Source organism: Chenopodium album, chromosome 17 (assembly GCF_948465745.1).
Source record: "Chenopodium album chromosome 17, dcCheAlbu1.1, whole genome shotgun sequence".
In the NCBI taxonomy this organism is placed as follows: domain Eukaryota; kingdom Viridiplantae; phylum Streptophyta; class Magnoliopsida; order Caryophyllales; family Amaranthaceae; genus Chenopodium; species Chenopodium album.
In genome coordinates, this window is record NC_137850.1 from 10,196,186 (window position 1) to 10,247,142 (window position 50,957).

At 39.8% G+C, this 50,957-nt stretch overlaps 1 long non-coding RNA gene and 1 other non-coding gene across 2 annotated transcripts; one reads left to right on the top strand and one right to left on the bottom strand.

The window, feature by feature from the left end:
• Positions 1–24,136: 24,136 nt before the first annotated feature.
• Positions 24,137–24,242, top strand: LOC145590497 (small nucleolar RNA R71). The gene has a single exon (XR_014102088.1). It is a non-coding gene; the product is annotated as a small nucleolar RNA R71 (small nucleolar RNA).
• Positions 24,243–25,541: 1,299 nt separating this feature from the next.
• LOC145587578 (uncharacterized) lies at positions 25,542–30,511 on the bottom strand. The gene is made up of 3 exons (XR_014101313.1): positions 30,213–30,511; positions 29,897–29,999; positions 25,542–28,225 (listed from the first exon to the last, which is right to left on the bottom strand). It is a non-coding gene; the product is annotated as an uncharacterized LOC145587578 (long non-coding RNA).
• Positions 30,512–50,957: the final 20,446 nt, after the last annotated feature.

Genomic DNA, 50,957 nt, shown 5'->3' on the forward strand with positions numbered 1-50,957 from the left:
ATGAAAGAGATGACATCCTTTGTCTTGATATTCTTAACTGCCTCCGCCTCTACCCATTTGGTGAAATAGTCCACAGCCACCAAGATATAGCGTTTTCCGCCTGGAGCAGGCGTATAAGGACCCAAAATGTCCATGCCCCATTTAGCAAACGGGACTGGGCTGTGGATTGCCGTCAGATCAGTAGCCGGGCGATGTATTAGCTTGCCAAACCTTTGGCATTTATCACATTTCCTCACAAATTCTTTGGCGTCTGCCTCAAGGGTAGGCCAAAAATAATGCCGCCTGGCTCTGACGGCTAGGGACTTGCCGCCTATATGGGAGGCGCAGAATCCCGCATGCAGCTCTTCGAGAACCTCTTTCTCCTTCTCTGGGGTAACACACTTCAACAAGGGCTTGAGAAATCCAGCCTTGAAGAGTTCTCCGTTTCTCAACTCGAAGTTAGCTGCTCTCTTTTTCATGACGGCTGCCTCCTGAGGTGAATCAGGGAGCGTACCGTCTGCAAGATACGCCCGGATGCCATCCATCCAAGTATAACTTCGATCCAGAATTCCAAGGGGCTCTTCATAAATACTTCTCTTTTCAAGAACTTCCCAAAAGACTGACCGAGGCGTATCATGGCAGGCGGATGATGCCAACTTTGACAGCGCATCCGCCGGGTGGTTATCTGACCGGGGCACTTGATTCAATCTGAATTCCTCGAGTGTCCCAGCCTCATCTTTGACAGCCTGAAGATATTTGATCATAGCCGGATGAGTTGCTTCTTAAGTGCCCTCATACTGGCTAACAACCAACTGAGAATCCGAATGGGCGTCAATCTTTGTTGCCCCTGCCGCCTTACACATGCGGATTCCGGCTAGCAGGGCTTCATACTCCGCCTCATTATTTGAGGCCTTAAACTTGAACCGTAGTGCATACTCATATTTATCTCCTTCTGGAGATCACAAACAATGCCTGCACCGCAGCCGTTCTTTGTAGAGCTCCCATCTACATACACCTTCCAAACTTGATCAATATTATCCGGAAGAACCGGACGAGTCATTTCAACAATGAAGTCGGCAAACGCCTGACCTTTCACTGCTTTCCTTGATTCGTAGGTGATTTCAAGACTTTGCATTTCAATAGCCCACTTTAACATTCTTCCGGATGACTCCAGAGTAGACATTGGCCGCTTGAGAGGCTGGTCGGTGTAAATTACAACCGGATGGGCCAGAAAGTATGGCTTCAACTTTTTGAAGGCCATATATAAAGCAAGACCATATTTTTCCACCATGGGGTACCGGAGTTCAGCATTTTTCAACACATGGCTAATGAAATATACCGGGAGCTGAGTACCGTCTCGTTCAGCAAGGAGAACGGCACTGAGGGCATGGTCTGAGACGACTAAGTACATGTACAACTTTTCTCTAGGCAAAGGACTGCAAGCCTTGGCAAAGAGTGCAAGTGTTCTTTCAATTTCTGGAAGGTCGCCTCAGCATCATCCCCCATTCAAATCTAGTCTTCCTCCTGATTGCTTGGAAGAAGTAAAGGCATTTATCACCTGACCGGCTGAGGAATCGTCTCAAGGCGGCCAGGCAACCGGTGAGTCTCTGTACTTCCTTAACAGTGCGGGGTGACTTCATGTCAATTACCGCCTGTATCTTCTCAAGGTTAGCCTCTATCCCCCTTTGATTAATCAGGAATCCAAGAAACTTCCCAAACTCAACACCAAAGACGCATTTCTTAGGATTTAACATTACCTTATGCTGCTTGAGTGTGGTGAAGGTTTCTCGGAGGTCAGCAAGGTGATCCGCCTGCTGCTTGGATTTGACTATCATGTCATCAATATAAGCCTCTACATTCCTCCCAATTTGACTAATGAAGACTGTATTAATCATCCGTTGGAACGTAGCCGGCGCATTCTTTAAGCCAAACGGCATCACAGTATAACAGAATAGCCCCTGATCAGTGACGAAGGCCGTCTTTTCTTGATCTTTTTTCCACAGGGGTATCTGATGGAAGCCGGAATAGGCATCCATGAAACTCATCAAGGCATGACCGGCTGTTGAATCAACCAAACTGTCAATTTTTGCAAGTGGATAACTATCCTTTGGGCATGCCTTGTTGAGGTCTGTGTAGTCTACATACATCCGCCAGGTACCATTCGGCTTCTTTACAAGCACAACGTTTGCCACCCAGTCGGGGAAATTACAAGGCCGAATGAACCTGGCATCAAGCAGCTTTTTTACTTCGGCAGCTGCCGCCTGACTTCTTTCCTCACCGTGGTTTCTCTTCTTTTGCCGGATGGGCTTCATTTTTGGATCCACGGCAAGTTTGTGGACAGCGAGATCCGGGCTGATTCCTGGCATCTCTTCCACTTCAAAGGCAAATACATCTTTGAATTCTTTCAACAAAAGGTGCAAGTCTGCACCCAGAACAGCATTAGCAACCGTCCCAACCTTAACAGTTCGCCCTGGACGGCTGTCGTCCAGAACAAGATCAATACTTTCACCAACCGGTTGGGGACGGAACTCATCTGACCGTTCACCGGTCAGTGATTGCTATCTCTTTTCTTTCTTCACCTCCACCAGCTCTGCAGCTTTTCTCTTTTTTCCAGCTGCTGGTGGGGGTGAATTGGCATCCTTGACGTTGTCAAGGTCTATTGGTTCCTTCCCTTGTCCGTCTGAGGCCACAGTATCTTTGACGGCTGAGAGATAGCACTCCCGGGCCGTCTTCTGATCCCCATTCAGGGAACCAACAGAACCATCATCCCTCTCATACTTGATGAGCATAAGAGACGAGATGATTACCGCCTTGGCTTCGTTGAGGGTTGGCCTCCCAAGAATAATGTTATAGGCGGTCAACTCCTCAACGACTAAGAATCTGACGACAATATGTCGTCCCTGACCCTTCTCTCCCAGCCGGATGGGTAAGTCAATTCTTCCGGCTAGATAGACCATCCCACCTCCAAAACCAACCAAGGGGTGGGTGACCGGATGTATGCTGCTGGAGTTGTATTTCATCTTCTGCAAACACCGTAGGCTGATGATGTCTGACAAGCTGCCGGTGTCAATAAGGATGCGTCCAACTAACTGGTTGGCGACCTTGCATTCAATGACAACCGGGTCGTCATGCGGGCGGCGGACGCTGCCCCTGTCCTTCTCAGTAATGAGGACATCCGGAAAAGTGGAGCTGGCAGACGCCTGCTCATCATCATCCTTATCCATCTTTCGAAGATGGCTTTTGGTGCCCCGGATGGTAGGGCCACCACAAGAGAATCCGCCTGCTATGGTGTAAACCGGATCCCCGTCGGTATCCGAACTACTAGTAGGTTGGGGGGTAGCCTTGGAGGGCTGACCCTTGTTTTTCTTTTTTGCCCCGGCTGGGGACTTAGAAATGTAGGACTTTAGAAGCCCTTTGTCAGCCAGACGGTCCAACGTCCGCTGTAGACTGAAGCAATCGTTGGTGTCATGGCCAACCTCCTCATGGAACTGGCAAAATTTATTTTTGTTCCGTGACTGGACGGAACTCTTCATTGGATTCGGCTTCTCAATGGACAGCCGGTCCTTTACCTCCATGAGGATGGAGTTACAATCTTTGTTAAACTCGTACCGGGGAACGTACGGTTTAAACTCTTTTTTCTTTTTCTGGGACGGCTGCTCAGAATCACTGACCGCCCAGACTTCTTTTCTTTTCTTGCTCTCTTCTTTTTTCTTTGTCGGCTGAGCAGACCGGCTCTCTTTTTGCTTGTCAGACTTTTTGGAGTCCGACTGGCTACCAGGCGTGCAGAGGTCAGTTGCTTGAATATAGCTTTCCGCCTCCCTCAAGGCCGCCTGTAGCGTAAATGCCCCTTTTCTGACAAGGTCGAACTTAAAGGTCGGCCCGTCTCTCAGACCCTTGAAGAAGTCTGTAAATGCTACCTCGTCAGACAGCCCCTGGATCTGAATCCTGACCAGGTTGAACCGCCTGACATATGAGCGTAGCCCTTCTCTCTCTGCCTGCTTAATGGTGCTCAAGTCTAAACTTGTTTTCTTAGCAGGGATGTTCATTGAGAAGTTGGTGGCAAACAAGAAGGCTAGCTTCTTGAAGCAATCAATAGCCCCGGCTGGCAAGTTGCCAAACCATTGTTGGGCAATGCCCTTCAATGTAGCCGGGAAACAGCGACACCAGGTGGCATCGTCCCAACCTTGTAAACACATTAGGTTGGTATATGCAATCAGGTGGTCTTCTAGGTTGGTGGTGCCATCATAAGCACCAACCAAAAAAAATTTAACCTTGGCCGGCTAGGCCGCCTCGGTTATATTGGCTGCAAAGGCAGACGGCTGTTCGCCTAGCCTCATCAGCCGCAGCTGCCAGTCCAGTGGCTGGACATTGGTATATGCCGCCTGACCTCCAAATGGGGGTGGCTGCATAAACTGGAGGTCATATTGCCCATACTGCGCCTGGGGTGCGTATGGCATAGACCCTATCATGAGTTGAGGTTCGGTGTTGACAGATTTACCGCCTGTCCGACTCTCATGCAAGGACATGGAATTCCGTGCAGAAGCTTCCTTGAAGCTGTCTGGAAAGCTTGAGGTAGAAGCTGACTCAGACTGTTGCTGTCTCCTTCGATTAATGACTTCTCTAGCATCGAAGGTAGACGCCTTTTTAGCCTCCGGCTGGGGTTGCCGGGGCTGCCTCTGGGGCATCAGAATCTTGCTCCAGTCAAGTTTTGCGGGTGCCTTCTCCTTTAGATGAGGAGTTGGCTGCCTGTCCTTGACCGGCTTCTTCTTATTCCCATCATTGGGAGTCTTTTTAGCCGGCGGACTCTTACTAGAGCTAGCCTTGTTGTTGATCATCTCCTTAATTTCACCCTTGAAGGAGTTCATGAATTTCATGAGCTCATTCCGGGTGATTGGAGCCTCTCCTCTGGTCTTCCGGGTTTCCCCGTCTAACCTCCCAGTGAGCCGCCTGCTTGGACCCGCCTGGTCTAGATTTCGCTCCAGTTGATCTCTGGAACGAATGGATTTAGAGATGATGGAGCCATCTTTGGTTATGTAGGTCTCCACATCATTGTCTTCTTCTTCCTCGTCCTCAGTGAATACCTCTGGCTGAGGCTAAGGCGGAGGCAGAGGTTGAGGGATTTCAAAGCCTTCCGGTGGAATAACCGGTTGTAAGTCCTCTTGGTTACCCGCCTGAGTAACCGGACACAGAGAAGTAGAGTTAAGAATTGGTACAGAATTTTGAACCATCTTGAGGTACTCTCCTCATAGACGGCGCCAAATGTTTTGGGTGTTTTTGTCCCTTGGGAGAGTTACAACTCGAAGACTGGTCCTGCTGGCTCTGTACCTGCAAAATCAACGAAGACACCGGTTGGGTGGTGCTCCGCTTCCAACGCTCAAGTTAGTAACTTGAAAGAGAATAAAAAGTGCGGAAATTTAGGTGGGGATCTGCTTGGATTCCAAGCTTAGGAGTTCTCTGATGAGAGAGAAAGTAGGATGTAATAAATGATAGTAAATTTCTGAATGTCCCCCAAATTGGGGGAATATCTCCCTATTTATAGGGTCATTGGGAAAAGTGCCCCTCCCTAGGTCATTCTGACCTAGGACTGATGTGCTGCGCCGCCAAATAGCGGATTTTGGGGAATTGGGCTCTTGAAGGCCGCAATTCTACGAAAGTATCTGGAGAGGCCACGTGTCAGCTGGGGATTGGTCAAGGCTGACCTGCCAGCCTCTAACACGTGGCACCTCCTCATTGGTCCACTTGTCTAGGGTAAAAATACCCTAAACAAAATCTATCCAGAAAAGTAAAATTACCACCCCGAAAAGATGCCTTTGTCCTTCCCAAATGGCTCGGTCGCGATCTCGGGAGAGATGAAAGTCAAATTCTAGATAAAGTACATAATAGCCAAGGATCCATGTGCCGCTCATGCAAAATATGTAGAATGCTTGAAAAGAATGAAACCTCACATGGTTGTAGCAAAAACTCACTATATATTTCAAATCCACCAAAGGAAGCAACTCCATCTTACCACAAACCCATAAAATCCGGCTTCAAGGCCCCAAAAGGTCTAAACTGCTACCTTAGCATACCCTATCCTAGAGTCAACCATGGATACTCTCAAAGCATGCACACCGATAAGACATAGGAAGGCATACACTCAAATGCAAAAGCTCGGATGGTAATATGTCCAAATACAAGAGCTAAACAAGTAGAAAGAAAATATAGTCTCGAAATCTTTTTATTTGTTTTTGTTTCATAGATGCAAGAAAAATTGAAAAAGAAAAGAGAGAAAAAGGAAAGAAAGGAAAGAAGAAAATAAAAACACAAGAATGCAAGCAAGATAAGTAAAACCTAATCGTCATACAAGTGGTCATTCAGCAACAACGCCAATGACCCCAAACACGCTAGGTGTTACAAGGCAAACATCCTCAAATAATCAACTCTTCCTAAACTAAACCTATTCTAAGCAACCAAGAAAGAAAAAGAAATAGAAGGATCTCACCGGGTATTCCAAATTAAGCTAAAGAGGAGAAGCAAGCATAAAACCGTCAAGATACCTCATAAGCAAAAGCAAGGATAAAAACCCAAGTGAGAGATAGAAAGCTCCCCGACACACCAGGGGTAAAGCGAGAGCAAGAGATTGATCAGGGGCATGCAGATTGAGGTGAAGATTTGGCAAAGGAGGCTTCTTGAGAGATTGGTCGATCGACCACTTGTTTGGCCGCCAAGGAAGAGCGATGTCCAAGCATCAAGCGGTAGCCTCCAGATAAAGGATGGGGCACCAATCGATTGTCCTTGAAACCTTCCAAATAGACAAGTCTTCTTAAGAAGTACGCTCCAAAAACCTTTGATTGATCAAAGCATAGATACTAAGTAGATGGGATGGAGTTTTCTCTCGTTTATCACGAATAGGCTCAAGGGACTCAAGCATCTTCCCATATTTCTTGTTGAGAGAGAGAGTCAAGATAGTCATCATTACTCCCAATTGAATGCTTCCGGAGAGAAAGACACCATCACGAATATCGATGAAACGATCAAGCAAATGGGATGCAAAATCAAGGACCTCGACTTCATCTTCAAAAGGTTTATCCGCCAACCAAAGCCAACTTAGTTCTTCCCTAGAAATGGCTCCGAGAGACTATTTAGAGAAAAATGCATAAGTGAGGAGCCGACTAAAGTATCTCAAAGCTGAGTGGATGATGGAAGCCGACTTGGAATATTGAGGACGATAACTATCTTCAACCGATATATGCCTCCACCAACAACCTTCTCTATAATTATTATCTCGTTGCAAAACCTCAAAGGCCGGGTAGATGTAGGGAACACCTTCCATTGGTGAAGGAAACTTGAAGGCTTTGTTGAAGTGGGAGAGAGGGACCGAGTGGTCATTGTTGAAAACTTGAAAAGTAAGCGTTTGAGTAGACACACCATCCAACTTCTCCTCATGAACTTCCAAAGATGAAAGGAACTCGAAGGTGATGCGGGCATAGGTCGGAGCATTAAGACCAATGAATTCTTCCAACCCCAAATTCCGAGCCAAGTATCTCACATCCTCATCAATCCCTAATGATGTTGTTGCCGATGCATCATAGAATCGAGTTGATAGAAGCTTCCTAGATGAAAGACGAATGAAATTATCCCAATGCTCTTGCTTGATAAACTCGATGCCATAAGTATCTTTAACATTGGGTGGAGGTGGCACAACCTCCCTAAAATTAGAATTTCGTGCCCTCTTGGCCCAGCGAAGAGGTGCCATCTACACACAAGCAAACAAGAGCTAGGTTCAAAATCATGAAAGAAATGATGTGCAAAGATGGTGCATATTAAGAGCATATAAATTCAAGGCTACCATTATCATGGAAATGAGAAAATTATCATACCACAAGTGTAAAAAATGCACTTGAACAATAATACTAGCAAGAATTTATGAACTGCAAATGAGCACCAAGAGCAACAGCACTTCAAACAATCATCTAAACCCATCAATATGAACATCATTACTACCAAACATCATACCAACATGTCCAATAATGATGGTACCAAAATAGTGGTTGTTCAAGCAAAATCAAGCATCACAAGTTCAAATATACATCAATAATCATCATCAACACAAGAAAGTGTAAAATTGGAGATTTTAAAGTAATAATCAACTAAATGAAGTGAAAAATGATGATATTATGATGATAAAATGGCAGCAAAGATGATGATGATGCTAGAACACAACAAGAGAAATGAAGTAAGAAAATGGAGGAAGAGAAAGAAAGAAAACAGTGCTCTTAAAAGAAGGGGGCAGTAGGGGGGCACGCCCGCGCGAAGGGGCTGCGCGCCCGCGTGGCTGGGCAGCGCCCGCGCCCTCCTGGGTCTTTTGCTTCTCCGAAACTCTCTTGCGCGCACATTGGTGGGCACAAGCTACATGCTCATGATGAACACGAGACTAGGCAGTCTCTACACACCTTGACGGTGGGTTCAACACTACATTTTCATGAACCCACCATTTCGAACCCACCAAGCTTCAATTCTTACTTATGCCTCCAAGTACTCAAATTGAACACTTCATCCTCAAAATTTGGTACCAAAATTGTTGAAAACCTTACTTCCATCCAATCAAAAACACCCTAAAACACAATCAAGAAAGAAAATCAATTAGATCAAAAGCATCAAAGGGAAAAATAAAATTAAAGAAAATAGAAAAGAAAGTTAGAAATTGGGGTTGCCTCCCGAGAAGCGCTTGTTTAACGTCATTAGCTTGACGTTCCCCACCCTTCCAGGTGGGTCATAGAGGGTCATATCATGAATGACTCCGACAAAAACTCCATCATAGTAATGCTTGACTCTATGGCCATTGACTTTGAAAGACCTTGTGAAATCCAAAGGAGAGATTTCAATAGCACCATTGGGGAAAACCTCTTGAACCACAAAAGGACCAATCCAACAAGATAATAACTTTCTGGGAAATAATCTCATCCTTGAATTGTAAAAGAGCACCTTATCACCAACATTGAACTCCTTCTTCTCAATAAGCTTATCATGCAGCTCTTTGGTACGAGATTTTGTTGGATTTAATGATTTTGATGATGACACAACCTCACTTGCTTACAGACTAATAAGAGCTTGATTGTTTAAGTGTGTGATCAGATGCAATGACTAGGAGAATTAAGTGTCGTGCAAAGATACCATGAGGAACAAGAAGGCCAGAAGCAGAGCTATCCATAAAGAAGAGTTCCTTTGCAGGAACTGGTGCTTTAGAAATGAAGACTTGAGAAGAGAAGGTTCCCCTCAGGAAACAGAAGCTTCAGAGCAGAAGCTTCATCAGAGAAGAGAAGTTCCTCCCAAGGAACAGGAAGCATCGGAGTAGAAGCTTCATCCAAAGACATGAAGACTAAATATATTTTTATATTTTAGGATTTATGTAAGTATAAGAAATTAGTTACACTCGAAAATTCTGTGTGGAATTGGTCCAAAAGATAAAATTGTGCATGCTAATTTTTAGGAAAACTGTTTTCTAAACGTTTATCTTTTTCCAAATTAAAAGGGATTTTATTTTATTTCTGATTTTTGAAAATATCTTCTGAAAATAAAATCTCCCACATTTTCTAAAAACTTGCGGCCTACTCCTCCATGATTTTCTTCAAGTCATGGTCTTGCACATTGAGGAGTTCGTGTTTCCTTAACTTTAGGAACATAATCTTCTTAGTGGGTTGTAGTAGTGGCGTAGTGGAATTGTTGCACAAAGAAGTTTTTCCTAAACGAATTTTGGTCTATAAATAGCTGTTGATTTCAGATGGAAAAACTTACCCTTGCTCACATAAATTTTCTAACTTTTAATTCGAGTCAAGTGTCAATTCCACACAAGTTAATTAGAGTGTTCTTAATGTTCTTATACTAGAGTTTGTTTTTCTTTCGAGTTGTAATTTGGGGAATGGGGAAGTTTGAGTGAATTTATGTATGTGAGAAAGAGAAATGAGAAAGAGAAGAGAAAGAAAAGAGAAAAAGAAGAGAGATAGAGAAGAGAAAGAGAAGAGAAGAGTAACAAGTTGGGTGACTTGTTCCTCGGGGTTTCAAGTTAGTTGAGGGACTTGAAGTTTGAGTCTTTAGTTTGTAATAGGACCATTTGCCCTATTCTAGTGAAGATTATTTTCCCAAAATCCCAAGTGGTCATGGTTTTTCTCGTTGTTAGGGCCAAGGAGTTTTCCACGTAAAAATCTCTCTTGCATCTTTTAGTTCCTTCAGTTTATCTTTCTGTTCCTTTAGCTTACTTAGTTTTAATTCCGCGAAAAGTTTGGCTAAACTCTCATACTACAATTCAACCCCCCCCCCCCCTTCTTGTAGTATTCATTGAAACAACAATTGGTATCAGAGCCTAACTTCTAGGAAAATCAGGAAACCCTGAAGAAGAAAGGTTTTGGAGAAAATGAACACTCATGAAAAGCTCGAGGAAGGATACTCAACTCAGAGGCCTCCTATGTTCAACGGCAAGTTCTATACCTACTGGAAGAACCGCATGGAAATCTTTATCAAGGCGGAGAACTACCAAGTCTGGAGGGTCATCGAGGTTGGTGATTTCGAAGTCACCAAAACAAACTCTCAAAATGAGGTAATCCCTAAGCCTATGTCTGAATTTGAGAAAGAGGATTTTGATAAAATGGAAATCAATGTTATGGCTGTGAAATTGCTCCATTGTGGACTTGGACCTCACGAACACAATCATGTTATGGGGTGCAAGAACGCTAAGGAAATCTGGGATTTGCTGCAGATTATTCATGAAGGAACCAATGAGGTTAAACGCTCAAAAATCGATCTGCTTATGTCAAAGTATGAAAGATTTGAGATGCAGCCTAAGGAAACCATCCAAGAGATGCTAACCCGTTTTACTAACATCATAAATGAGTTGGTTTCCCTTAGTAGACAGATTCCTACAGATGAGCAGGTTAGGAAGGTTCTTAGAAGTCTTCCGCAAGATGAGAAATGGAGAGCTAAGGTGACAGCCCTTCAGGAAACTAAGGATTTTACCAAGTTCAACATTGAACAACTAGCAGGTTCTCTCATCATGAGCTGCACCTTGGAGTCAACAACGAATCCATGGGGAACAAGGGATTGGCTCTTAAGGCTGATGAGGAGGAAGACTCAGAAGTAGACGAGGATGAGGCTGCCCTAATTGTGCGAAGATTCAAGAAGATGTTCAAGAAAGGCCGCACCTCAAGGAACTTCGGGAAAAAGACCTCAAATCCAAAACCTGACTACAGCTGCCACAAGTGTGGATCCCCAGAACACTTTATCAGAGACTGTCCCCTCTGGGAAAATGATAAAGGAAAAGGAAAGGCTAAGGAACAAGGAAGAGAAAATTTCAGCAAAGCAAACTACCAAAAGTCAGATATGAGGAAGGCCATGATAGCAGCCTGGGGAGACTCAGACAGTGAAGAAGAAGAGGATGACCAACCAGAAGAGGAGACGGTTAATCTTTCTCTGATAGCTAAATCAGATGATGAAAAGGCCTACCTTGAGGAACTCTAGAAAGAGGTATTTCTTGATCCTAAACAGCTTAAAACTCTCTCTAAAGACGTCCTAATAGATATATGTCTAGAAGAAGAAGAATTCTTTAGAGATACTTGTGTGAAACTGAACAAATGTGAAAAAGCTCTTAAGGTTTGCAAAGAACATGGTGCTTGGTTGGAAACAGCCTATGCAAAGTCACAAAGCAAATTAAGAGAGCTTGATTTTAAATATAAACACAAAACAGAGATAGCTGATAGAATCAAGAATGAAAGTATTCTTCTGAATGTTGAATTAACTCAGTATAAGCTCATGAATTCTGATATCAGTTCTAGCAGTTCCTCAAGCGATCAGCTGCTTAAATTCAATGTTGATTTTGAAATTTTGAAAAATGAACTCTCTACTTTAAAAACTCAAAAGGATCAACTTGAATCGGAACTGAATGCTAGAAAGGATAGAAGCATTGACCCAAAGGTCATACCTAAGTGGATAGTTGAAACTCAAGGAAAACGAACTAAAGGCCTTGGTTACATGACCAAGAGAAAAGGTAAGCAAAAGAAATATGTTGAGCTTCCTAGCATGAAGGTATGCACTTTTTGTGGTAAGACTGGACATCTCTATGGTCAATGTAGAATAAGAGAAGAAGCTGATAAAAGAAATGCAAAACAAGTGTGGGTCAAGAAAACTGATATTGCATCCACGTCTTAGGAACCCAAGGAAACCTGGGTTCCTGATCCTAATGCTTAGTTTTCTTGCAGGTCCTAGTGAGGGGGAATAACTCGTGATATCTCGACAGCGAGTGTTCAAAGCATATGACATGTGATAAATCAAAATTCCTCTCACTAGAAGACTACCCTGGAGGAACAGTAACCTTTGGGGATAATAAGAAGGGGGCAAGATCATTGGAAAAGGCAAAATTGGAAGATCAAAATCTTATTCCATTGATAATGTGTTCCTGGTCGAGGGCTTAATGCACAATTTGCTCAGCATATCACAGTTTTGTGATAAAGGAAACTCTATAAGTTTTACTTCTGACTCTTGCAACATCATCAACAACAAGTCAGGAAAGGTTGTTCTAGAAGGAACAAGAAGAGGGAACACTTATACAGTTGACCTCAACTTAATCCCAAGGAACAACCTTACATGTCTTAGTGCTGTTGAAGATGATCCCCTGTTAGGGCATAAACGTTTTGGACATGCTAGCTTTTCATTACTAGACAAGCTAAGATCAAGGAACCTGGTTGTGGGACTTCCTCTAATCAAGTTCCTACAGAACAAAGTTTGTGATGCATGTGTGAAAGGCAAGCATGTTCATTCATCTTTTAAATTGAAGAAAATGGTAAGCACTACAAAGCCTTTGGAATTAATCCATATGGACTTGTGTGGTCCCATGAGGATTCAAAGCAGGAGTGGCAAGAAATATGTTTTGGTTATTGTTGATGATTATTCCAGATTCACTTGGGTTATTTTTCTTGCTAGTAAAGATGAAACTTTTAACGAATTTGTTGTTTTTGCCAAGAAAATACAGAAAATCAGTGGTCACTCCATAGTCCATCTCAGATCAGATCACGGAACTGAATTTAAGAACTCAAGATTCGATGAGTTTTGCAGGGAAAATGGCATGAATCATAATTTCTCAGCTCCAAGGACTCCCCAACAAAATGGAGTTGTAGAAAGGAAGAATCGAACCCTTGAGGAAATGGCTAGAACGATGCTGATTGGATTGCCAAGGAACTTCTGGGCTGAAGCCGTGAATACAGCATGTTACATCCTTAACAGGGTAACAATCAGAAGTATCATCAACAAGACTTCCTATGAACTATTCAAGGGAAGGAAGCCAAGCATATCTCATCTTAGAGCCTTTGGTTGTAAGTGTTTTATACATAACAATGGAAAGAAAAACCTAGGGAAATTTGATGAAAGAAGTGAAGAGGCCATATTTCTTGGATATGCCTCTGATAGCAAAGCTTATAGAGTTTACAATAAAAGTTCAATGTGTGTTAAGGAAAGCATTCACATAATCTTTTATGAACTTAACCAGTTTGTGAGTGTGCAGGAACAAGAAGATGATATGATTTTGAAATTGGATTGATAAGAGACAAGGATGAAGAAGAGACTCGGAAGAAAACTAAAGAAAAGCAGCCTGCTCAAGAATAGGATCATCAAGAGAATGAGGAAGTTCCTCAACCAGATGAACAGGCGAATGAGGAACTATTAGAAGAAGCAGAAGGAATAGATCCAAAAGCTCCTCAAATTGGAGTTCCTGCTAGAGAATTTCAACCTAGGACATTCAAGTACAAAAGTTCCCATCCAACTGATCTCATAATCAGTGACATAAGAAAAGGAACTCAAACAAGATCGCAGATGAGGAACTTCTGTGCGTTCCATGCATTTCTGTCCATCCTACAGCCTCAAAATCATCAAGAAGCCTTGGGAGATGCTGACTGAATAGTGGCCATGCAAGAGGAACTAAATGAGCTCGAAAGGAACAAAGTTTGGCACCTTGAGCCAAAGCCTAAGGATAAGAAAGTCATTGGGCTCAAATGGGTGTTCAGGAACAAGCTTAATGAACATGGCACTATAGTAAGGAACAAGGCCAGATTGGTTGTGAAGGGCTACAACCAACAGGAAGGTATTGATTTTGATGAAACCTTTGCTCCTGTAGCTAGATTAGAAGCTATTAGAATCCTAGTAGCTTTTGCCTCTTTTATGGGTTTTAAACTCTATCAAATGGATGTGAAATGTGATTTTCTAAATGGTTTCTTAAATGAGGAGGTATTTGTTGAACAACCTCCTGGTTTCGAAAATCCTAAATTTCCAAATCATGTTTTTAAGCTTGATAAAGCTCTCTATGGGCTTAAACAAGCTCCAAGAGCCTGGTATGAAAGGCTTTCAAAGTTCCTACTGAAAAATGATTTTAAAAGAGGAAAAGTAGATAAAACTCTTTTTCTTAAATCTCGAGGAATTGATTTGTTAGTTGTACAGATCTATGTAGATGATATTATATTTGGTGCTACTAACAATGGTTTGTGCAAGTACTTTGCTGAGCTAATGGGTGGTGAGTTTGAAATGAGCTTGATGGGTGAATTAAATTTCTTCCTTGGACTTCAAATAAAGCAAACAGCAGAAGGAATCATGATTCATCAACAGAAGTATGTCAAGGAACTTCTAAAGAAGTACAACATGGAAAATGCCAAGACAAATCACACACCTATGGGAACAGCAACAAGACTTGATGAGGATCCACAAGGAACAAGTGTGGATCAAACCATTTATAGAGGTATGATTGGTTCATTATTATATCTAACAGCGAGTAGGCCTGATATTTCTTTTAGTGTTGGATTGTGTGCTAGATTTCAGTCTAATCCTAAAGAATCACATCTAACGGTTGTTAAGAGAATTTTAAGATACCTCAAAGGAACAGATGACCTGTGTCTGTTCTATCCTAGAAATGATGACTTTATGCTTAGAGGATTTACAGATGCTGACTATGCTGATGACTTAGTCAACGGAAAAAGCACCTCAGGTATAGTTCAGTTCCTTGGCTCTTGTCTAGTTTCTTGGGGCTCCAAGAAAAAAATACTGTTGCATTGTCGACCGCAGAGGCTGAGTATGTAGCAGCAGCTGCTTGTTGCTCTCAAATCCTTTGGATCAAACAACAGTTGCGTGACTTTGGTATTAAATTTAATTGCATTACTATACATTGTGATAACACTAGTGCAATTTGCATATCTAAAGATCCAGTCCATCATTCAAGAGTCAAGCATATTCATATAAGGCATCATTTCCTTAAGGATAATGTTGAAAAGGATTTGATTAAATTAGATTTGTGCCAAACTGACAATCAAATTGCAGATATTTTAACAAAACCCTTGAATAGAGAAAGGCATGAGAAGATGAGAATGGAACTTGGGATGATTAAGTTATATTAAGAAAATGCATCAAGTTCCCTCAGGTATGAAACTCAAACTGATGTGCTTAATCATGGTATACTGTGCACAAGTGTTATATGTTTAACTACATAGTTAAGACAGGTTGTGAGCAGGAGTAATATTTACTAAGGGCATGTAAATTTGAAAGACATAGAATGTGAAAGTCCAAAATTGGTTGCATGAGCCTTGTTGAATTGTTCTGTGTATCAAGTTGCATTTGCAAGTGATTTTTAACTGATTAAATTCAAGAGATAAAATTATTGTGTTTATCTATTTTTCAAAATTCCAAATTCTTTTTATCTAAACACAAAATTCGGATGAATGCATCAAATATTCATCATTATCTTTTGTTCAAAAGTAGCCCACTCACATTACTCTCTTAAAACACGGTTTGCGTTTCCCTAAGCAATAAATATGAGTTTCAAATCAACTTAATTCACCTAACCTCCCAAACAACACCTCACTTCACCAATTTACCTCCACCATAAAACATGTCAGCCTCACAAAAATTTACACCACACAAAAATTACCTTCTCTCTCATCACTCTGATCAAAACTACTCTCCAATGTCTACCTCTCCAAAAACCCAAATTGAAGCCGACTCAAACACAAACCCTATCCCAGACATTACCATGGAAATTCCACCGGAAATCACTCCCATCGAAGTTCAAGAGCCTCCAAAAGTCGAATCGACTGCCGAATCTCAGTCTTCTCGCAAAAGGAAGTCTGATGACATGCAAGATGAAGAAGAAAGTGCTCCGAAACTAGGGGTCAATTACCGGGACAAGCTAGTAGCCATGAAAAGGCAAGAGAAAATTGGTGATCACGTTGTGACAGGTTTGGCTATTAATCTCCCTTGGTGTAAGTCTGTTAAGCTTTATGAATTTCTTGATTTGATTGAGTCTCAAAATTGGGTGAATTTGTTGAGTGAATACTTCAATCAGAGTTTGTATGTTGATGCTATGAAGGATTTTTGCAAAAGTTTCAAGTACTCTAAAGGTACTATTCGTTGTTGTGTGTATGAAAAAGAAATTGAGTTTGATGCGATGTACTTGGCTAAGTTGTTTGATGTTCCTAATACTGGGTATGATATATATTTTGAAATTAATGTGATAAGAAACCCTCTTCCTAATGCCAATATTGATGAAATAGTGGAGTTTCTAGGCGGTGACCCAGAGGAAACCTACATAAATCACAATGTCCTAACCCCTCTTGACAAAATCCTACTAAAGTTTGTTTTCAATGATATAATCCCTCGTTCTCAAAAGAGAGACAGTGCCAACAATCTTGATTTTGTCTTGATTTATTGCCTAGCCAAAAAGATCCAAATCAACTTTCCCTCCATCATGATCCAACACCTTTCCCACTGTGTTCCAAAAGGATGGAAGGTGGGATATGGAAACCTACTTACCTATGTGTTCGAAATTTTTGGTATCTCCTTTGCTGATAAAGAACCCCTACCCCTCAAAAACACCGAATACATGCAGCCTATTTTTCTTGAAAACCATAAGATAAAGGTTGTGGATAGATGTTTTGAAGTTGTGCTGGAGGAAAAGGAGAAAAGGCCAAAGGAAGTAGGAGCACCATCTGAGGGGGAAGAAGAGAGGGCTACAGGGATAGTTAAGGGAGCGGTGCAGGATATTCAGGAAGAGGAAGAGGAAAAGATAGTTGAGGAGGTCACTGAAATAAGGGGAAGGAAGAAAAGGAAGAGCTTAAGGTTGATGAAGAAAAAGGAGACCTCTGCACCCATTTGCATTGATATCTCTGGGGTGCAGGAGGATTTGCAGAAAGTCACAAGCTCTCCTATTTCGGGCAAGTATGCATCTGCAGGAACAGGTTTTGCAGCTTTCAGCTCCCCTCCAAAGGTTCCCAGCGAAGATGTGAAGGAGCTGAAGGATACGCTCCTTAAGGTGCTGAAGGAACAAGAGCAGTCAAAGTTGCAGATGGAGGAATTGAAGAAGAGTGTGCTCACTCTGAATGTTGATGTCAAGAAGCTGGTCTCAAGACTGAACAAGAGAGACAGTCCATTGTCAAGGACATAGTGTCTCAAATCAGCAAGAAGCTGGAGGATCTTGCTGTTGATGATGACTAGAGCATTGCTTCTTAACCTATCTTTCCTTGCAGCCTCTTTATGTTGATAAAACTTATATTTTATTTGCTTTTGGGAACAATTTTATTTTGGTCTGTAATATTTTGGGAACTTTTAATTTTCTTTTGGTGAACTTGCAAATTTGGTACATTTGGCCGATGTTTTAAATCTGTTTTAGATGATTAATACCTATGTTTATTCTGCTTATATGCTTTGTGAATGTTTTCTCTCTATGCATGCTTCTTGTCTTAACACTAAACCACTAGATGGTGTTGTGTTATGGTATATTATATGCTTGTATGTTGGTTTTTGATAATGCCAAAAGGGGGAACAGATGCAAACTATCAAGGAAACTTAATCATTCTATGGTCTTAGTTCGAAATCTTCACAAGCTGCCTACTCTATACAAGCAGGTATAATGTATATACAAGTTTTTCAGTTTTTCCTTAAGTTATTTATTTAAGTATAGTTTTTATTTCTTAGTATTAGTTCCCTTTCTGCATTGTACTTTATTTTTGCATTTTCTTTCTTTTAGAATAGGATGGATTATCTTTGTTTCCTTGTAAGTAAGTTTGGTTTGTTTGTCATCATCAAAAAGGGGGAATATTGTTGGATTTAATGATTTTGATGATGACACAACCTCACTTGCTTACAGACTAATAAGAGCTTGATTGTTTAAGTGTGTGATCAGATGCAATGACTAGAAGAATTAAGTGTCGTGTAAAGATACCATGAGGAACAAGAAGGCCAGAAGCAGAGCTATCCATAAAGAAGAGTTCCTTTGCAGGAACTGGTGCTTTAGAAATGAAGACTTGAGAAGAGAAGGTTCCCCTCAGGGAACAGAAGCTTCACAGCAGAAGCTTCATCAGAGAAGAGAAGTTCATCCCAAGGAACAGAAAGCATCGGAGTAGAAGCTTCATCCAAAGACATGAAGACTAAATATATTTTTATATTTTAGGATTTATGTAAGTATAAGAAATTAGTTACACTCGAAAATTCTGTGTGGAATTGGTCCAAAAGATAAAATTGTGTATGCTAATTTTTAGGAAATCTGTTTTCTAAACGTTTATCTTTTTCCAAATTAAAAGGGATTTTATTTTATTTCTGATTTTTGAAAATATCTTCTGAAAATAAAATCTCCCACGTTTTCTAAAAACTTGCGGCCTACTCCTCCATGATTTTCTTCAAGTCATGGTCTTGCACATTGAGGAGTTCATGTTTCCTTAATTTTAGGAACATAATATTCTTAGTGGGTTGGAGTAGTGGCGTAGTGGAATTGTTGCACAAAGAAGTTTTTCCTAAACAAATTTTGGTCTATAAATAGCTGTTGATTTCAGATGGAAAAACTTACCCTTGCTCACATAAGTTTTCTAACTTTTAATTCGAGTCAAGTTCCACACAAGTTAATTAGAGTGTTCTTAATGTTCTTATACTAGAGTTTGTTTTTCTTTCGAGTTGTAATTTGGGGAATGGGGAAGTTTGAGTGAATTTATGTATGTGAGAAAGAGAAATGAGAAAGAGAAGAGAAAGAAAAGAGAAAAAGAAGAGAGATAGAGAAGAGAAGAGTAACAAGTTGGGTGACTTGTTCCTCGGGGTTTCAAGTTCGTTGAGAAACTTGAAGTTTGAGTCTTTAGTTTGTAATAGGATCATTTGCCCTATTCTAGTGAAGATTCTTTTCCCAAAATCCCAAGTGGTCGTGGTTTTTCTCCTTGTTAGGGCCAAGGAGTTTTCCACGTAAAAATCTCTCTTGCATCTTTTAGTTCCTTCAGTTTATCTTTCTGTTCCTTTAGCTTACTTAGTTTTAATTCCGCAAAAAGTTTGGCTAAACTCTCATACTACAATTCAACCCCCCCTTCTTGTAGTATTCATTGAAACAACAGATTTTTACATGCTTGCACAATCATATGCATCCAAACGAAGTTCTTCCAACTCATGGAGATCAAGCCAACGTTGCTCACCCGCACTTGCCAAATCGAAATTGATTTTCTTAATAGCCCAATGAGTACGATGCTCAAGCTCAACCGGAAGATGACAAGACTTCCTGTAAACCAAGCGGTAAGGAGTAGTGTCAATAGGAGTCTTAAAGGCCGTTCTATATGCTCATAAAGCATCATCAAGTTTGTCCGACCAATCTTTCCTATTCTTTGCAACTGTCTTCTCAAGAATCAACTTGATTTGACGATTAGACACCTCAAATTGTCCACTAGTTTGAGGATGATAGGGGAGTCCAAAACGTTGATTAACTCCATGCTTCTTCAACATCTTGCGGAAGGCACTATGCACAAAATGAGATCCATTATCACTTATGACCGCCTTGGGAATGCCAAATCTTGGGAAAATTATCTTCTTGAACATCTTCATTGCTACCTTATGATCGTTTGTTGGTGAAGCAATAGCTTCAACCCATTTCGACACATAATCAACGGCAACAAGAATATATTGATTCCCAAATGAGGAAGGGAAATGACCCATGAAATCAATTCCCAATACATCAAAAACTTCCAACTCTAGGATGGGTTGTTAGGGCATCTCATTTCTCCTTGAAATGTTTCCGGTTCTTTGGCACCGGTCACACTCTTGACAAATTCCCAAGTATTTTTGAAGAGATTTGGCCACCACAATCCACATTAAAGCACCTTGAAAGCCGTCCTAAGAACTCTCATGTGACCACCACTAGGATCCGAGTGGCACATCTTCAACACACTAGGTATCTCCTCATTTGGCACACATCGACGTAACAAACCATCAACACCTCTCTTGTACAAGATTGGTTCATCCCACACATAATTCCTAGCCTCCCTCTTAAGCTTCTTTCTTCGATTCTTGGTAAATGGAGGAAACTCCCCACAAGCAAGATAGTTAACCAAATCGGTAAACTATGGGAGTTCTTTCACATCTATAGCATACAAACAATCATCCAACATTCTATCTTCAATAGGAGACCCATCATCTTGAACTTGGAAATCCTCAAGTCTAGATAAATGATCCGCAACCACATTTTCCGGTCCTTTCTTATCTCTAATTTCAAGGTCAAAAGTTTGAAGTTCAAGCACCCAACGTATTAGCCTTGGCTTTGATTCCTTCCTCCCAAAAAGATATTTTAGGGCCGCATAATCAGTGAAAACGATTGTCTTGGACCCTAACAAATAGCAACGAAATTTTTCAAAGGAATGAACAATTGCCAAGAACTCCTTCTCCGTTGTTGTGTAGTTTCTTTGAGCACCATTAAGAGTCTTCGACATGTAACAGATGACATGAACCTTCTTATCAACTCTTTGACCCAATACACCCCCAATGGCCTTATCACTAGCATCACACATCAACTCAAAAGGCAAATCCCACCTAGGGGCTTGGAAAATGGGAGTAGATATCAAAGCTTTCTTCAATTTATTGAATGCTCCCAAACATTTGTCATCAAACACAAACTCAACATCCTTTTGGAGAAGATAATTGAGAGGCTTTGCTATGAGGGAAAAGTCTTTGATAAACCGTCTATAGAACCCAGCATGTCCCAAGAATGATCTCACACCTTTCACATTAACCGGAGGTGGCAACTTATCAATAACCTCAATCTTTGCCTTGTCCACCTCTATGCCTTTGTGGGAAATATTATGCCCAAGGACTATGCCTTCCTCAACCATAAAGTGACACTTCTCCCAATTCAATACCAAATTCACCTTCTCACACCTAGCCAAACATTTCTCAAGATTTTCAATACATGCCTCAAAGGAAACTCCGCCTACGGAGAAGTCATCCATAAACACTTCCATCTCCTCCTCCAACATATCCCCAAAGATACTCATCATACATAGTTGGAATGTTGCGGGAGCATTACAAAATCCGAATGGCATTCTCCTATAAGCAAACGTACCATATGGGCAAGTAAAAGTAGTCTTCTCTTGGTCATCGGGGTGGATAGGAATTTGGAAAAATCCCGAGTAACCATCAAGAAAACAATAATACTTGTGCCTTGTTAATCTTTCTAGCATTTGATCAATGAAAGGAAGGGGAAAGTGATCTTTCTTAGTAGATGTGTTTAGACGTCTATAGTCTATACACATTCGCCAACCCATGACCGTCCTCGTCAGGATAAGCTCACCTTTTTCATTCTTGACGACGATCATGCCCCCCTTTCTTTGGAACGACATGAATAGGAGAGACCCACTTAGAGCTTGAGATGGGAAATATGATTCCCGCATCTAGAAATTGGTAATCTCTTTCTTCACTACCTCCCCCATTTGGGGATGTAGTTTTTGTCGCTCAATAGAAGGAAGAGCGCCCTCCTTAAAGGTTATGTGGTGTGTACATAAAGCGGGGCTTATACCCTTGAGGTCATCAATGGTATATCCCAAAACCCCTTGGTGCCTTCTCAAAACACCACATAACTCTTGAGCTTGTCTTTCTCAAAGATGCACTAACAATCACGGGATAAGTAGAATTTGGGCCTAAGAACTCATACCTAAGGTGTGATGGTAGAGGTTTGAGCTCTACCGTGGGAACACCTTTACCTTCCTTAGTTAAGGTCGCTTGCAAAACTTCTTGGCTTGAGATCTTCATGCACATTTGCTCATCACTTCCTTCCAAGCTTTCATTAATGACTCTTTCATAGAAAGCCATTTCCTTGCCATGCTCACCTATCTTTTCTTTGTTCAACAAAACACACTTAAGAGGATCATTAGAGGTGAGCAAGTGCTCATGCATGGAATTCACAATGTCATCTAAAATTTCGATTCTCATACAATTCTCTAATGAAGAAGAAGGGTATTGCATACTCTCATTCAAATCAAACTCAATCTCTTCTTCCCCCACCTTGAGAGAAATTTTAGCACTCTTGACTTCAATCATAGCTCCCGATGTTGCAAGGAAGGGTCTACCAAGAATGATGGGGATATTGGAATCTTCGTCCATCTCAAGCACAACAAAATATACCGGGATCACGAACTTCTCTACCCTTAAGGGAACATCCTTTACCTTACCTTTTGGGATTTTAATGGACCTATCGGCTAATTGTAAGGTAATGTTGGTAGGTGAGAGTTCTCCTAGCTCAAGTCTTTGATAGACCGAGTATGGAATAAGGCTAGTACTAGCTCCTAGGTCACACAAGGAATTATCAATTTGTGTCTTGTTAATAGCACAAGGGATAGAAACGTTCCCGTGATCCTTCAACTTAGGCGGCATCTTGTTCATTATGATGGCACTACAATTCTCGGTCAAACTAACCGTTTTCGCCATATCACAAGTTCTCCTCCCACTCAAGATTTCCTTAAGCAATTTTGCATAATTCGGCATTTGGTCAATGACATCGGTAAATGGGAGGGTAAGATGAAGTTGCCTAAGAATCTCTATGAATTTGTCAAATTGTTCGTCTAATTTGTGCCTATTAAACTTTTGGGGGTATGGGAGCTTAGACTTGATAACTTCTCTCATTTTCTCTTTCACTTTCTCAACTTATTCCTCATCAACTTTCTTAATCAAAGGACTCTCATCTCCCTCATTCTCAATCGAATCCTTGCTAGGGCTCTCCTTAGCATCACTCTTCTTAGAAACTCCACTCTCAAGAATCCTACTACTCCTAGTTACAATTACATTCATAGGTTTCTTAAGATCTAAGCCTTGTGAAGTCAAAGAAGAAAGATTTGCAAACTCCTTCAACATACTAGCCAATTGAGAAATTTGGTTCTCTAACCCCTTATTATAAGTCATCATGTCATTAATCATCTCATTACTAAGGGTTATATGAGTATTCAACACCTTGGTTTGGTTCTCAATGACATCCTCTAACCAACTCCTTGATGAAGATGGTTGATCATGGAAACTATCACTTTGGCCTTGGGTCTTTGGAGTAAATCTGAATGGGGTACCTCTTCGAGCATTGTTTTGAAAATTCCCCCTACTTTGATTACTCCAATTACCCCTACCTTGATTTTGGCCATGATTTTGATTATGGTTACTAAAACCTTGGTTATGATCTCCATATCCTTGGCCATGACTTTGACCACTATAACCATGGTTGTTATAGTTACCACGAAACCCTTGGGTTCCTTGGTTCCTATAACCACTATTTTGGTTATAATTATCATATTTCCCGTGGTTGTGATAATTCCTATTCCCAACATTCCTTTGAACATCAAATCTACGTCCAAAATCATTATTGGCAACATAATTCACATGCTCATTCTCATTTCCATCATAATCATCATTTCTATCACAAGAAATATTAGGGCAAAAAGAAGCATCATGATCATTCATTCCATATAAATCACAAAACCAACATTCACTAATCATACAACAAGAAGAGGGAAGAGTGTTAGGGTAAGGAGGTGTACCTCTCCCCTTAAATTGGGAGGGAAGAATCGGTGCTTGTGAAGTTGCACTCTCAAGCTTAACCTTGATAGATACCGCCTCTTTCCCTAAGTTCGAAATTTGCGTGGACAAATTGTTGATAGCATTGAGTTGATCAATCGAGCACCCCGCGGTGCTACTCTTGTTTATCGGCTCTTTCTCACCCTCTTTCCAATCCATGTAGTGTCTTAATACATCCTCAATAATATCAACAACTTCTTCCTCCGTCTTATTCATTATTGGGCCTCCGGCTCCGGCATCAAGACTTGGCCTTCCTTGAGGACTCAAACCACCATAAAAGATTCGAATGATTTAGTAAGTGGGGATTCCATGGTGAGGACTTTCTCTTTGATATTCCTTGTACCTCTCCCATGCTTCATAGAGGCTTTCATTAGTCCTTTTCTTGAAACTTTGAATCAAAGCTCTAGTCTCCGCCATTTTCTTTTGAGGGAAGAAACGGAAAAGAAATTCTTTAGTGATTTCATCCCAAGTTCTCAAGGAATTAAGCTTCACTTCCTTGTCTAGCCACTCTTGAGCTCTTCCAATTAGAGAGAAAGGAAATAGCTTGAGCCTTATGAATTCTTGTGCGACCCCACTCACCTTAATTATGTTGCAATATTTCTCGAATTCCTTAAGATGATTGAGGGGACTTTCATTTGTTACACCACTATATTGTCGCCTTTCAATCAAGGTTATCATTGCCGGCTTGATTTCAAAGTCACTTTTCGGAATTGAAGATGGAGCAATCCCGCTCTCATACTTATATGCACCCAGAGTTCCCAACTTCTTCATTGTCACCCTTGGGACTTCTCCCGTGTTCTCTTGCACACACAATCTCAGAGGAAAAATATCAGTAGCACGGCTACAAATGTAGCCTAAAAGATAAAAATCTTTTTGTATTTTTGAGATAAAATGAAATAGACTCAACAACAATAGCAAACAATTACGCCATTCCCCGGCAACGGCGCCATTTTAATGGAGGTTGGATTCTAGGTCGTTGAAACTAAAATTCCTCCAATAAAACTAAATTTGTAACCAAACCTACACCTAGTAATAGGGCAAGCTCAGGTCGAACCACTAGGAATGGGGGGAAGTTTACTACGGCCAAAGTCAAGCTATTTTGAAACATAAGAGGTAGTGTAGGTTATCTAAATTCAACTAAATAACAAAGTAAATCACAAAGTAAATCAATATATCAAAACAATAGGGATTTAGGATCCACATATACTTGCAATAAACACACACTAATCGGGTTGGAGATTGATTAATTCGAGTATTGCTAGGGAAGATAGACAACGCAATCAAAAGAGCTCGACAAGCTATCTCCTAGAGGTCTAACTAGCTCCAACTACGAAAGACTCTAACTAGGAACGTCACTAACCAAACTCAATCGACAAATGCGAGCTACAAATCAATGGTCCGTATCAATGTAGACACACAATGCAATCTAGCATGAAGAACAAGGTTAATCACTCCTCCCAATCCATAAACATGCACAAAATCAATCAACCAATCTAATCACAATGCTAAATCAATCAAAAACCCCCCAATTAGCTATGATCCATCACTAATACATGCTTCACCACATCCCTAGCAAGCAAACTACTCACAATCCACTAAAAAAATCAAGAACAAAGCTATACAATTCATCAAATTCATCAACATCATTCCAATCAAACCAATTCAACCAAACAATCAATAAACTTCAACAATCAACAAAACAATTGGAATCAAAAGCTAAAGATTGAACTAAAGTAAAAAGGATTCTTACAAACTTGATCAAATCAAGGAAATGAGCTTGAAATCAAACCAATTGTAACTATCATCAACCATCAATCTTCAAGTTTCCCTCTCTACAAAATCTAAAACATAGAGTTTCTCTCTCTAAGAAAATCAAACCTAATTCTAATTCTAAGCTCTCTCTCTCTCTAAAAATGAAGAGAAAACTATAAATAGCAAAACTAACAAAGGAGAAAGTAGTTAGTCGTCCCAAAAGAACCTGTACAGGCGCGACCTTCACTTTAGAGGTGCACGGCCGAGAAGAAAAGGGTACGAAACAGGGGGAGCAACAAGAGCGGCCGCGCCAGAGCACCGCGTTCCCGCGCCATTGTCACGCGCGCCCGCGCCTAGGAGCAGGGCAGCTCTCTTCCCCATCATCTTGACGCTCCTCGTGCACTCCACTTGGTGTGCTTGATGAACACGGAGCATGGCAGTTTCTAAAGCACCTTGACGGTGGGTTCAACACCAGAATTGGTGCCCCATGGCATGAATGCACGGCCTAAGGAAGTTTGGAACTTACATATCTCCAATATTGGGCTTCAAATGGAAGACACTAAGCATCTCAATCAATACAAAACCCGGGAAGAGACCTCGGGAACGATCTTCTCCTGAAAATAAAAGAAAACAAAAAAATAAAGGGGAAAAAGGCGAAATAAACCAAAAAATACATGAAAATGGAAAATCTACTAAGGAAAATGCAAACTAAAGAAATAAAGAGAAAAATTAAGGAAAAGGGAATAAAAAGAGCTACAAAACATAATGAAATTCACCCTAAAAGGAATCAAACGAGTGCCATAAATGACATTCATCAGGCGTGATCAAGCAATAACAATAATATATATCAAGCAACATAATAATATAGACACAACAAATCATCATCATCATAATCTCAATAAAGCATAATAATATTAGCAAGATCCTAGGCATGATACTAACATGGTTAATAACAAATCCTAGCATGTCACTAAACCTAAAGATTAAAGCTTTAGCTCTAATATAATACTAACATGATATTAGAAAGAATAGGAAGCAACCTAAACGTGATACTAGAAAACAATAAAAACATGCTAACATGATACTAGGAATTAATTAAATCTAAACATGCTTTCTACAAGAATAGGAAGTAAGCCAACTACTTACTTTGATGCCTCATATCTCTTTCTAATAACAAAATACACGCGTTAGTAAACTTCAATAAAATATTAAATCAAACAATTAAATTAAATAATTGAAATAAGGATTTGGGACTAAACCCTCATAAAGTATCAACCTTTCACATCGAGGGCGAAGGCAACTTCGAACTTGGTTAGGTGTGTCTAGAACTTGTGTATGCGGTATGGTGTTTGTAAAAAGCTAGTTTAGAAAGCAAGAGGGAGAAAGAATAAGCTATTGCTTAAGAGAGAAGAGAAAGAATTGTGATGATTGAGGATCATTTAAAAACGGGGATTGAGGACCCTATTTATAAGAAAAATAGTCCGAAAACGATTGAAAAGAGATCGAATTCGATTCGGAATAAAACTGGTTCCTATCGCGAACGACAGCAACCAGCGCTAAACGACAGGAATCACGCATGGCGACAGGCTCTGTCACAGTGCGACAAACTTGTCGTTTGGCGCTGATTAAAAGATAAAACGCGCTTTTGTACGGAATCCTTTTCCTAATATAATTAAGTAATTGGAGTCTGCGTTTATTAGTTTTAAAATCAGATTTATCATAAAACACTTGTTTTATTCCAAATAAAATTCTTTATTTTCTAAAAATATAATTATTAATCCTAATAATTTAAAAGAACCTTCTAGATTATTCTAGAAGATTAAAGTCAATCCTAATAACTTTAGGAATAATGATTAATAGGCCCTCCTCTAGATCATTGGGTCGCATAAAAAATTCATTTCGGGCCCAACTTAGTATTTTGGCCATAATTTCCTCATTATTCATCGGAATTGGGCTTATAATATATCGTTGGAAAGCTCTTTGCGAGTCCAATCCAACTACACTATTATTAGACCCTTACCATGGACCATACTAAATTAGACTGGCTATTTTTATAAATAGAGTAGATTTTCGAAAACAGAAAGAAGGATGTTTTGTTAAAAACAACCGCATCACTAGACTTTTCACACTTTCACTTCATTCGATAATCAATGACGTGAAAAGTATTCATCACTGGGTTTGGTTTTTGGGGAGACACGATTAGGTGTCTACAGTCATCCTCCTCTTTGTTGTCATCCTCCTCTTTGTCAGAATCTTTATTTTCATCATCCAGATCATTTTCCTCCTCTATTTCCAAATCTTCATTTTCATCATCCAGATTTATAGGTTTAGGATCATCTATATCCTCTTGATTAGTTTCAGGATCAGTTTCAGAATTTTTATGATGCTCCTCTCATGTTGACGGAAACACATTAGATACATCTCTCAAATCATCATAAAGCTTGACTATTTCATCCATAGCCCTTTGTACTTTAGGGTCTTCCATTAGCCTTTGTGTTTCAGAAACCAGTTGAAAATTTGATGTAGACACATTCAATTGTTGCTTTTTCATCTTCTCTGTTAAGCAAGTTATACGCTCAGCATGTAAAATTGCAAAGAGTGTTGAATCTCTAGTCAATAAATGCAGTTCTTCTTCAATTTCCTTCAAAATAACAAAAATTAATTATTACATTATATAGGACCAGGTTATAACGAGAACCAATCCTATATTAGGAACTAGGAACTAATCTAGACCGTCAGATCAGAGACAATAGGCGCGTGATCTAACGGCCTAGATCATACGATTAATCACAAGAATACTTTTCAAGAATCTTTCAAGTCTCATGCACTCATCTTAATTAAATACATATCACTCAAATCGATAAATAACCAAGAATCCTCCGCAGTGTAGTCGTCAAATTGTAGGCGTCGTTCGAAGTGCGCCTACGTTAAGCATGTTGTGAAGTCTTTCTTGACTTGAGCTCTACCACTTGAGCTAATAGGTTTACTTGAGCTAATAGGTTTACTTTAAAATCTTTCTTATTCACTTTAAATTCTTTTTTATTTACTTTTGGAACAACAAATGTAGAATCTATTTTTTCTAGCCTTATTTATCCATTGTATTTTAAACCCCACCAAAGGTAGTGATAGTATCAAAAGTATAACCATTTTCCGTTATAAAACTCTCCTAGCCTAAAAATACAACCAAACCACCAACACCATCAGTCTCAAACTAATGCTTAACTATACATATAATCAAAATCTCAAGTACCTAATACACTGCAAATTCAGTATTACATATAGATAGGTAACAGAATAGAGCATATGTAATACTCGTCCTCAAAGAATTCCTACAAAGATCTCATTTACAATTGCGTTAATCTTGTTATTCCTAAAGGAACAATGCCACATTGACTATTGTAATATGAAGGTGCTTGTAAGTGATGTAACATACCCACATTACATACTAAATAATATATCATAAGACAAATTGAAGATATATAAACCACTAACACCATTCTCAACACGACTTCATTGCTTGAGTAGGTTCGCAGAAAACTTAGCAAAGATTCCTAATCTCCATTTTTCTTATATTACCAAAACTTGGATTATTAGCTCTAACTAGATAATTGCACAACATTGAAATTGCAGAGAGCAAACACAACCAACATTTCTCTCATTGCTCATATATTATGAATCATATATGAAGTCTTTTTTGCTTTACTTTAAAATAAAATTTGTTCACCTTTATTTGGTTTCCATTTACTTTTGAAATTGATAAACCAACACAAATTAGTAATTATTCAATTCTAGCACACGTAGGCAGGCAATATTGGATAATATGAAGAAAAAAAATAGTCAAAGGCATGCAAATTCTTTGAACTGTGATCTAGCAGACTATCAAAAAGTCCTATCTAAAAGACCTCATGACTAAAATATCCCAATTCTGACATTACTCATTGAACACAACAGAGTTCCTATAATTAGACCACGCACCCCACACCGAAGACACAAATATCAAAAAGTCCTCATTACTTTACTTTAGATGATTAGTATACTTTAAGAGAGATTTAGTTTACTTTTATGAAATTTATACATAATTAAATAAATTATCTAAATGAAATGGACCTCAGATGGAACATCAATTGTGTTTGAGACTTTTAATCACCATTAACAGACAACATATATATGTGACCTCTCACAAGATTTTCATCAAAAAGTTGACATGCAAAGTTACAAAATAAGAACTTCTTTTATACTAATAAAATTATTTAACAAAATAATCACTGAAAAAAAAAATCAACAAAATTATAGAAAAATTCAGAAACATTACTTGACTTCACATATAATTTCAACTTCAAACACCTTCAATTACGGACAACCTCAATCTCTCGCAACCTCATTTTGAACAACTTCAAATTTTAGCGAAATTCAACCTGAAAACACTAAAATAAGTTAGTAATTGCATAAAAAAATAGTTTAGACATTTTAATTTAAGACATCTCTGCAATTTTACACAACTTCAAGCTACAAAATTCACTAAAACAAACTAATATAATCACTAAGTAAATCTGGAAAAATCGTTGATTTTAGACCTAAATAAATTTTGCTAAATATTAATTATAGACATAAGAAATTGTAGTCAATACCTTAATTAGACATCAATTTTGCAGATTCTTGTGAAGAAACTTCAGCATCGCACCGAGAAACTTCGAATTTGCATAAAATTTTCGAATTCGCACAAGTTAAACCTAATTTAATGTGAGTCGAAAATTAACACAAAATTGGATTCAAAATGCAGATTTCAAGATGTAAATTAAATGATCTTTAACAACATGAATTTTAAGATTTCATGTTCAAGTAAGAAGAATTTGATCTTCATCGAGCGCAAAAAGTGGTTGAACGTTTTTGATGGAGGAGAGAGAAAACGACCTCTCAGTTTTTTCAATTCGTGAAACAATTAATATGCCAGATTAAATCCCATCCGTCCATCAATATATCAATATATATTACTCCCTCCGTATTTTTTTTAAGTGACACACTTTCCTTAAACGACTGTTTTTTTTTAAGTGACACTTCCTCTTTTAGAAATTCCTTACATTTTAATAATATATCTTCACCCCACTATCTCTTACTTTATCATTTCTCATTCCTTTCATGGTCCCCGCTTCCTCTCACATTCTTTTACTTTATCATTTCTCACTCCTCCAACCTACCCCACTAACATCTTATTTTATTAAAGTCAATAAAATCTCCTAAAACTACGTGTCGGTTAAAGTGTGTCACTTAAAAAAAACACGGAGCGAGTATTAAAACCCATGGCAAGACATGCAATTCTGCCATGTGTCACCAAAGTTATGTAATTCTGCCACGTGTTGCCAATTTCGCCATTAGTTGGCACATGATATGGCGACATGTCATACCAACCTATTCATGATCAATATTATTTCACCAAACACATTGATGTTTGAACCCTTAACCTTTATGTTCATTATGATTCAACCTTTACCGCCACTCTAATGACACATTTTATGTCAACAATGTATTTTAAAAAGAGTTAAACATGTTCATAAATTTCAAAATTAATACTAGTAATATATATGGATTTTATACACATATATTTAACAACATATAATAACAAAAAATGATCTTATCTCTTTCATTTGCTTATATATACAACCCTATAGTTTTTGAAATATGTAACCCAAAAATATGTTGCACTTTTTATGCTATTTTTTTTCCATATATATGTCAATTTTAAAGATTTTTTAAAAACAATTGAAAATGAAATCTATTAACTATTACTAAAACAGAAGATGCTGACGTCACCACTGCCTACGTGTTGCTCTCTTAATAAAAAAATTTCCCGCCTAAATGCAATGATGATGTCATTTTTTTTTTTTTTTTGTAGAGCTATCATATTTAACATTTTTGAAATTTAAATATTAGAAGCTTCTACATTACAACTAAAACGTATCAATTTATCGTAGGAAATTGAAAAAATTTTAAATAGCACACTAATAAATGACCTCCTACATGAAATATGAATTAGATGACGTTGAACAGATGCTATATCATAATTTTGATGAAAATAAAAAAAAATTAAAATTACAAAATGTATGTAATTCTTATTTATATAAAATCTCCATTTATTTTTAAAATGAACAAATTAAAAATTGGTTTTATATAAACCGTGAATCGCATGGGTTCTAATCTAGTAAACTAATAATTTTCAGGATAATATTTGATAATGAATTTTAATGTCAATAATGTTTGGAAAAAACTATAATAGTGCAAGTACATTTAAAATAAAAACAAATTAATCTTAAAAATAAAATATAACTAATCTCTATATATATTTCACCTAATATTATCATACAAGTTTAGTTTAAATATATTCACAATGCTCCGAGGCATCACCCGGGTGAAAAGCTAGTTTCTATTTAATCGACCAGTCGGTATTAGTTCCTAGTTCCTATTATAGAATTGAGATCATGTGAGAACCAAGGTGAATAATAGGAACTAAAAACCAATCTGAGCCTTTGATTGCATATGATCTAACGGTTGAGATGCCATCCGCGTTTTTGCTTCAGTAATGGCATTTTGGTAAATGTAAAGTATTTAGTTTTAAAAGAAAAATGATTGGTTTTTGTATTCTTCCGATTCGTCGCTCGCCCTTTGTTCTACCAAGAAAACAACAGCGATTCTCCGATCCCCTTGCGTCTTAAATCTGAGCCCAGAATTTCCATGGTTGAATTGAAGGATCAGCATTATTGAAGGTTTTTTTCCTGATTCTTTTTGTTTTCATTGTTTGTTCGATTGAGGTTTTCCACTTATTTGCTTGAATTAGGGCTTTTTTTTTTGGTGTGATTTACGTTTTTACAATTATATGTTTGTTTATTTAAGATTTCATTTGCTAAGTAACGGTTTTGTGATTTCAATTTGCTTGTTTCAATTCTATTTATCAGAATTAAAGGATTTGTCTGAGGCTTATTAAGTTTTTTTTTTTTTTTGAAAGTTACTAAGATATGCGAAGCTGCGACCGAGAAATATGTGGTAAGTTCTGTGCAATCTTATTTTTCAATTATTTACTCTTTCTAATCGAATTTCAGTAATAATATATCAGACAATTATGTTATGCTTCAATTAATCCAGAATAATAGTTGTGCCATGTTTATATCTCTTTGATTTGCCTTTGACATATAATTTTTAAATTGTTTGAATGCTGAAAATGCTTATTCGTGGCTTAAACTTGTTCTTTGGAACTTGAATATGTCATAAGAGGTTTGAGGCTTTGTTTTAGAGATAATGTGGGAGTAGTGAAGGTTTAGCGTTGAGGCCCTGAAGTAATGGTTTTGATTTCATTTGCTTAACAATGATTTTGTTGAAGGTCATTGCCCTCACTGTTGTGGTTCTTGTAAAGGCGATCAATGTGAGGATTATAGTGCACATTTAACTGAATTTTATGAGCCCAATTTGATTATATTATTTACTTTTGTGCTTATATTATTTACTTTTGTGCTGATATTACTTACTTTTTGAGTTGATAATGATTAATTTTTGGTAATTCTTGTAACAATTCGCTTGCTATTTTTATTTGATAGTGGAAAGCATAGTCCTTAACCCTTGTAGGAATTTGGAATGTATTATTAGGAGGAACTTAGACTTACCTGTTTTAGAACTCCTATGTTTTTTTTTTTTTTTTGTTTTTTTCCTAGTCTTTGACCAATCATTCATTTTTAATTGGTCTCTAAACTCGTTCTTACACACAAATAAGTCAATTTATCGTGAATATGTCTAGCCTTATTGCATTCATTTGTCATCTCTAGTCTGCCTGTTTGATTGGTTTTAAATGCAAATGAGTCTCTATCCTCAAGGTGCAATATCTAAATATTATCTATTGACATGAGCTTTTTTGCTGTTAATCTCACCCCCCAAACCGAAAGTGAAAAAAGGCTTGCATTGAATGGTTCCAACCAGATCTGATAAATGATAAACTGATGGTCACTTTCATACATGCATCCTTTTAATATTCATATTATATAATGTCCTATAATATAAGAAAATTATGTAAGGATGTAATTAGTGAGAGTAAATGGGCAATTAGCATTTCAACAAGGACATCACATATGCTTTGCTGGTGGAGAAAGTTTCTCCCGAAGCATGATTCAGATGTACAACCAATGCATGATGTTCTTAGTAACGTGGCAGACTTAATCCATCTGTCATAGCTCAATTCTCAACCTATGACCATTATGAGATCAAAGCATCCTTTGTAACTTCCAAACTTCACCCATAAACATATTAATGGTAAGGTTGATTCCGTAAGAATCGAGAGTTTGATGAAGTAAAGCAATAGAGGGTTGGCTATTACCTTGTAGAATTAATATGGATATGTTGTGGTCCTATTACTTGATGTTTGGTTTGTTGTTTGTTACCTTTATTTATTGTTTGCCCTGCCTTGCTGCATCATTGGTGATAGAATCAGCTTCAAAAATTCAGGGGAATTGTTACTTATAGGTCTATTAATCTATTTATTTGAGCTGCTTGAAATGATATAGAGTTTCGAACCCCTCATGAGTTTACTACGTATACTATATAGACTTTTTGATTTACTTTTGATATTTTTTGATCTACTTTTGATTTTTTTTTTTAATGTTAAATATATACTAGCCTACTAGCTCAATTGGTAGAGCATTGTGCAATTGCACAAAAGATGTGGGTTCAAATCCCACATAGGTTTGTGTAACCTAAAGATTAGAAATCGTAATAAAGGTTTTTACCAAAATTAAAGGATACACCAAAATTAATGGTAAGCCATCAATGTTCCTCTTCTCAAAGATAAATGCATTCCTTTTAACTTCCAAACTTCACCCATAAACATATTAATGGTAAGGTTGATTTCGTAATAAAGTTTAGTTATTTACTTTTGATCATATTCTTTTTGTTTTTATTTACTTAAGATATAGTTTTATTTACTTTTAATTTGAAAACCTCTACATTGAACTCAATATATTTGTTTCTTAAAATTTGACTCATCTTGTAAAGATATGAAAGTCAAATGACTTGGAGTTCATGTGCTATAACGAAGTTTCCTTAGTCATTTATCACTTCAACATAATTTATTATTCGTATACTTTAGAGCTAATTTGATTTACTTTTTAACATTATGTATTTACTTTAGAGTAATTATGATTTACTTCTGACATATTTTGCTCTACTTTTTATTTCTTTTAATAGTTATTTTGATTTACTTTAGAGATATATTAATTTACGTTTTTAGTTTTTCTACTTACTTTTGGGATATTTTGATTTACTTTTAATGTATTTTGAATAACTTTAAAGTGTTTTATATTTACTTTTTAAGACAACCTATGTAGGAATCGAACCTACACCTCTATGCATCCGCATGGTGCTCTACCACTTGAGCTAATAGGTTCACTTTAAAAAAAAATTTATTTACTTTAGGTTAGATTTAATTTACTTTGAATTTAGAGATAATTGATGTAGGAATTACCTTAGCTTATTCATCTTTTGTATTTTTGTGTAGGATCATCTTTTAGAGCAGGATATAGAATTGTTATGTTATTACCATGTCTTAAATAGATGGCTTAGGCTTTTAAGGCTTAGGTGCTGGAGCAAGAGCGGACTTGGGTTTTTGAGGCTCGCGTACTGGAGCAGGAGCTGGATCAAGAGCAGGCTTAGGTTTGTCAGGTTAGGGAGGAGCAGGCTTGGATGGAGGCTTGATCTCGATGCTCTTAATGGATTTGCCAGCTTTGCAGCAAAGCTTGTTTCTGATCTTATCAGGACTGCAGGAAACCACAGCGATTGTCACCGTGTTATTCTTTTGATTGAACACTTGGTCTCGTATTTCTCTTGTCATTAAATCAAATCAAATCATATAACTCAGTCCAATTTCATTCATATACTTCTTGAATCATGCATATAAATATCATAAAGTATAGCATATGCATAATGATCGATATTAATAAGAATAATGAAAATGATGAAGCAAGAAGGAAGAGACTCACGAGGGAATTTGTAGCATCTGCCAGGGTTCTTCAAATCACATATATCTAATATCTTCAATCACTATCTCTGTTCGGTTCTGCCAGGGGTCTCCAACCATATAGCCTTGACAATTTCAAGAGCATCACATTTTAACTCAATGTGTTTAAATACAAGCCTCTTAGCAAGCCTCACTCCCATCCTTGCTGCCAGAGCCTCAGCAAGCTTCATAGATTCAACAGAAGATCTGCCATAGCAAGAAGCTTCCCCTCCAAATCCCGAATGCAGACCCCCAGCCCCACGCCAATCCTCTCCATAACTGCAGCGTCTGTGTTCACTCTCACTCGCCCATCAGCCGGGTGCACCCATTTCTCACGAGAGAAAACCAATCTTTCCCATGTACTCACCTGAACAGACCCAGCTACCCCTGAGAAAGCAGATGCATAGAGTTTGAAGTCTTTCACGATCTTAAAAACCCCATGACACCCACCATCGCATTCTGCCATAGAGCCTGATGAACAATAGAGTTGCGGTAAGACCACGTAGCCCAGGCAAATTACTTTTGGAATATTTCGATTTACTTTTAAGTATTTTGTATCTACGTTTGCAAATTTTGTTATGTAGGATTTACTTTGCTTTCATTCATAGTAATACTAACAATAAGTCAATATTCCAGATTCAGTATATAAGAACATTGCTAAGAATTTAACAATTTCAGCATGTTCATATTGTATGAAAATTTAATTCTCTAAGCCAAATTGATTTACTTTTACTAGTTTTCTATATACTTTTGTAAACATTACAAAAAAATTAAAGCAAGCAATTTTTAATAATCATCCACACACAGAACCTATACTATAGAAAATTCTTATCGCACATTATTATATACTCTAAAATTCTGTACAAAAAAAATAAAAAAATAACTAGAATTATAATTAAAAGAAACACACATATATCTGAAGCCAAAAATTCGTACAGAAATTCGCTCAACAATTTGTTTTCACCAATTAGCACACAAATTTGAGATCCAAAATATAATAAAAATCAGGTTAATTAAAATAAATAATCACAAAATTTAATTCGCATCGAGTTGTTGAATAACTTCTTAATTTTACCTAAAATCGTTCTACAAAATCAATGGAGTTCGCAAAATTCGAACTCTAAATTCATTAAAAATAATAAAAAAAAATCAAGAAAAATTCAAACGACATACCTGTTTAGACATCATTTTGCAATTAATGGAGGTTTTCAGTTCGCGGAGTAGAGAAATAGTGCTTGAGGAAAGAGATTAATGGCGGTGAATGATCTAGTTTGCAGAGGAGATCAAGAGAGCGTTTGAGGAGAGAGAAAGCTTGAGGAGAGAGAAAATGGTGAAGGAGCGAGAAAAATCTTGATCGCGCTTCAGCATAGATCTTGGTCGTTCATTAAGGCGTGTTTCTTGTTAGATCTGATGGTCCTCATGAGTTCCTAATTCCTATTATAGGATTGGTTCTCGTTATAACTTGGTCTATATAGAATTGAGATCATGTGGGAAACAAGGTAAATAATAGGAACTAGGAACTAAACTCAGCCATTGATCGCACTCAATCTAATGGCTCACATTGCACCCACTCTCATTAATGGCATTTTCGTAATTTCGCTGTTTTTAAACTTTTTTTCAGTTTTTTTTAACTTTTAAAGCAATTTTATTTACTTTAAGACTTGATTTCATTTACTTTTGAGAAATGAAACTGAAAACTACTTTATACAGTTAAAATATTACAAAAATTCCATTAATGACACGGGAAGCATGTGAGCCGTCCAATTAACATGATCTAAGGGCCTAGATTAGTTCCTAGTTCTTATTTTAGTCTTGGTTCTTGTTTTGGGTGTTTTTGTCCCTCGGGAGAGTTACAGCTCGAAGACTGGTCTGGTGCGGCCTGTACCTGCAAGACAAACAGAGACACCAGTTGGTAGGTGCTCCGCCTCCGACGATCAAGTTAGTAACTTGAAAGGAGAGAAAAAGGTGCGGAAATTTAGGTGGGGATCTGCTAGTATTTCTAGCTCAGTTGTCTCTATCAAAGGGACAGTTTGTAATAAATGGAAAAACGTGCCCTCCAAAAGAGGGGAATCTCCCTATTTACAGGGTCCTTGGGAATTGTGCCCCTGATTAGGTCACAGAACCCTAATCAGTGGTGGGCTGCGCCGCATTACGGCTTTCTCGGGATTTAGGCCTGAAGGCCGTCATTTTCCCAAATATCTGGGATGACACGTGTCAAGCAGGGATAGGTCCACTTTGGACCATCCTTGGGCTGACACGTGTCGCCCTCTGGTTAGTCCACATGGCGGGGTAAAATTACCCTAAACATTTGCCCCTCACAGATGTGACGTGGCACGCCACGTGGCATCTATGACACGTGTCACTCTCTGATTGGTGGTAATTTTACCGCCAAAATTTACTGTTCACCATCTGAGTAAATTACAGGAATACCCCTTCATTTACCCTCTTTATATAGTCGTTTACCCTCATTATTTTTGTACGTTTCACAAAAATTTTCAGAGAAAACTTAGAGAGAATCTTGAAAGAGAGAGCAGAAGTCACCCGTCTGAGTCAAGCGCAAGTTTAGGGAAACTCAGCCTCAAATACACAAGCAGACCCGTCTACCTTCAGATCTCAAATCTAAAGGTACCGTCTCTGACTCTCTCAGCTCTTTTTCATTTTACCGCTTGTACATATTTCTTGCAATAAATGGATTCATCACCAACACACACGGCACAACCTAGGGTAGAATCCAGCCGTTCACCAGGGACGGCTGAGTCTAGGACTGGTAGTGCCGTCTCAGGGTGTTGGGACCACCCTCAGGCTTGGATTCCGACCATTTGCGCGTCTGTGCAGGACGCAATGGCTCGGACAATGCAGACGGCACATGACCCAAATTATAGAAGTAAAGGCTCAGGCGGCCAAACGCCTGAGGGAGAGTCGTCTGGCTCTGAACACCAGACGGCTCCGGAGAGATCCCCTCCGCGTGGCCCCCCAACTCCTCCAGACTCGTTTTTGGACGAGTGCGACCAAGGCGGTGAGGAGGCCGCCTCAGCTTCTGTCTCCCAATTTGGGGAGGAGACGGGGAGCGGATTCGCCGTCTCCTCTTCAGAGAGCAGTGACGATCTTCCTCCGCTTGAGGATAGTGAGGAAGAAGAGAGGAAGAAGTGGAAGGAGAAGGACGATCCCTACAAGATCCACGTCTCCCTCAAAGATAGAGACCTTATGGAAAGAGGTCTTGAAAACTTCTTGAAAATGCACCCAATGGGAGACGGGTGGAAAATAAAGGTGCCTCCTCCAGACGGCACCATTTCCTGGGAAGACGATGAACGAAACGCTAACGGCTACTTCGGCTGTTATAAGGCGGCGTTCAAGGCTGGACTTCGCTTCCCCCTTCACGAGGCGGTGAAGGCAATTTTGAGAGGCTACGACCTCGGAGTCTGGCAACTTACCCCCAACTCTTGGGCAAACATTCTGGGGTATGTTGCCGCTTGTGAATTCCAAGGAATTCACCCCGGCTGGGAAGCTTTTGCTAAGATGCATTATCTTAGCCGCAACCTAGGCGGATACAGAGCGTGGTATACTCTAACCACGTTCCCTTAATACATGATGACCTTGGATAAGGTCTCAAAATTCGACGGCTGGAAGCACAGGTTCTACCTGCTGACGGCCCCAACTAGGCGGGAGAACTTCGAGCTCCGCCAGTACAATAAGAAGCCTGACCTTCTGGGTCGGAAATGCTGTCTTCCCCGGATCCCGGATGAGGACTTTGATAAAATAATTGAGGCTGACTTCTTCGGCCTCACAGACGTCACATTGTCAACCGGGGGGACAATAAAAGTCCCGAAGAACTGGATCCCTAAGAGCGCCTGGCTTAGGGATGAATGCTTCCTAGCCGCCTGCGGGCTAGGGCACATGTTCACCAGACGTATGCGCCTGAATACATTTCCGTCTTTAGTACTTTTGTGTCGGAATCATTTTTGATGATGTACTAATCGATTCCCCTTTTTGTTTTTGCAGAAGAAGCTCTGAACATGATGCCAGACGAGAAGACCCCCAGACGGTCCGCAGCACAGATCCGCCGAGACTTGGCGGAGGCCCAGGTGCGAGAGCTCAGGGCCAAGGTAAATGTCTGACTCTTTTCGTGAGTTTACTTTCAAAGTTTACTTTCTTCAACTGCTAACATTAACTTGTTTATTTTTCCAGGGAGGAGAGGTGGATAAGACGTTTGAGAAAAAACTCAAACGGGCTAGGGAGGAGACCACCGCCTCTACCCCCAGCAAATCCTCTAAAAAGGCTGCCTCCACCGCAACTCCCAACGCCCCAAGCGGGAGACAAATGCGGATAGGGGGAAGAGCGGAGAGAGTGAGTGGCTCTCTAGGCCTTGACTTGGCCAACCCCCTATCTGCAACTGGGGGTTCACCGCGCCTGCCAGCAGCTCTCGTCTGGCCCTCTGCAGGTAAGAACCCTTTTGAATCCCCGCCTGAGCTGGGATGGCCGTTGCGAGTGAAATCACACTCCCAGCAGACGTCATCCTCAAACGGTCGAAACCAGATAGGCGCTGCTTTAGTATCTCACTCTGACGCTGATTATGGTGCAGATCAATCACCCCGCTGGCCAGACGTCCAGAAGCATGCCAAGGCCATGCTGGAGGCTGTCAGCAAACGGGATAAGGATGCTATCCCGGGGATTGAGACATTCAATCTTGAACGTATTCTGACCCTCCTGGCTGAGGTAAGATGAACAATTTTCAATAACAATTTTCCAAGTTTTTTCTCCGCCTGCACTGCTAACCTTGTTTGCTTTCGCAGGCTCTTCTACGGGTAGACGGGCTCAAGCGTCCTTACACCCGCAAGCGGGACGAGGTAAGACGGGCCAAGCAGGCCGCCACAGACGCCGATAATGTTGCTTTATACTCGTGCATAATTGACGATCTTGAAACTAAAGCAACTCAAATGACACAGGCGGCTAAGATTCAAGAGCTGGAGGCGGATCTGCAGGCGGCCAAGAAGAGGGTTGAGGATGCCGAGGCGGCTCAGAAACAGGCGGAGGTGGACCTCCCCAAGCTCAGGGAGGACCTCAAGAAGGCCCAGGAAGACCTTGAAAAGCTTCAGGGTGCCTCTTCAGAGAATACTGATCTGAAGAGCAAGGTTGCCAAGTTGGAGAAAGAGGCGGCCAAAGCTCAGGATAACTTCCGAGCGACTCTGCAGGCGGATCAAAACCGTCTGGTTGCTGAGATGGCCACCGACAACGAGGCTATGATGAGGATCGCCTGGGCTGCCTTGTATCCCGACAAGGATTATGGCGTCTGGGCTCTGGCTCACAAATATGCTGATGAGGTGATCTACCTGAGAGAGAAGGGTGAGCTAGAGCCTGAGTCCTTCCTCGCCTGGGCCAACACTGAGCACCCTGAGCCTGAGCCTGAAGCTCCCGAGAATGAAGAAGGGGAGAAGGGCCCGGAGGGACCGCCTGAGGGGCAGTAAATTCAGCGGCTGTGTGCCAACCTTTTTTTTTATTTTTATCTGCGGCAGTATGCCATTAGTCGCTTTTCCGGCCTGTGCGCCGAGTATTTGTGTATTTACCGGCAAGGAGCCGTGTTTATTAAACAATTTCTTTCTTTCCCGGACGGGGTCCGGATAACATTGATCCACCACAGCCGTTTGGCTGGGTGGAAGTTTAATGAAAGCACCGACTGAGTCGGTTTTGATTACTTCGCGCTTGTGTTTGCACTTCAATTTTTTGCACTTTCAATTTTTTCAATTTTTGCCTAACTTATCAAAAGCATGCGACGAATTTTGCCTAACTTGTCAAAAGTATGCGGCTGTCCTTGCCCCTGGACGGCTGTGTGGTTGGTTTCAAATGGAGTTGGTTGATTGACTTGGGAACGTCTGATGCTGCAGAGAGCATGATACGTCTGTAAGTCAATCAATCACAGTAGTGATTGCCCCAAACCAAGTACACATCCGTACATTAACAGGCGTTTCAGTCTCTAGGTAGACGGTGTTGTCCGTCTAAGTAGAGATCATATAGCCATTGCACAACTCTTTTGCCCCAAACGAGGATGTGTCCAATTTAAAACGAAAAAACGCTAAGTTAGAACTGCAGTCGGTCGCCGACTGATGTGTTTGGACATCCGGGTTCCGAAACTTGGTCGTTCCTTAGACTGCTTAGGTCAGACGGCTATGGATGGCTTATTCAGCCGTCCAATTGTGGCTGCCTGCATTGGTACGTAGAGTAAGCAGGTTGGCTTCTCTCTACGACGATTGCACCCGGAGGGGTGTCGCCGAACGCCTTTGTCCATGTTGGGACAGGCGAATTTATGGGAAAAGCAGCCATCCGGCCATTGGCCTCTGGTCTTGTTTGAGACCGGCTGTATAGCCACTAAGCGGTTTTGTGCTTAGCTTAATTATCTGGCCATTGACCTCTCGTCAATCAGACGTTAATTCAATTTCCAAGTGTCAAACTCAGAGAAATAAACAAGTGGCCCGTCTGAGATTCAGACGGGGCATAAGACAAACAAAACAAAAGTGAAAACAAAAAGCAATTTCTCATTAATTTACTTCTTGTTTTCAAAAATTACAAATCTCAGAAGTAGTACTTTTTCAAATTGTCTACATTCCAAGTTCTAGGCAGGCGCCTGCCGTCTGAAGTTTCCAGGCGGTAGGTGCCGTCTCTTACTTCTTCATAAATCCGGTAGGGGCCTTCCCAATTAGGAGTTAGCTTTCCAAGCTCGATCATTGGCCCTACCAGTTGCCTCCATTTTCCGTAACACTAGGTCGTCCACTTTCAAAGGACGCCTGTGTACTCTCTTGTTGTAGGCTCTTGTCATTCTCAGACGGTACATCTCATGACGCAAGGCAGCATTGCCCCTGCGTTCTGGGAGTGAGTCCAATGCCAGGCGCATTGCCTCCCAATTTGCCTCTTCATCATAAAGCATGACTCTGAGAGTCGGCTCATAGTGTTTAATGGGCAAGACGGCTTCAGCACCGTAAACCATGAGAAATGGGGTTTCACCGGTTGCCCCCTTTGTCGTTGTCCGGATGGCCCATAGGACATGGATTAATTCCTCAGCCCATAAGCCACCGGCTCTTTCAATTTTCTTCTTAATGCCGTCTGAGATCAGTTTGTTGAAGGCTTCAACTTGGCCGTTTGCTTGGGGGCGGCCGACTGATGCAAAACAACTTGAGATCCCTTGATCTCCCAACCAAGTTTTCAGCTGAAGCGTCTCAAACTGAGGACCATTATCAAACACCATGGACATAGGAACCCCATACCGGGTGATAACATTCTTCCAGATGAAAGAAATGACGTTTGATGTCTTGATGTTCTTTACCGCCTCAGCCTCTACCCACTTGGTAAAGTAATCCACAGCCACCAAGATGTATCGCTTTCCGCCTGGTGCAGGCGTGTAAGGACCTAAAATGTCCATGCCCCATTTTGCAAACGGGATTGGGCTGTGGATGGCCGTCAGATCAGTAGCCGGACGGTGAATAAGTTTGCCAAATTTTGGGCACTTGTCACATTTCCTCACCAATTCCTTGGCGTCTGCCTCTAGAGTGGGCCAAAAGTAATGTCGTCTGGCTCTGACGGCTAGGGATCTGCCGCCTATATGGGAGGCGCAGAATCCCGAGTGCAAGTCTTCAAGAACTTCCTTCCCCTTTTCTGGGGTTACACACTTCAAAAAAGGCTTAAGAAACCCCGCCTTGAAGAGTTCTCCATTTCTCAACTCGAAGCTTGCGGCTCGCTTTTTCAGAACGGCTGCCTCCTGTGGCGAATCAGGAAGCGTATCGTCTGAGAGGTATGCCCGGATGCCATCCATCCAGGTAGAGCTTCGGTCTAGGACTCCAATGGGATTTTCATAGATGCTTCTTTTTTCAAGTACTTCCCAAAAGACTGACCGAGGCGTATCATGGCAGGCGGAAGATGCAAGCTTTGACAGTGCATCCGCCTGGTTGTTATCAGACCTGGGTACTTGATTCAAATGAAACTCCTCAAGTGACCCAGCCTCCTCTTTGACCGCCTGAAGATATTTGATCATAGCCGGGTGAGTTGCCTCAAATTTTCCCTCATATTGGCTAACGACCAACTGTGAATCAGAGTAGGCGTCAATTTTTGTTGCCCTTGCCGCCATACACATGCGGATTCCGGCTAGCAGGGCTTCATATTCCGCCTCATTGTTTGAGGCCTGAAACTTGAACCGTAGTGCATACTCATATCTGTCCCCCTCAGGAGACTCCTAAATTACGCCTACACCACAGCCGCTCTTTGTAGAGCTCCCGTCTACATACACTTTCCAAACCTGATCAAGATTATCCAGAGCCACCGGACGGGTCATTTCAACAATGAAGTCGGCAAACGCCTGACCTTTCACTACCTTCCTTGGTTCGTAAGTGATTTCAAGACTTTGCATTTCAATAGCCCATTTCAACATTCTGCCGGCTGACTCCAAGGTAGATATTGGCCGCTTGAGTGGCTGGTCGGTGTAAATCACCACCGGATGAGCTAGAAAGTAAGGTTTCAATTTTTTGAATGCCATGTACAAAGCAAGGCCAAATCTTTCAACCACGGGGTACCGGAGTTCATCATTTTTTAGAACATGACTAATGAAGTAAACCGGGAGCTGAACGCCGTCTCGCTCAGCAAGGAGAACGGCACTGAGAGCATGATCTGAGACGGCCAAATACATGTACAACGTCTCCCTATGCAGAGGACTGACCAGCCTAGGCAGAGAATGCAAGTGCTCTTTTAGCTTCTGGAATGCCGTCTCAGCATCGTCTCCCCATTCAAACCTGGTCTTCTTCCTGATTGCTTGGAAGAAGTAAAGGCATTTTTCACCTGACCGGCTGAGGAACCTTCCCAAGGCAGCTAGGCAACCAGTTAGTCTCTGAACTTCCTTGACAGAACGGGGTGACTTCATGTCAATTACCGCCTGTATCTTTTCGGGGTTAGCCTCTATCTAAGGATGGCAATTCAATCCGGATCCGACCCTACTCCGCCCCGATCCGAGGCAAAAAATCCGCTCCGAGTCCGAGAAAAAATTAATCCGAGTTCGACTCCGATAAAATAATCCGAATCCGAATCGGAGGAGGGTCGGAGTCGAATCCTACAAAAAATCCGAGAAAAAAATCCGACTCCGACTCCGACTCCGAGATAATCCGACCCGTAATCCGACTCCGACTCCGACTTATATACAATTTTTTTTGGGATTTGTGTAATTGTGTACTCTAACTTTTATATATATATATATATATATATATATATACTCTAACTTTTATATATATATATATTATGTATATATATAAAAGTTAGAGTACACAATTACACAAAAACATAAACATAAACATAAACATATATGTGATATATCTTTAAAGTTATTAATTCAGCTTTATATCTATAAAGTCAATCATGTGCTCAATCAACAGAGACCAATCAATACTCAATAGTTAATTCTTGATCAAAAGTTTTAAACATTTACTAATTCATAGTAACACAAACTATTTATAATTATTAATTGTACTTTATATCTATAAAGTCAATCACTCCATCAATGGAATATAATGTTAATCGATTCATAGTTTAGTCTTGATCAAATGTTTAAACTTTTTTAATAATTCATAGTAAGTCAATAGCACACTCAATCGGTCTAAATTCTAAACTTTTTACTAATTCACAGTTACACAAACATAGTTAAAGCTATTAATTCACTATTATATTTATAAAGTCAATCACTCAATCAGCGAAGTATAATGTTAATCGATCTTTATTCCAAACAATTAACTACGCAGTAAATTACAATAACACAAACATTGTTAATCGGTAAAATTATAAACTTTTTACTAATTCACGGTTACTAATTCTATTTTATATCTATAAAGTCGATCACTCAATCAACGAAGTATAATGTTGATCGATCAATAGTTGATTAGGATAGTTTTCAACAATGTGGACTACCTTGATTCACGAGATCTATTCTTAAACCTTACCTCTAAATCTCTAATGACTATTACTCCATAATTTATTAGACCAATTTTTTTTTTCTTGAATATTAGACCAATTTGATATATAATGACATAATAATTTAGTTGCACAATTTTAAAATTATGTTCTTGTTACACAATTAATATTTGTAATGTGTAAAATATAAGACATTCTTTTTTATGTAAAAGTTAGATTTAAATGAACAAATTATGTATTTTTTTCAAATTAAAATATCTAATTCTAATTTTGTAGTCTAAGTGGTCTTTTGTCTAAAAACCCTAGATCACTCCTCACCCTTTCTTTCACAGTTTCACGCTGCCAGCCCACATTCTCAATTTCTCACTCTCACTTCAGCAGTTCAGCCTTTCACGCAGCCAGCCAGGCAGCCAGCCACTCGCCCACTCCAGTACTCCACATAGCTCTTCACGGCGGCGCGTCTCCACGTCAACCACCTACTCATCACCGCTCTCAGACCGATGCAACGCAGCACCGTCAACAAGTCAAGTATATTTTCATTTTTTTTAATTTTTTTTATATTCTGAAATTGAATTATTTGCTCGATTAAATGTGTTGTTTGCTTGATTATTTGCTCGATTATGTGTATTGTTTGCTCGAATATTTTGAAACCGAATAGTTTGCTTGATTTTTTTTATTTTTAATTTATTTTGCTCGATTTTTGGTTGTGTATTATGCTCGAATTTTTTTGAATTCTTTTTTTATTCTGCTCGATTTTTGGTTGTGTATTGTGCTCGATTTTTTTGATTTTTTTTTTATTCTGCTTGAATTTTTGGTTGTGTTACTTGTGTATTCAGCTCGAATTTCGAATTTCAGATTGTGTTTATTCTGCTTGAATTTTTTTTTTACTCTGCTCGAATTTTTGGTTGTGTTACTTGTGTATTCTGCTCGAATTTCGAATTGTGTTTATTCTGCTTGAATTTTTTTTTTACTCTGCTCGAATTTTTGGTTGTGTTACTTGTGTATTCTGCTCGAATTTCGAATTTTGGATTGTGTTTATTCTGCTTGAATTTTTTGGAAAATTCTGCTCGAATTTTTGGTTGTGTTACTTGTGTATTCTGCTCGAATTTTTGGTTGTGTGTTAAATTATTGATTTTTATCCCCAATTTAATTTTGCATTTAGGTATGGAAGAAGTTTCATCTACTCCTACTAATGGATATGATGATGATGAGGGGTTTGTTGATCCATCCTCCTATGTAAAAGAACCTACTAACGTGACTACAAAACAATCAACAAAGGTTAATGATGAAGAAATGACTCAAGATGATGACGAAATTATAGGTGTTAAGGGAAGGAAGCTAACTTCAATTGTTTGGAAACACTTTGACCAAATTAAGGTGAATGGAGAAGACAAGGCAAAGTGTAAAGGTTGTAAGAAACTTTTTGTTGGTGGAGGAAAGAGTGGTACTACACATTTAAGGGATCACATAAAGAGATGTATGAAAATAAAAAATACTATGGATGTGAAACAACAAATTTTACTAGCTATGTCAAGTAAAAGTGGATCTTCTTCCTTAGGGATTGGAAAATTTAAGTTTAATGCTCAAGTGTCAAGGTCCGAGTTGGTGAATATGATTATATTACATGAGTACCCACTTTCCATTGTTGAGCATGTTGGGTTTAGAAGATTTGTAAGTAGTTTGAACCCGGATTTCAAGGTAATCTCTAGGAATACCGTTAAAGCGGATATTCTACGAGATTACAAGGAAGAAATATCAAAGTTAATGAGGTTGTTTGCGGAGAATGATTCTAGGATTGCTATTACCACCGATATGTGGAGTAGTAGCAATCAAAGGAAAGGGTATATGGCGGTGACGGCACATTACATTGATGATGATTGGGTTTTGCGTGAACTTATCATTAGGTAATTTAATAGTTTTATATTTTTGTTTGAACTTACATTTAATTGAATATATAATTAATATGTATGTAACTTGATTGTGTTTGATAGGTTTTTGTATGTGCCATGCCCACACAACAAGGAATCAATTAGCAAGGCATTGGTAGAATGTTTGAAGAGTTTCAATATAGATGAAAAGGTATCCACCATTACACTTGACAATTGTACAACTAATGATGTCGTAGTAGATGTTTTGCGTGAAAAACTTAACTCTACCAAGCTTATTATGGGTGGTTCTTATTTACATATGCGTTGTTGTGCACATATATTGAACTTAATTGTGGGTGATGGGTTGGAAATGATTAGTGGTGCAATTGAGAAAGTTCGTAGTGTTGTTGCCTTTTGTGTTTCAACACCAAAAAGGTATGAGAAGTTTGAGGATGCTTGTAATTATTGTAGAATTCCTATCACTAAGAAATTGACTTTAGATTGTAAGACAAGATGGAATTCATGTTATGATATGTTGCAAATAGCCCTTTTGTATAAAGATGCATTTACTAGGTTGGATTCAAAGGTGAGCAAAAGTGGAAGGAATAAATTTAAACTACCTAGTAAAGAAGATTGGAAAATGGCTAGTGAGATATGTGAAAGGTTAGCACTATTTAAAAGGGCAACGGAGGCTTTTTCGGGAAGAAAATATCCAACGGCCAATTTGTACTTTGAAAAAGTGTGTGAAATTTTACTTGCTTTGAGAAAATGGGTTTGTTGTGGGAATAAGGTGATTGAATCTATGGCTTCAAAAATGATTGTTAAGTTTGATAAATATTGGAATGTGATTAATGTAATGTTGTCGGTTGCTTCGGTTTTGGATCCTAGAAGAAAATTGGATATTGTGACTTTTTATTATAGACTTGTGTATGGTGATTGTTTTGAGATGGAATGTGATAGGGTGAAAAGATTGTTGGTTGATTTAGTTCATGATTATGAGATGGATGCAAGTTATGATGACACTCCTTTTAGTGTAACTTCCTCCATTGTCAATGTGAATGGTAAGAGGCCCATGGATGAATTTGATGAAGTTGAGGGGTTGTGGGCAAGACATGTTTCGCAACAACCTCCTAAGAGGACTAAAAAATGTGAGGTGGAAACTTACTTGTTAGAGGAGAGGCTTGTAGTTGATGAGAGTAAGTTTAGTCTTTTGGCTTGGTGGAATGTGGAGTCACATAGGTTTCCCACCCTTGCTAAGATTGCTAGAGATATTCTTGCGATACCCATTTCCACCGTTGCTTCCGAGAGTTCATTTAGCACAAGTGGGAGGGTCATTGGACCCCATCGTAGTAGACTACTACCGGAAACCGTTGAAGCTTTGATGTGTCTTCAAAGTTGGAGGAGTTCACTATTGAAAGGTATTTCATTTATTAAAGTTTTTTTTGGTCAATTTATAATACTAATGTATCTTTTTATATGATTTTTAGATGCTACAAAGATTGAGCTAGAATTAGCTTTAATTTATGAAGATGAAGATGTGGAAGTTGATGAGGAATAATGAACAAAGGTGAATTTTATATGTTTTTGATTGGTTAATTAATTAAAAATAATATATTATGTAATTATGTTACTAATTCATTTTTTTTATCTTGGTTAGTTTCACAGTGAACTTGATGTTAAAGAATTGAAGTCTTCAAGAGTTGCATGGAGCCATGGAGGAATGAACTTGGTTGTTTTGTATAATTGTATTGCACTTGTAATTTATTATGAATTTTTATGATATTATTGTTCTAATGTAGACAATTTCACAAGTACTGTGTAATATTTTCTTTGTTGTACTTTGAATTTTTATTAATACTGTTTTTTAGTGGAATTTGGAAATTGTTGATTTAGTACTTTTTTAAAAAAAAACCTAAAAAATCAAAAAATAAAAGAAACTCGGATTCGGGTCGGATCGGAATCGGAGTCGGATGTTGAATTTTTAAGTCGGATCGGATTCGGAGTCTCGGAGTCGGATGTCGGAGTCGGAGTCGGATGTCGGATTTAGCCTCCGACTCACTGTCGGATCGGAGTCGGATTTAGCATAATCCGCTCCGAATCCGACCCGTTGCCATCCCTACCTCTATCCCCCTTTGATCAATCAGGAATCCGAGAAACTTCCCAGACTCAACACCAAAGACACATTTCTTGGGGTTTAACATGACCTTATGCCGCCTGAGGGTGGTGAATGTTTCTCGGAGATCAGCAAGATGATCCGTCTGCTGCTTGGATTTGACTATCATGTCATCGATGTACGCCTCCACATTCCTCCCAATTTGATTAATGAAAACCGTATTAATCGTCCGTTGGAAGGTGGCAGGCGCATTCTTCAAGCCAAACGGCATCACAGTATAACATAATAACCCCAAATCAGTGACGAAGGCCGTCTTCTCTTGATCTTTCTTCCAGAGGGGTATCTGATGGAAGCCTGAGTAGGCATCCATAAAGCTCATCAAGGCGTGACCGGCTGTAGAGTCGACCAGACTGTCGATCTTTGGGAGCGGGTAACTATCCTTTGGACACGCCTTGTTGAGGTCTGTGTAGTCAACACACATGCGCCAGGTCCCATTCGGTTTCTTAACAAGGACCACATTGGCCACCCAGTCGGGGAAATTACAGGGCCGAATGAACCTAGCGTCTAGCAGCTTTTTAACTTCGGCAGCTGCCGCCTGACTTCTTTCCTCGCCATGGTTTCTTTTCTTTTTCCGGATGGGCTTCTTTTTGGGATCCACGGCGAGTTTGTGGACAGCGAGATCCGGGCTGACGCCTGGCATCTCTTCCACTTCAAAGGCAAAGATGTCTTTGAATTCTTTCAGCAGAAGGTGCAAGCTTGCACCCAGAGTAGCATAAGCAACTGTCCTAGCCTTTACGGTACGCTCTGGATGGCTGTCGTCCAGAACAAGATCAATATTTTCACCAGCCAGTTGGGTACGGAGCTCGTCTGACCGTTCCCCGGTCAGTGATTGCTATTTTTTCTCTTTCTTCACCTCCACCAGCAGAGGCGCTTTTCTTTTCTTACCAACGGCTGGTGGGGCAGGGCTGGCATCCTTGACATCGTCAAGGTCTATTGGTTCCTTCTCATGGCCGTCTGAGGCCACAGTGTCTTTAACGACTGAGAGGTAGCACTCCCGAGCCGTCTTCTGATCCCCGTTCAGGGAACCAACAGAGCCATCATCCCACTCATACTTGATGAGCATGAGAGACGGGATGATCACCGCCTTGGCTTCGTTGAGGGTTGGCCTACCAAGGATGATATTGTAGGCGGTCAACTCCTCCACGACCAAGAATCTGACGACAATATGCCGTCCCTGGCCTTTTTCTCCCAGCCGGATGGGCAAGTCAATTTTGCCGGCTGGGTAAACCATCCCACCCCCAAAACCAACCAAGGGGTGGGTGACCGGATGCATGCAGCTAACATTGTATTTCAGCTTCTGCAAGCACCGGAGGCTGATAATGTCCGACGAGCTGCCGGTGTCAATAAGGATCCGTCCAACCAGCTGGTTGGC